The following is a 72,089-nucleotide window of genomic DNA, read 5'->3' as shown; positions in this document are numbered from 1 at the left end:
TCAATCAGTTGTTTTGTTCTATAAACGTATAAAGCAAACATAAAAAAGAAGATATGGTATGATTGCCAATGAGTCATCTCTTCACAAGAGACCAAAATGAAGCAGACATTTACATTTATAGGTCACCGTATTGCCTTTGTAAGTTCGAACATTTCAACCTTCGCCTCAGCATACCCATTTTCAAGAATGTACACATGTAAAACTGTCGTGATTTGTTATGGAAACTATTTAGCGATTTATGGAATATACCTTATTGAAATTTTATTCAACGCATGTTTTCTGGACTTAACTAAAAACATGCACTCAATTGATAAAAATTAAGAGTTTGGTAAAAAAAATAGTGCTTGAATTATTGTTTCTTGTGTACATCATAACTGTATCAAATACGTAGAATTTACCCAGTTTATTTAATTACATACAACAGACAGTCATATTGCTAATTAAGCAATGATCAATGAATGTAGATTTTTTTTTTATAATTGATCATTATTTGAGCAGAGAACAACATAAACACTCAGTTGTTAAAAATCTGATCCTCTTATATGGGACGCTATTTTGCACACAGCGCGCATATTTGTTTTATCATCGATCAGTCACAGTGAATATATCTCATCAATTACAACATTTTAAATATTATACTGCAATCAGCTTTTTCACTATACAGATAAAGCTATACGTATAAACGTAAGCTTTATACGTCAATGACCCAAACTAACCTATAAGCCATTCCTCCTTATTGTATTTCATCAACAACGTCACGTGACGACCATGACAACGTAAAGAAACAATGGTCAAACTTTTATGAATTTAAACTTTTATGTCTTCAAATTGGTTATTTATATACCATGATTATCAAATGTTATTAATTAAGTTAATTTTCCCTTTCTAATTCCTTTTATACTGCAATCAGCTATTTTACTATACAGATAAAGCTATACGTATAAACGTTAGCTTTATACGCCAATGACCCCAACTAACCTATAAGCCCCCCCCTCCTTATTGTATTTCATCAACAACGTCACGTCACGACCATGACAACGTAAAGAAACAATTGTCATACTTTTATGAATTTTAACTTTTATGTCTTCAAATTGGTTATTTATATACCATGATTATCAAATGTTATTAATTAAGTTAATTTTCCCTTTCTAATTCCTTTTATACTGCAATCAGCTATTTTACTTTACAGATAAAGCTATACGTATAAACGTTAGCTTTATACGCCAATGACCCCAACTAACCTATAAGCCCCCCCTCCTTATTGTATTTCATCAACAACGTCACGTCACGACCATGACAACGTAAAGAAACAATGGTCATACTTTTATGAATTTTTACTTTTATGTCTTCAAATTGGTTATTTATATACCATGATTATCAAATGTTATTTTAAAATTAAGTTAATTTTTCCTTTCTAATTCCTTTTATATGTCAACGTCGAAAACCCTTCTAAAATTTGTCTTAAAATCGCCAAATCTCTAATTCTACTCCATAGATTTTTATTAAAAAACTATATGTTGTTGATACATAAATTTCCGTTATAATGATGCAAAATAAATATAGGGTCACCGACTTCGTTTTTACGGTATACATCATTCAAAGTTGCGTTCTTTGTGAAAAAATCAAACAAAACGTCGAAATAACCGTGACGTTATCGCGTTGCAGGCCGTAAAACGTAGATTTTTGACGTTTTTCACTACCAACAGGTTACAAATTGATGATTAGACAAAACACGAAGTCGGTGACCCTATGACTATTTTATATCATTTTAACAGAAATTTATGTGTCAACAATATAGCTTTTTAAGAAAATTCTATGGAGTAGAATTAGAGATTTGGCGAATTTAAGACACATTTTAGAAGGTTTTTCGACGATTTTATGCGCTATACAAATATTCACCCATATTAAAAGAAATCAATCTGCAATTTTTCAGATGATAAAAGAGATAAAAGTAATATTTTTTTCGATTTTCAGTTGTAGTTCAACGAGTCAAGGTTGTATGCAAATTTTTATCAAAATCTGCGACAAAGCCCATTTACTGTTCCTTGACAAAAGGGGAGATAACTCTTTTAGTACAAAATTTATACTGGACTAATAGGGATTTTTTTATAAATTTTTACTTGTGGCAAGAAAACAAGTTCGGTGAAAATATGTTTTCTTTTTATTTTCTTAAAAAAATATTATGGAACCTATCTTTCTTTAATTTATTTCAAAATTCTATCTCATAGAATTTTTTTGTATGCACTCTTTTGTGTTTTTTCATGAACAAACTAACCAAATTTAGGCAATTTTCAACGACTCATAGCTTAAAAATAGCACGGTGACCCATACTTTTTATTATATTCTTGAAAAGAAGCATAGTAAAATCTTCATTTTGGCAGTTTATAAGAAAATTCTGTCTCAAAAAACGTTTACTTATGATCTACCTTAAGTATGGCTAGAATATACAACTTAATACAATAGCCTATTAGGGTCACAAAAAAACAACAATATTTATCACGTAATTACGAGAAAACTATCGTGTAATTAAGAGATAGAATTTCATTATCTCGTAATTACAAGAGAAGAATTTTGTTATCTCGTAATTATGAGATAAAATGATTATCGCACAATTACGCGATATATATCTCGTAGTTACAAAATAAAAAAAAATACTTATCTAGTATCTACCCGATATTTTTTCTCGTAATTACGCGATATTTTTCTCGTAATTACGCGATGATTATCCCGTATTTACGAGATACAAATCGTATCTCGTAAATACGTGATAGTTGTTTCGTTATTACGCAATACTTATCTTGTAATTACGGAATAAAACAATGATTATCTCGTTAATACGAGATACATATTACGAGATCTATACATGAATTAGTACGTCTGAGTCAGTGACAATTTGTAGGATCTTTTACTATAGATAATTGAGCTGATAATAATAAAGATAAAAAAAAAAGCGGGACGGCTACAGTGCAGGCGATTTGGTGTCACGATATCTCAGAAGTATGGGTTTTGGATCCCGGCGAGGGAAGAACAAAAAAATTGCAAAAGCATATTTACAAATGTAACATTGTTGGGTTGGTGTTTAGACGAATTGTATATATCTATATTTGTGAACTTAAAAGGCTTTTGTAACTAAATTCGTGCATTCAATGTATGTATTGTCACGGATTTGACAAAGATTTATGTTTTTTTTAATTTGATCGTTCCTACGTAGATATAGAAAGATATGGTATGAGTGCCAATGACACAACTCTCTATTCAAATAACAATTTATTAAAGTAAACCAGTATACCTGTAGGTCAAGGTTCTGCCTTCAACGCTTAGCCTTGGCTCACACCGAACAACAAGCTATTTAGGGCCCTAGATTACAAGTTTAAAACCGTTCAAACGGGAAAACCAACGGTCCAATCCATGTACACAAACGAGAAACACGTATAAATTACATTAACGAAAAAGTCTTATTATACAGCAACAGACGAAGACTTACAGAGACCTTTTTATACATAGAATGCATGACTATTTTTTCGTTTCTTTCAATGATATAAATGTCAGTGGTTTTTACTAGTGAAACATTAATAACAATGTGTGTATTGTATTTTAAAAAAAGATGGAAACAATACGGCTTTACAAATTTAGTAATAATAAATTCTACTCACAAGACACAAGAAATACAAAATAGTTCATGTAAAATCGATTCTCATTCATCGATTAATTTGTCTTTTTGACAACGATCTATGATTTCCATGAATGCTAGATTATAATGGGTAAAAACAAAAACACATCCAATTTTCACCTTACTCAAATTTATCATACGGAGGATGACAAATGAACCATGTAAGATAAAAAAATTTGCACACAGCATTTACGCTGTCCCTATTTTTTTGACCAAGATAACTTTCACTAATTTATAAATTTCCCCACAAAGGCGATTGATCAACGTGGAAAAAAACATCATTTTGTGTCGATTTTGTTGTATAGAAATATTATTTATAGACAATTTTTCAAAATAGTAGACAACAACTTGAGATTGATTTAAAAACATAAGATGCCTATGCGCAAAGGCAGAATAGATAACCTAGACATCTCTTGTTGAGTAAAAAATAGAAACCTAACTCCTAGAATTGCATTGTTTGTCCTTCTCCCCCTTCTTCTTTTTTTTTAATTCTAAATCTGCAGTAGGAATGAGACAAATATCCAAGTATTTACTGAAAATGGAATTTAAAAATGAATTACTGCATTTAATTGTTTTTGATAATATCTTTTAATTTGTACTTTCATTATGTTTAATTCAGAGATCCGGTTAGGTAGACACATGTAAAAATGAGCATTGTAACATAATTGAGTGTGAACTTTTGTTACTGGTTAAATCACTTGGGTATATTAGTAGATAGAAAGGGTGACAAGAATCAATTATTCGTTTATATCAATTCCAAAATGGACAAAAGTTGAAATTGAATAACTTTAATTTATTCATATAACTTCAATCATCAAAACTAAGTATCACTTTGTACAAGTACATCAGTATATATATATATATTCTTTATTGCCTCCAGGAGGAGAGTGAAAATAATAAACATGATAAACACAAAAAAATAAACAATTGAACAACGTAGGCAAATTAAATCAGAAAAATGTCATGATCAGTTGAAGTGAGTGTCAGTAACGGATATTACAGTTATATTAATCTTGTAGTAAAGTTCCATATTTATGGATATATCGAACACATATAGCTTGAAATGTCTCTAGTTGGTCGGTTTGTAGTGGAAAATTGTTCGAATCGCAAGAAAGTAAGTAATAAAATAGTTCTTCATCAGACATGTTTGCAAGGAAGATACTAAACGTAATTGGATCGATGTTTATAATTTCACACCAAAAGTTATCACGTGTTTCGTCAAGATAGTCACACGAAGAAATGACGTGAACTATTGGATCTAAAAACATTTTAACGCATCTGTCACATAGAATGTATTGCCTATTGTCATTGTCTTTTATTAAACAGCAAACAGAAATTGAATAATGTGCTTGTTTTCTAAGGTTTGGACGCTTCAATGCTATAGTCCATGCAGGGTGAGATGCATATTCTTTTATGATCATTTTAAAAGCCACAAAATCATAATCCATGTTAATACGTCTTGTCCCATTAACAATTTCGAAAGCGGCCACTGCTGTTTTCACAATACGCTTCCATATTAGAGATGTTGGAAAAAGTCCGGTTTCACAGAAATCGTTAAAATATGTTGATAACTCATACTCCCTCAAAATGTTTATAATGTCAACAGTGAATCCCAAATTTGAATGATATCCGTCGTTGTATTTAAAGTCGTTAACTCTACGAATTAATATACGGAAAGATATACTTTCGCACGGAAGATTACATATCCGTCCTAGGAAAAGAAGTTTCTTTTCGTCCACATAACTTTCAATGCTAAACCAACTGATCATCGGAAGGCACATATCACTTCGTGTGCGCCGTGGTAAACCTTGAATATTTTTGCAAATGTAGTGCTGAGTTCTTTCCAACATTAACCATTCAGTTGAAGTAAGTTTGCCCCATAGTTCACATCCGTACAACGCCTTCGGATAACACACTTGTTTTACGAATTTTGAACAAACAATAGGATTTGAAATAGCTGGATGAACACCTAGACGGATTAAAGATATAACGGTTGTACGCAGTGTTCTGCAAACGTCTATTTTACGATCCATCGACTTAAGGCTCGTATAAAGATTAATTCCACAATGTTTTGCCATCTTAACTGTCGATATTGGTTCATTATATAGAAGCACATCGGTTCCAGTTGTAGATTACCAAAATGTAAGAGCTGACTTTTCCCTGCTGAGAACGCAAAGCTCCAACGGATGATATACTCTTCGCAAATTTTGACCATAACTTGTGAAGATTGGCGATCAGTTGCGATTATTGAAATATCGTCAGCTTGAACAGGCGTGCTGGCGTTGAGGTCATGTATAAAAGAACCTTGTTGGCTGGATTCTAATTTGTCAATAAGGTCGTTGGTAAAAATTAAGTACAGTTTTGCTGAAAGTACACTTCCTTGGCTTACACCACGATGCAACTTGAACCAATTTGACAACTTTCCACCAGAGAATACCGCACTCGTGAGATCAGAATATATATTATCAAGAAGACACCATAATTTTGCGGGAATGCCATATTCATATAATTTGATGTGGGACAATGTCAAACGCCTTAGTACTGTCTAATAGAACGGATTTTGACGGGTCCACCTTTTTCAATGTGATGAAATTTAACTTCTTGTAAATTGTATGATGCATTCATGCTACTTAATAGTTTTTCGTAAGCAACTTGCTGGTGATTCGGAAAATCTGGTCTCAGTTTTGTAAGTTCGTTCTCAAGCATTTTTTCAAATATTTTAGCGATACTTGGCACTAGAGATATCCCACGATATGAGTTAGTATCAGTGCGAGGTTTTTTTCCACCTTTAAAAGGAGGAAAATAATGCTTTTTCGCCACTCACCAGGTATATATCCGCACTGTATTATCATGTTGAACAAGTGATGTAGATGTTTCAAGAGTAGTTTTCCTCGATATTTAATGTGCTTATATGCGATACGATCATGGCCACACGCCTTGTTGTTTTTCAAATGCGAACAATTGTTAATGACATCAGAGTAACTAAATTGTAAATCATCCTTCTCGTTGAGAGTTCTATTTATTTCACGAATGGTTGATACGCGGTCTGATGTGTAGGTTTCAGGGTCTGGTTCACTGTACTCAGATTGCGAAAAAAAGTTTGAAAATGGTCATACCATATACTCATTAGATCGTTACTATCAGTAAATAAAGTGCCATCTTTCTTAAGAGCTGTACAGGTGTGTGGCTTCTGTTTCCGCTTATTAAGAATGACCCATACTGACTTTTGGTCAACGTCAATGTCATTTTCAATTTTTTGCGCAATAACACTTTCATATTCGTCAATTGCGGATCTTTGAGCATCACGAAAAGTCCTTTTTGCCTGCTTGTAATGATTGAACGAATCGCATTTTAATTTATGGCAGTTGCAGTTGTTTAACCATTCGATTCTGTTCAAACGCATCATGTCGCGTAAATGAGTGAGACTTTTATTCCAATATGGCTTTTGATAAGGTTTGAATATAGAGTACGGTAATGTCTCTTGTTCGGCTTGCTTAATTGCAGACACTATCTTGTTGTAGTAATCCTCAATAATCCGTTCATTAATTTCGTGTCTTGGAAATTCGGCCGTCCACAAGTGTTGTGATAATGCGAACGAACAGTCCTTTATGTAACCGTACTTGCGTGCACGATCCCAAGAAACGGAACGAGTTGATTGTTCACCTTCAGTATGCGTGAAAACTGAGTTTTCTAATGTTATTGAACATAATATTGGTCGATGGTCAGATACTGAAAAAGGTTGACTGTCTATAACTTTTGCATTTGACACCTTTTCCATTTCTGATAGTGGCATAAGAATATGATCGATACCAGTAGACGGACCATTATCGTATGATTGAAACGTTGTTGCTGGTCCATGGTAAAACATCTGCGTATTTACGGAAAACAATTCGTACTCTTGTATCAAGGAATACATAAGCCTACTTCTTTCATCGGGATTGAATTTATAACGCGGGCATGGAATCTTTGTACTAAAGTCGCCCATTAGTATGACAGATCCCATATCTTTATATACAGAACAAATTTCAAGCAAAAGTTCGACATTATACTTGTACAATTGATGAGGTTGAGTTGTAGCTGGTGAATAAATTGATAGAATAATAAAAGTTTGAACGTTAGGTAAGTTAACTTGGATGCCTATGATTCTGTCACTATCAATGTCTATTTCAATAAGAAATGAAACAATGTCTGTTGACACTAAGAAGGCTACCCCACACCGACTGTTGCATGACATTGATTCAGGATTATGTATGTCCACACCTTTTGCTATGGAGACAAAGTTTTTATCTATAGTGTTAAGTACATGAAGCTGGTATGTACGTAACCAATGCTCGGAAATAGCACAAATGTTAACTTTGTATTCGGCTAATAAATCGGAGAGACATGATATACTAGAAAAAAAGTCCCCTACAGTTCCAGCACATCAAACTTAGATTGTTATATACCATTGCGTCTGTAAGATGTTATAGAATGCTCACTCACAAATTGTTCCCAGGATAGCCATGGTTTTGTAAAAATTCCACTTGGTCAGAAAAATGGATCACAAATATACGGTTCGTCATCTGATATGACGTTTAGCTGTGCGGAGGCTGTCCTTTTATTAGGTCTGTCAAAATAGCGAATGAAAGTCACTTTTACATTTCGATCTTCTAAATACTCCCGCATAAGTTTCTCAGATCTGTTACGTTTATCGATACCACCGACATAAAACCGACTGACTTTCTTCTTATGGACAACTCCTTTGAATGTTGAGCATACTGAACTCGGAAAATGAACCGGAATTTTGTGTTGACCATTATTTGCAAGCGGTTGATCCTTATTGAGTACATTTTCAACAGAGTTTAGTGTAATGTTTGAAGACGAAAATTATGACAGATGCAAAAGACTTTCTTTGTAAGACGCCTTTTCAACGTTTTTCTTAGTGTGATTGACCTGAACAGGTTCAACAATTGAATTTTTCAAAAGTGAAGAATCAGTTTCATTGTTTTCATTTGACATAGCAACATGAATCTCTGTATTTGTCGTCAAATCAGTAATTTCAGGCTTTGAAGTAGCAAGTGCATAAGACATTTGGTTGGAACATGTTAGTTGCTTGACGTTTTTCTCCAACGCGTTCATTCGTTTTTCGGAGTTCTGTTACAGATTGGTTGTTGGACAACGTATTGTTATTAAAACTAAGAACAGAAGTATTTATCTCTTTAAGTTCATTTTTGTTTGTTTGTAGCAAATCTCAAAATAAGAACCCACATCTAACATGTCTATATTGTGCACACACAAAAATGAAAATAAGAATAAACTTATGAAATACAGTTTTATTTTGTCACATAATAATGTAAATAAACTCATCGTAAATACAAGGATAACAATTTTATACTAACACCAGACGACCGTTTTGTCTACATAAAACTCATCAGTGAAGCTCAAATATGTATTTTTTAAAGTCCAAATAAAGAAAAAAGTTAAAGAGCATTGAGGACAAAAATTCCTGAAAGTTTTTCCAACTACAGCTATGTTAATCCCACACCCAACAAATTTGAAATTGAAATTACGAAACAAATAGCGAAATTTAATGTCAGTAATGGCTTGTTTTTTTCAAAGAAGTGTCACAAATGTTTTTAAAAATTACAATTGGTGTGACTTTCACTATACTTTTGAAGTTTTAGGATTTGTTTTTTTTGTATTTTTTAAGTTGTCAGTTTTGTGCTGACTTTGGGTAAATATGTAATTCTTTTGACCACTGCTATGATTACTACATTTTATGACATACAAAGCATTCCGGTCATGATTCAGTATGCATATGTCAAAATCAAAGGTAATTTATTCAAATGAATTGCACCACGTGACTTTGTCCCATTTGATCAAATTACTCCCCTTAGCTTCAAATTAAGTAAAATGCGGATATTCCAATCCTTTTCCGTCATGTATCTAAAACTAATGTATATTTTAAAACGTCCTGTGGCGGATATTTACAAAAATCGTTGTGTTATTCTAAGGGAAAATGCTTAAAATTGGACTTTTTACGAAATGGGAAGGGTTGAAATCATAATGTTTTTTTGTTTTTTAAATTTGACCGAAAACTTAAAGAAACAGGTATGTGAAAAGTTATTTAACTTTAAAATTCAAACTGTAACAAACTGTAAGGTGTTTCTCGTTATGCGAACAAACCATGAACAATATCTTCTTGCATATAGATATTTCTATTTTGAATCTTGCTGTTTTAAGATTATCCGTCATTTTATACGATCTTGTATTGCAATTATACTATGGTTACGCTTCCGATTTTTAAACTAAAAAGGCCGAAAGATTTTAGATTAGACAATGTCCATGTGTACAACCACATAAGCCTACACACGTGTACAATTCACCTATATTCGAACAAATTGTTCATTCGACATAGGTATTTGGCATTTTGGAATTTTAATTTAAGGGGCTTATATAATCCTATTGTAATGGCTGTCGTCATGGTAAGGCAAACAGGCCGCTATACAAATTTACAACAAAGCCCAAGTTTTGCCATATGGTCAGAGACATATTATGTATAAATATAACGACATTGATTTTCTCGTTCGAGCCTGATGGGTGGGAGCAGGCTCATATGCCACTTAAGTTCTGCAACTGTACGTGTTGTATTGTTTTGAGGGCGAATGTTAAAATTCTTGTACATTGAAAAAGTAAACAAAATACATAATCTTAAATAACAAAAAAAAGAAAAAAAAAGAAGTCACACAACATAGAAATTAAAGACAAATCTTAAAGTGCGGTAATCGAAGGCAGATTTTTGGAAATTTAATCTCCCCACCGAACACACACCTATATAATATATCATTGGAAAGAGGAAACCTTGTGCTATAACATTATGCCTGTCTTCAGTACTTGATATGGTCACAATTCTTTGTAGATTGGGGTCAAAGGTCATATGTTAAAATCTGTGAAAATTTGGGAGGATTTCAATTTTGACAATTTTTCTATTTCTAAACTCTACCTTAATACAAATGATACTGTTAAGGCTTTAGAAATGTTTGTTATTATACATAAACCTTAATCAATGAGATTTGTTTTTATCAAAACAAATCCTAAAACGACGTTTTATAAACAAAACTTCAAAAATCAAGTTTTCAACCTATACAATGTTTAGAGCACCTTAACCTTGTAAAACATTTCAATTTTAGGTAAAAATCAAGTGTCATGCAGGACAATAGTTTAAAATTGTTTTTTAAACTATGATATTTGGTTAGGTATCAAACCAAAGCAATAAAACACTACAGTCAAATATGACCTCAAATTGAATTTGCGCATATTTCAGTTTTTTTTATAAACCACTCGTTGCTTTTGTTTTTTTTTTTCTCTCACAATTATTACTGCTTCCATAGTTGTGTATATTACTCTGGTTAACACCTATTACATTATACATGTAGGTTTTGAAAATTTATTCTCCCTTTTCCCCCTTGCAAAAAACTTCAAAAGTATTCCATATAAAAAAGAAGATGTAATATGATTGCTAATGATACAACTCTCCATATGAGATCAAATGAGACATTAATTAACAATTATAGGTCCCGTACGGGCTTCCACAATGAATAAAATTCATATACTGCATAGTCTTCAATTCCCGAATGAATAATGTAAAACAAACGAAAAAATCTAACGGCCTGATTAATGTACAAAACAAATAAGAAACAAACAAATATAGTATATAGAAACAAAGGACAAACACTGCATTACCGTCTCGTGACTTGAAACAGTCACATACATAATATGTGTGGGGGTAACTTTTTTTAGGGCGCGCCAACACTCCCGTAACTTGAGGGCTGGGACCGTGTGAACCAGTGCAACAACCTTTATACCAATTCAACCATTATCTCTATTATCTTCATTTGTATCAACCGTCACAAGACATGTTTAAATATTTCTACACATTCCACTCATGGCCACATCTCTGCACATGAAAGGTTCTGCTCAAAGCCAACACGTTATTTTGAGTTTTTCCTTACAACTACAGACAAGGTATTGAAGGAAGTACGAAGACATTTGTTCCTAAGAAAAATACCAGTTTAAAACCATCCCTATCAATTAATCCAAGATTTAACAGAGATCTAAAAGGGGGTATAGGAAGGTGTGCTGACATCCATATGCTTTTCTGCAAAGATGCTGGGGAAACATTATACGAGATATACACTATCTTGAATTCGCTCAATTTCATGGTTGGCAACACCAAAGAAAGCGTCGCAGTTTACTTTAAGAAGCATAAAATTCATTGGCATTCAATGTCTCAGCAAGGTGTTTTGAATCAAACTTATGATACATTTGTCAAGCCAATCCTAAATGAAAAGGAGTAAAAAAAAAATGGCCATATACACTGTTGACTCAAGAATTGCTTAGCATTTTCGCAATTTCTCTGGTGCCATTTCCTGAGAATAGTCTTGGTTGTATGCAGTTTCATCGATTAATCCTAAAATGAATTGCAATAAATACGAAGGCATTGCATTGACTGAACTTGGGTATTCTTCTTTAGAGTTTCGATGTCTTTTCTAAGTATACTGCAGCGGAATGAAATATCTTTCCGTTATTTGTGTCTATTGAGATTAAGAAGTAAGTTTTTAATTGACTAGTAGCTGATAGGGAATAACTTTATTTCGCGTTTTACTCTTTCTTGACCACTTCGCGGTTATTTAATTGCGCGATTATCTGATTAACTTGATGAAGTCTATTAAGGAAAGATCAAAGATTGACATATTCGTGTCGATTTAAATTCGCGTTATTTTTCTACTCGCGAAAGTCGCGAAAATAAATCGCTCGCCAAAATAAGTTGGTTTACAGTAGTTATTTTGCTACTGATTATTATGTTAAATTTGCCTTGAACTAGTTGAACTTAATTGACAACTGAACTTCTAAAGAAATCAACTGCATGTTACAATTAGAATATTTTAAATTAGTATCAGCTTGAAGAAAAGATCTATATTTCTCAAGTTACGGTGTCATGAGGAATGACCATTACATCGTTGTCAATTTTCTATAAAAATCTTGATTTATTTGCCACAAAGTCCTCTTTTTCTATTAAATGCAATGGAACAGTTTCCCCTTGGAATATGTACAAAATGGCCTATCTTTATTATTCATTATATCTGTAGTTTTGATACAATTGAAGTTTGAAAAGTGCATACAAAAATGGCTACAGAAAGGCACATAAACCTTAAGGTTTCTTTCATATTTTGGTTCCGAAATGTTTATCACTTATTAGTTTTATGAAATACTATATGCTGAAAATATTATGAGATAATTTGTATTACTGATATGAAGATGAAACTAAAGTTTGTGTCTGAATTTGCAATTGAAATTACCTCAATTTCGAACAGTCCGAACTTCGCAAAGTTTATAGATTAGAAGAAAATAAAATTCTGAATAGAATATTTTGACATAAAAATAGCTTCAGGAAAAACTATTTCAATTAAATGTAAGTAAACATACACAAATTTTCATTTTAAAAAAGGGGGGTTGAAAATCTCTTATATCTTCTTTCAAAGACCAGTCTGTACCAAATATTTCTTATACCTATACCAAACCTATTGCAACTAAAATTTTCAATTACAAACGCGTTTTGCAGGATGTCGATATTGACGACTTCAAGTCTAAACCTCCTGATTGCACTTGTGCTAGTTCCCAATTCACATATAATCCTGCTGGCCACGTTATTACTGGAGACCTTAGCATTGTTAATCATGTTAATAACACTTCTCTACGGAACGTGTTATCGAAAGGTCCGAAATATCGTGAGCCTAAATTCATCAATTGGAAATACAATTTCAAAATTCTGATGGATTCAGTCGAGGATTATTCCAGGCAATGGGTTAAGCGCGAGAAGGAAGACGTAGACACTCTATCCGAATGGATTAAGGCAGTGAGGTCGTAAATACAAATCAGAATTAAGAAACTGAATGGGTCCAACAATGCCCATGCTACGTCAATCTTCAAAGATCCAAATGTTGCTAAACACCTATCTGACCTCCATGATAAATATGTTGTTGTCCCCGCAGACAAAGCCCCAAATAACATCGTTTTTGTCTGTAAAAGTCATTACAATAATTGCTTGATAAACGAATTAGGTATAGACAATTCACTTGGAAACCAAATATATACCCGCACGACACTAACCAAAGAGGAAATCCAGGATAATCATAGGTCTGTTCTTTGTTCCTTTGGTATTTCAACCAAAGATAAAGAACCGGATCTTTCATCACTGTATTGGATACCTACACTACATAAGTGTCCTTACAAACAACGGTATATTGCTGGGTCTTCCAAGTGCTCCAGGAAATCCCTTTATAAATTATTAACATCCATTTTATCAGCAATAAAAGACGGGCTTCAAAGTTATTGTGAAACTGCCTATTCCAGAGGTGGCGTCAATCAGATGTGGATACTTAAAAATTCCAAAGATCTCTTAGAGTACATACAATCTAACTCTCTTTCATCTTGGAACAGTATTAAAACATTTGACGTTTCTACTCTTTACAAAAGTATTCCACATTCCAAACTAAAAGACAAATTAAAAGAGTTGGTATTACTTTGCATCATAAAAAGAATTGGCAACGTAGATACAAGTATCTTGTCTTAGGGAGGGATAAATCCTACTTTGTAAAGAATCACTCTGTTTCAAACAAAAAATTCTCTGAAACCGATATTATCAAGATGCTTGATTTCTTGATTGACAACATATTTGTTACGTTCGGAGGACGTGTTTTTCAACAGACTGTCGGCATCCCAGTGGGAACAAACTGTGCCCTCTACTTGCTGACTTGTTTCTTCATTATTATGAGGCTGACTTCATGCAGGAACTTCTAAGGAAGAAATATAAGAAGTTAGCAATATCCTTTAACTCTACTTTCCGCTATATAGATGACGTTCTTTCACTAAACAATTCAAAATTTGGTGACTATCGCATCTATCCCATCGAATTGGAGATAAAGGATACTACAGATACAGTTAAGTAGGCTTCATATCTTGGCTTACATCTAGAAAATGAGGGTCGGTTGAAGACAAAACTTTACGACAAAAGAGATGATTTCAACTTTCCAAATGTGAACTTTCCATTTCTAAGTAGCAACATTCCAGCAGCACCTGCATACGGGGTATACATGTATATCTCCCTATTGATACGATATTCCCGTGCTTGCGTTTCCTATCATTATTTTTCTTGATAGAGGGTTACTGCTCACAAGGAAGCTATTAAACCAAGAGTTCCAAATGTTGAATTTGAAATCATTCCTTCGTAAATTTTACGGACGCCATCACGAGTTGGTTGACCGTTATGGAATAACCCTTTCACAAATGATATCGGATATGTTCCTTACTACAATCCCTTTCCCTTTCATGAATTTGACCTTCCGAATTAGACTATTTACCGGATTTGTAATCACATAAGCAACAAGACGGGTGCCGCATGTGGAGCAGGATCTGTTTACCCTTCCGGAGTACCTGAGATCACTTCTAGTTTTTGGTGGGGTTCGTGTTGTTTATTCTTTAGTTTACTATGTTGTGTCATGTGTACTATTGTTTTTCTGTTTGTCTTTTTTATTTTTAGCCATGGCGTTGTCAGTTTGTTTTGGATTTACGAGTTTGACTGTCCCTTTGGTGTCTTTCGTCCCTCTTTTATATACTACTACATGTAGTCATTAAAATGACTTTTTAGAAAAATCTGACCGTACGAAATTCTGACGACAGGGCAAAAACTATCTTTAAGTCAAGGCCATTTTTAGCCGTGGGTTATTTGGGGAGATTAAACACTTGAAAAGTGTCTCGACAGATGTGGTTTTGAAAATAGGAAGTATATTTGATTTTTATAGTCTCCCAAAACTAAACTGAAATTAACAAACTTAAATTAAAATAAAACTTGATCGAATCTTTGATATTTTTATTTATTGCCCGACATAAAAAAGAACAATGGTTGATGTTTTTAACTGTAATGTCTGTTTGGTTTGCTTACACATAGTTGTAAATATAATGGAGTTTTATGCAACTGTTATACAATGGAGAAGTTCACATGTAGCTAGATATACAACCAGTTTTAACCCTCCGTGTTTTACATAAGGGATTATGACAGTTGTTTTCCAATCGTTTGAAGTTGTTGAGATTTTGATTTTGATTTTGCCATTTGTTGATTAATTTTCCGTTTTGATTTTTCCATCGAGTTCGGTAAAAAAGAAATTAACTCTTTTATAGAATATCAGTAAAAAAGAGATAAACATGATACTGTAAATGCAGTTAACAAAATGTAGCGTCTGTTTGACTTTGTCAGTCTAGATGTCACATAATTTACACTGTTTAAAATAAGATCATTTGTAATGGAACTCATTATTATTAGTTGTTAATGTCTGTGTCATTTTGGTCTTTGGTGGACAGTTGTTGCATTGACAATCATACCACATCTGTCTTTTTCGACTCATAAGAGAAAATAGAATTTAAAGAATTAAAATTAAAAAAAAGTTATCAAATCTTTTGAAATTGGAACGGAATGCAAAATAATAATAATATTATAACGAATGTTTTGAAATGAGGCCTAAAATGCAATAAAAAAGATTAGGCGTCTGTCTTTTTCGTGTGAGTTTCATTCTGTTTTCACTGGTAAATGTGATAATATACAATATGACTCATTAGTATGCTTTGCATATGAGTTGACTGACAATGATACTATTCGTATAGAAAAGGGCATATGACATTGTTCATATATCTATATAAATATATATGTTATAGGTATACATGTTTAAATGAATGAAATACAATTGAATCAAAGCTGTTCGAAATAAGTCAATCGAAATGAAACGACACGAAACGAAACAAAAGCTGATGAGGGATCAGCCTTTACAGTGTGCATTTGAAAAACTTGAATTAGAAATTAGTGTTTATTTTATGTTTGAATTTTTTCTAGTTTTAAACATCGATAAACTACTGGAGCTGATATCAAATTGAAGGTGCAAATGACCAAGTTGGTATAACTCAATTGTTTCCACCGTTGCTATGGCCTTTAAAAGTTAAATGTAGTTGCATAATTTAGGAATTATTTTGTATAAGGTATGCGTGTTTAAACTCAAAGTATAGTATACAACTTTTAAATATCTATTAACCTTTTTATTAACGACACACTTTCACAAAACAGTCAATTGAGGTAGGTGAAAATATATGGATGTTTAATATGATACATATTTTGCCATATATTATTCTCTTTATCAGCTCGACAGTCTTGTAACTTTTAGTATTACAATGTGACTGTCTCGAGTGGAAAAGTTATTTTTCAGGATTTATCTTTATCCTATCGGATTTTTTTTTATTCCACACGATTACTTTATTAGACAAAAATCCTATAGGATAAAATACATCCTATAGGAAATGCAATTATTTTTCCTTCGGGATTCTTGGGTCCAATCGGAGGGAAAATATAAATCCTGTAGGATTAATATTTAAAATAATTAATGGAATTATGACTTTATCCTATAGAATTTCTTAATATCCGGTAGATTTTTAAAAATCCTATGGAAGAAAAAAAAAACACTAGATTTTATCACTGTTTTCATTACAGTTGCCGAACCATGCAAGACACAGATTTGTTTATTTGTGTATTGTTTTACCCAATCCAAAAGATACATTATTGAAAGTGTTTGATGATTCTACCGTTAAACACAGTATTGTTCCAATTTGCACTCATGAGAAGTGTATTTCAATCAAAAAACATGTTAATAAATAAACATATGTTTAAAGATATTTTCCATCACTCTGGACATATTGATTTTCATTCCAAATCACAATTAACTATCATTTATTTTTAAGCGTACACGGTGATAAGGATACCATAGTATTTGTATGTATTGCAGCACTTCGAAAAATCTCACAAATGCTTTAAACAATAGACAAGGACACCAACAGATATGCTACTTAACAGAATAAAAGAAACTTTACGAAATTTCGCAGGAAATACGACTTTACATGGAATAGACAGGATTTCTTCAAGGACGCACTTCATAGGAAAACTTCTCTGGGCTTGTATCGTATTGACGTGCGTGTCTGCATGTTTCATACAAATATATAAACTTGGTGTCCAGTATGCAAGGTAAGAATTATGTGTCTTAAACTGCAGCAAATTCTATGAAAAATATATTTTCACCGAAACGAGAAAAGGAACTGACTGTCAATGTTTTCTTTGCATTAATCATATGTGAATTTTAAAGAACTCGAAAAAAATTGGGAAATTAAAAATACAGTCATTTTCTAAAATGAGGAACTGAAAACCCGTCTTGAAGAAATAATTCACAATGCTTTTCTCCATAACAATGTCACCTCACGTTACAAATTCATTGCATGTTTGTGGAATATAATTCTACATGTTTTGTTAAAAAATAACAGTCCAAATGATGCTCAACCGATAAACAAGTGATCAGTATAATGGAGTTTATAATTGACAACATGTTTGTTAAACTTAGAGGTGGAAATGTGTCTCCTTAACAGCTAATATAAGAAAAGGTTTCGAGTTACAGATTCTACGTTGTAGGTGCTGAAGTTGTGTTTCTTATATTTTTCTTTAGTTGTCTCCTTATTTGTCTGCGTGCTATTATGTTTCTTTCGGTCGTATGACTCGGTATTTATTTTATGTTTGTGACTATATGTCTTGAAATAAGCAAGATTGCTCACAACCGTCATACCTTCATACCTATTTTACTGTTTAAAAAATGATTTTGCAAATGTCATTTACGTTTACGAAACAACTTTCAATGCTACTGTTATTTGCTTAAAGTTCGACAGCAAAGATTACACGCATAATTAGAACATATCAAATACTTAAAGTTTGACATTATTGAATTAATTTTACAGTAAACAAGTCAGCACGAAAGTCTTTATCAAAAACCAGAAACTTTACTTTCCTGCTGTTTCGTTTTGCAATTTGAATCCGCTCAGCTTTCTAAAGATGCAAGAGGATTATATTTTTTTCGACGACTACAAAATCATAATTGAAAAAATCAAAAAAACATTTGAAGACTCAGCTGCACGAAAAGAGGTATTTTTTATATTGTTTTTTGGTGCCATAAATTTTTGCATGATCGATGTAATACACGTTTAATTAAGTTGATGTAACAAACGATCAGGATATGATTAATAATATGTAATGTATAAAGATACAAGGGCATACGAAAGTGAAGTCCTGGTACATTATCCATACCTGAAAATAACCTTTTTCATGAACACCTGGTACATTATCCATACCTGAAAATAACCTTTACCATGAACACCTGGTACATTATCCATACCTGAAAATAACCTTTTCCATGAACACCTGGTACATTATCCATACCTAAAATAAACCTTTTTCATGAACACCTGGTTCATTATCCATACCTGAAAATAACCATTTCATGAACACCTGGTACATTATCCATACCTGAAAATAACCTTTTCATGAACACCTGGTACATTATCCATACATGAAAATAACCTTTTCATGAACACCTGGTTCATTATCCATACCTGAAAATACCCTTTTCCATGAACACCTGGTTCATTATCCATACCTGAAAATAACCTTTTCATGAACACCTGGTACATTATCCATGCCTGAAAATAACCTTTTTCATGAACACCTGGTACATTATCCATACCTGAAAATAACCTTTTCATGAACACCTGGTTCATTATCCATACCTGAAAATAACCTTTTCATGAACACCTGGTACATTATCCATGCCTGAAAATAACCTTTTTCATGAACACCTGGTACATTATCCATACCTTAATACAACCTTTTTAATGAATACATAAAGTATATGTCTGTATATCCCTAAGAACGTCTTTCGGTGAGATTTTTTTAAAAGAGTACTGTCATCGCTAGTAAAGCTCCATACAGAAGTAAATGATTTTATATCTTATAATCAATTAATAACCATTGACAACTCTTTGGTGTTCAAAGTATTTTAAAATCTACAACTGATTATCTTGCTTAATAATGATTAATTCAATTTAACAGTCGGATTTTCAATATATAAAAATATTATGTGGATTTACAAAAGTAAAACTCTGAGAATGTGTGTCGTGAAGGTCCAAGAAACCGTAAGTATGTAGTCTAAAACTATTATATTACATCCAAGAGAAACAATAACTTTATCCAATTTTTGTTTCAAGTGTGTGTATCAGTGTATCAACACATGCATTTAATAAATCAGTTCTATTTATACACAATGTTTACAGTTTTACGGTTAAAAAGGTTAGATCGATTGCGTTTTAAATTGTACATGTTGTAGTGTGAACGCAGTTGTTCAGATTAGACCGATAGAGATCGTTATGATAAAATGTAATATGAACGCTAACTGGTTTTATTAAGATCAATTCAAATAAGATCGATAAAAAAATGCTAGTGTGAACGAGGTCTTATTGGCTACTAAAAAGGAATTATTGTTTCACTATTTGTATTTCATTACTGATTTAGTCAAAAAATGGTTTTTCATATATTTCGTAGCTAGTGCGTCTTTACAGAAGTCAGCATCAATATGTTAAAGTTTTATTAACTTTTTGTTTTCAGAGGGATGTCCAAAGAAAATCTGAAGACAGCCAGGGTAAATTTAAATAAAACAAAAAAATATGATGTTTGAATAAGTGTTATTTAGGAGTGAACAAACGATTTAAAGTCTGGACTTTCTGTCATGTTTATTTTACAATAATGTAAAAATATCTTTAAAAATCAAATTAATGTTTGTTAGGGTTTGAATTCCATTTTTTTAGTTTGAGAACGATCTTTTACACTTTGTGTATATATTCCCAAGCATGTTGAAAATAAACATATTGTTTTGATATATAGTAAAACCTTTTAGCAACCTCCTTATACCATTGGCTAAATGAAGTACAATTGTCAATAAGGTAAATATCCACCAGTGAACAAACTCATAAGTAGGAAATAAAAGAGGGACGAAAGACACCAAAGGGACAGGCAAACTCGTAAACTGACTGCTTTCACCTGGTGGAAAATCAGTTTTTCAATGAACTGCATTTGTTTTCCCTCAAATTGACCATATATCTAAACAATTACACGCCATTATTCCGTCAGTCCATTAGTTCGACAGCCCGTTGATCCGACAACCCATTAGTCCGACAACCCAATAGTCCGACAATCCATTGCTCCGACAACCCAATACTCCGACAACCCATAAGTCCGACACTTATCAAGTCAAGTATCAGGGTATCAGCATAAAATAAAATGTGTCTGTCTGTATTATGACGTTTAATTATGTAATAACATATTTTAAGAAATAACACCGTACATAAGACTAAGGTAGTTCGAATACTTTTTATATACTCAATTCGAAATCTGTATATAGAATATAACAACAAAGAATATTTCATTTTCAAAATTAAAGAATCTTTAAAGAGCATATAAATCAAGAAAAAACATTGATGGTACTTGATGATAATATAACGCCCAAACACTTCGGTAGACAGGAAGTTTTTGGGTTCTGAATCTGAAAAAGCATCGCACAGTATAACTGACTTATACAAACTTTGAAACCAAATATAGGAAATCATTGTATTGTAGTTCCTGAGAAAAACGTGACGAAATGTTTTTAACATGGATGTCATGTTATGAGTGATGAATTTGAAAACTCATCGCGCCGACTTTTCAATAAACCTTCCAAAAATCCTTGTAATTTAGTCCATGAAAATGATGCTATGAAAATATTTTGATATGGGACGGACGGACGAAGTTACGGATGGACGTATGGACATACAGAGGTAAAACAGTATACCCCCACTTTTTCGAAGCGGCGGTCTAATGATTGGGTCAACATTAAGACATTGCAATACTAATATGATATAATTATCTCTATTGCACTATAAGCCTCCGTCACAATCGGAGCCAAGACAAACTAGAAAGAAACAACTAACAAATTGATTTGAAATAACAGTCAGTATCAAGACATGTACTACATAATTCAAAAGAACTAACAAATGAATGTAAATATTTTTCATTACTCCCCCCCCCCCTTTAATAGTAAAGTTTTCTTGTGTTAACATGGAAAACTTTATCACAATGTATCTAACTTTTTAAAGTTTTTGCATGTGCTAGAAATATGGTGAAAGAGTTTCTCCCTCAAATTATTATGAAGTGAGCATTCGATTGAAAACTTATGCTCATCCTCATGTTTATCAGCTGTACAATACGATTTTTTTAATATCTAGCATTTTCAGTTCTTAGTGTAATGGAAGAGCACTGATTCTGAATAAACATACGAACTACCTTTCTTAAAATCATTGATATTTAAATATGTTTTTTTTTGCTTGAAAACAAACTTTAAATGAAAAATAAGTGCAAAGTTTCCAACAAAACACATAATGTACTAAGTTTTTAAAATTAGACAATAATGCCACACATTTTCTTATTAAATTTTGTACTAGTTTGGTTCTGTTATTGGATTCTATACTGCACTCGTTCTATTTGAGCAGTAAACATGCGTTGAATGTATATTTCTATGACATATACGGTCCCTGATCCGATATCACTTTCCTTATGATAGAAGTTACCGAAATATTAATGTCCGTCATATTTATTTTTGCGTAATAACTTTTGTTGTAAAACATCATTCCTGCATCTCCACCAACCATACAAAAACATACATTTTTTTCTATATTTTAAAATAAGCCCAGGATATAAAATCGGTATCCCTACAAACATATTAAGTGTCATCTCTCAGACTATGCCTAATCGATGGCTATTGGAAGTGCTGTGTACTGTCTCAGGCGCGGATCCAGAGGAGGTTCCGGGGGTTGGAACCTCCCCCTTTTTGGACGATCAATGCATTTGAATGGGGACATGTAATTGGAACCCCCTCTCCCCCTTTGTCCTGGGTTAGGAACCCCACATTTTAAAATGGCTGGATCCGCCCCTGTTTCTCCGTATTTCGTGGATTCACATTCCCGAACATGATACCGTGTTCATAATTGGATTTACTCATCTTTTCTGAGCACATATTTTGTCATATTTGAATATTTGATTTCTTATTTTTGAGGATCTGGGTAAGTATTTCATTTTGTCTCTTTGTTTTCCCATTTTGACTGATGCTACATTAGCCCATTATTTATGCGACAACATTTAAATAAAACTCAGATGAGTGATCAAGACACACATGCAAAAAATAGCGAACTAGAACAGCACAGACTGATAGTGGACACACAAACAACGAAATATAGAGATACATAAAGTACCTAGACACATAACACGAGAGTGGGACGAGGGTAAGGACTTAGCAGTTGCTATAAGCATGTGTAACAACTACAACATACCGAGAGAAATATCCCACATGGAAAGAATAATTTTAATCAAAACGGACAACCACAAATATCATAGAGAAATATCCCACATGGAAAGAATAATTGTAATCAAAACGGACAACCACAAATATCATAGAGTACGGAGTTGGTCTTTTTAGAGAAATTTTACCCATACACATAAGAAAAACGCATTGTCGGAATAATGGGCTGTCGGAGTAATGGGTTGTCGGAATAAAGGGCTGTCGGAGTAATATAAATAATATAAAGTAAATAAACCTTTATTATTTATTTGGTCCAGATTAATATGGTTGGCATATCGTGGCATATAGTTAATGTACGTTACAGATTAAAACAGCTGGGTTTCACTTGTCATTGCCACACTATCGAACATCTGTCTCACAGATGACCACGGGATAAGCGTAATTTCGATCTCTTTTATATGACGATGACACCTCAGAATACGAACTCTGAACAATATCTGCTTGACAAAATTGAAACAGGAACTGCTGAACCTTCTCGAGCACTTGGGGTGAATATAGGTCTTAATTGTCTTGTTTAAAATGGGTGATCCTTTTTACATACTTCAATGGTTATTGACGTTTACATAGACATTAGACATCTTATGGTGGTATGGGAGTCTAAAATAAAAATGATAGAATTTGTTCATACTTTGTCAAAATGTAGTATCTATTGATACATGATCAAAAATATTATAAAAATGATAGGTAACCGTGCATTTTCTCAAGCTACAGGTTGTGACAAAATGACAAAATTTGTATGGATTATACAGGAAAAAACACCATTTTGTAAATAAAAACTCAACAAAATAATAGAATTGTAAAATAAATTAGGAAAAGATTGCTTTTAGACAATGCTTTGAGAATATCAAAAGAAAAGATAGGGTCACCGTACATTTTTTCCATCTAAAAGAAATTAGGAAAATTTCATGTAGAGTCCTTCAGAAAATGCACTGTTATAGAGTTATCTCCCCTTAAAATGCCAATTTGAAAAATATTCAAAAACAACCAAAATTAATCTACACTTGTAAAAATATTAAAATTTCTAAGTTATATTTCTATAAAGTGGTTCTTTTAGATATAAATTCACATTAAATTCTGCATTCCTGCATCAAATTTTGCTAACTTGATAGAAAATATTGACCTTAGATTCTCTGTTTTTTACAATCCAAGATGGTGAAAGACACCCATACCACCTTAAATTGTTTTATAACCTGATAAGACTCATAAACAATATTTTGTAGGAAAAAATGATAGGTGTCACTTGTGGAGCACAAACTGCTGTCAATTCCAAAGCACCCGAGTTTATCCTCCCACCCTAATCGAGTTTTCATGAGTTTCTTTTTGTTCAATATTTTGTGTTGGTGTGTGTGTGTGTGTGTGTAGCGTTTAGTGATCTGTCTGTTTGTGCAAAAACTCTAATAATGTTGAAAGCCAGACTCTTGTTTCATCGACAGCTTATGTCATCTATTCCTGGAGTAGAAAATCCAAAGTATTTATATGCGTTCCAAGTTTGTAAATAGTTTAAATCATAAATATCACACAATATACGTCAACACGGAGGTACTGACTATTTGGCAAGGTATACCATCGGAGGGATAACCTTTAACAGCAGTGGCATCGACCCAATAGTAAAAATCTACCAAACCTGGCTTATAATTGTTAACACGAGAGGCGCGTTTTGTCTACAAATTACCCATCAGTGTAACCGAAAAAAAGTTAAAAGGTTAAATATAGTACGAATTTTAAGTTCACAATTAGGACCCACAATGTTTTCCAAATAATAATAATTTTACAAACGTTTTTTCGCAAATTCCTAGGCGAGTAAATCGTATTATCCTTAGAATAAGGCTTCTTTATAGAAATTTCGGTTACATACTTATTATAGATACTTTATTTATGCTCTTTCATAAGGTTGTTGTCTCTTTGACACACTCCCCGTTCCCATTATAAATTATATAAGAAATAAGTTCGAATATGCATTTTTTTATAGATACAGATCATATTGAAAATTCTAATAATGAAAGGACAGGTGTGTTGTGTTATATTTGTAGTTTTTTTAGTAATTAGTTGTAACCTTAGATTTATGAATGCATCGTTGAACATAATAACATGGGTTATTTAAACTCACTTACACACGGTGGGTATGGTTGTCCTGCGAGAAAACGTTCTGTGCTGATGAGTTGGTCCTGTCAGGTGGTGGTTGGTCCTGATTCTGTGCTGATGAGTTGGTCCTGTCAGGTGCTGGTGGGTCCTGATTCTGTGCTGGTTGGTTTGTTTACACTATATCAGAACGGCAATAAAATGACAATGCCTTCTTATTGGAAAACGGCTTCAATTCTGAAAAATTAAAGACATTAACACAATAGTTTATGTTTTAGATGCAATACATAAGCCTTGATATACTTTTAAACCAGATCAATGATTTAATGTCGGACGGGAACAGTCGCACTTACTGTAGGACATTCCATTATTCCTCATCTGTCAACAATCACACTTATAACTTATTTGTAATTGCGAGTGATAGTGAATGGTACTCTAATCCACCAATTGCCATTACAACGACAGCCATTGTGAACATTCCAAAGTCAAATGTCACTTTTAGATATGCCAGTAAGGCAGCAACCATTTGATAAACTTGCCGGGGGAGGGGGTGGCTATAGACTTTGTTTTTGGAAAATGTGAGAAAAAATAATTTGTCTCTTCACTGAAGATAGATATAGGAGGATGTGATGTGAGTGTCAATGAGACAACTCTCCATCCAAATAACAATTTCAAAAAAGTAAAGGTTATAGAGTTTGTTTTAAAAAAATGAAAGAAAAAAAATTGTTGCCTAATTTTATTTGGCAATAAACCAGTGACACTAGTTAGGGTATGTAAGGACATACACCAATCAGGATCTTTTTCAAAGTAACAATCCCTAATTGAGTAATACTTTACTAGTGGTAAACATCTCCTTTTACTTGAAAATGAACAATAGTTTATAGAAGAAAAAAAAATGTTTTTGTAAGTCATATTCATTTCCAGATACAAAAATGAAACCTCAGAATGCAGGAAGTAACGTCTTATTTTCAAAGTTTTCTTCAAATGGTGGTACTCCCCGAACACTCCTAACAAGTTTGTATGATCATTTCGCGATCCTCACAGGTGACACATAATTTTGAAGGTCTAGTTAACACCAATTCGGCATAGTATTTTGTTTTATTCAATTATAGCCCTTTGGGAAAGTGCTTCAAAGATTATGGACAAAAACTGGGTGTACAAAATATACATGTACATGGCAAACTATCAATCAAATATTTATTTTTGATAACAAAAGATATTTGATTGACTTGATGGCTTACACAACTCAATGTAAACCTTCGAAAACAAACAAAATAAACCTGCAACAAAAACATATTCAAAGCTAGCTAGTTCATAGTTTCTTTCACAGTCTGCCGGGCATTGGAGCAGAATTGAAAAACACAGCGGATCGTATACTTGTGATGTTTTTTAACATTTCTGAATAAAGTAGGCTGCTTTGCATTTGTATCAGGTGAATATCACAAGACAAGGAATGGACTTTAAAAACAGCAGAAATCTATCCTTCCCCAAACCCACAGCAAGAGTCATGCTGTCTATGTGACAGATACTATGCAAAAGTGAGCTGACAAAAAAATTGTTTTCAATAGATGCTGAAAAAAAAAATTGTTTTTTATTATCCACAGAAAAAATTACAGGCTAATTTCGCTCAATGTAAAAACAGTTTGTCATACGACCGGAAAAAGACTTTTAAAAACAGCAGAAACCAATGCTGTTTTTCTCAGAAAAAAACCCATTCCCCTTTACCCACCCATCCCAAAACAAATCTAATTGTTGCTGCCTTCACATTTATAGGCCACAGATCACAGTTAATTCCTCTATCAGTTCTTTATAACGTTTTGTACCATCAAAACAGTTCCACCATGTACTTTTGTCAATTTTTTTGTGTGTGTAATGTAAAGTCCTAGTAAGTCCAAATATATATCCAAAATTCAGAACGATTGTACCAGTCACTTTTACAAATTTAGCCAATACACATCATTGCCCCTATTGACAAGTTAAGAGATATTCAGAAAACTGTAAATATCACCTTTTTGCACTTGGTCTAAGCACTCATTCCATATCAAAATCAGTTTAAATACAACATACAAAAAATCATTTCACCTTGTTTCTCTTATTCCCACCCAAACAAAAATATAAGAAATGAGTGAGAAAGGGAAAGAAAAAAATAAGGAAAAATACACTCTAATTAGAAGGAACTATATAACTGAGCGGGGTCATTTATTGTGGTTTTGGGCCTATACTTAAGGTGGTATCTTACACTACAGGGAGATAACTCTGTAAAATCAGCTAAACGTTTTAATTACGTTGTGTTGTTTAGGGCATATTAAGCTTCTCGATGATCAAAATAAGTGATTGTCAATCTGCTAAATAACCAGTATAATTTTTCTGATAAAACGGTTGGTTCAAATTTTTGGATTTTTTGATATTTTTTGTCAAAGTAAATACTTAGTCAAAACTTTATGATAATTAAAAGAGTCAAATTGATTTTAGTTGAGGTGTTGGGTACCTGCTAAATATAATTCTGTTTGTACTACATCGATTTGTTTTCCATTTGTTTATGATTCATGATAACGGCTGTCGTTTTGAAATGGTCTGAGCTGGTTACCTACGGCTGTTGTCTGCTCTATGGCCGGGTTGTTGTCTTTTTGACTCATTCGCCATTTTCATTATCAATGTTATTTTATGTAATAAACCCATTTCTGTGACGTCTTGTTATTGTTCTTCTGTAGATAATTCATTAAATATCCACTGATCACTATGCTAACTTAAGGCAACTTATATATTAAATTTAAACTTTTAGCGAAACATCCTTCTCCTCTAAAAACGATTTGCATATGAAGGGTTCAAACTAGAGCGCATTTTCACTGTAAATCAGTAAAGTGTTCAGTCTATGCATGATACAGTAGAGTCTTCAGTCTATGTATGATACAGTATAGTCATCAGTTGATGCATGATACAGTAGAGTCTTCAGTCTATGCATGATACAGTAGATATTTCAGTCTATGCATGATACAGTAGAGTCCTCAGTCTATGCATGATACAGTATAGTCTTCAGGTGATGCATGATACAGTAGAGTCTTCAGTCTATGCATGATACAGTAGATATTTCAGTATATGCATGATACAGTAGAGTCTTCAGTCTTTGCATGATATAGTAGAGTCTTCGGTCTATGCATGATACAGTATAGTCTTCAGTCTATGCATGATACAGTAGTTATTTCAGTCTTTGCATAATACAGTAGAGTCTTCAGTATATGCATGATACAGTAGAGACTTCAATCTATGCATGATACAGGAGAGTCTTCAGTATATAAAATTGAGAAAGGAATGGTGAATATGTCAAAGCGACAACCACCAATTATACAGTGGAGTCTTCAGTCTATGCATGATACAGAAGGGTCTTCAATCTTTGCATGATACAGTATAGTCTTCAGTCTATGCATGATACAGTAGATATTTCAGTTTATGCATGAAACAGTAGAGTTTTCAGTCTATGCATGATACAGTAGAGTATTCAGTCTAATCAGGATACAGTAGAGTCTTCAGTCCATGCATGCATGATACAGTAGAGTCTTTAGTCTATGCGTGAAACAGTAGATATTTTAGTCTATGCGTAAAACAGTTGAGTCTCCATTCTATGCATGATACCACTATACCACGAGTGCTGAAATGATTATTTAAATTATACTCTTAAATCGCTTAATTGTCAATACATGTCAATACACTGGATTGCTGTCAATTGATTATTCGGTTTTATAATCTATGACATATATATATTATGTCTTATAAAACAAATACTAAACGAGACCTGACGATCTTTAATAAGAAGCTTTACGATAAAGAAATATAGTCTTTTGTGAACATCACGACTATAATGTAATATTAACAGACGTTCAGATCGAACAGATAATGTTTGCAGTAAAAGAAATACCCTGAAAACTGTTAAGCCAGTTACGTGTGACCTTGAATCATCCCTCAACTAACGATAAGGTAGTTTCGCGCTGTAAATACATAGCAAACCATTATTTACACAAAAAATTTGAAAAGGTCTTAACGTGAATTCACTTTTATATATATATATACTTTCTACTGTTATAATGCATTTATGTTTATCAGCAGATGATTTAGATATCTTAAGCATGTTGAAAAGTAGAGAGACATTCACGATGAGGATATTTGATTACCATAGAAGAATTTTTCATGATGACACAGAGTTATTTACATGGTTTATTAAAGTCATGTCTGCAGATTTTTCTGAATTTGTAATCCACTGCAAGTTTGAGGGACGTCAGTGTAATGAAAGGTTTTTATTTTTCTATCCTATGTTCAGCTAATGTTTAGTCTATATACTTTACAAATTTGTAATCCTAATGATTGAACGACATTCGGATTAGTTTTTAAATATGTGCCAGACCATATGAGTATTTGGACCATACGCGTATGGTCATGACCATATTGGTAGATATTCATATGGTCCGACCTTACGCGTATGGTCAGGGTAATTAACCGGTTTACTTTAATACATAACTCTTCATATAACCCTTCTAGTTAACACTACATATAAAAAAGAAAATGGTATGATTGCCAATAAGACAACTGTCCACAAGAGACCAAAATGACACAGACATTTACATCTGTAGGTCATCGTACGTCCTTCAACAATGAGCAAAGCCCATACCGCTTAGTCAGCTGTAATATGCCTCGATATGACAATGTAACACAATTCAAACTAACTAATGTCATTTATAAAAATAAGCACTGCCAAAAGTAGTTTTATTATAGTTCTATCAAATAAAAAATAACAAGATTAACTTATTAAAATAAGCAGTTTCGACTCACACGGTAAATTTAATTTCTACTCAAAACGATAAGAAACACGTTTTATACCTACATTTGTATGATAATGTTATTACGAGTAAATGGCAAAAATGATAACTTCCAAAAATATCTATTATAAAAGAAGTGAACTGTTTTACTATAAACTGACGTAAAACTCAACATGCAGGATATCTTGATAATTTGCTTACTTTTGAAACTTTATATAATTAGCAATAGCAGTTCAGAATTTTGTTACTAATTCGTGTTTTCGTTTTAAAAAAATTGAAAGATATCACCGGCAAGGACCTTAGTTTATATCTGTTATCTGATAATATGATTTACTTCAGTCATGTTACGATATTGGATATCTAGAGCTTTGAAAAAAAAGGAAACACATCGGAACGACTCCTTACCGTAACCTTAATTCTCTTCACGCCAGACGTCGCATAAGGCCTAATCGGAACGACCCATGACCCCAGAAAAGCTATGGTACAATGTACTGTCTGGAAGTAAATGTTATCTGTTTTGATCTGAGCGTCACTGATGAGTCTTCTGTAGACGAAACGCGCGTCTGGCGTATAAAATTATAATCCTGGTACTTTTGATAACTATTTACACCACTGGGTCGATGCCACTGCTAGTGGACGTTTCGTCCCCGAGGGTATCACCAGCCCAGTAGTCAGCACTTCGGTGTTGACATGAATATCAATTATATGGTCATTTTTATAAATTTTCTGTTTACAAAACTTTGAATTTTTCGAAAACTAAGGATTTTCTTACCCCAGGAGTAGATAACCTTAGCCGTATTTGGCACAACTTTTTGGAATTTTGAATCCTCAATGCTCTTCAACTTTGTATTTATTTGGCTTTTTAACTATTTTGATCTGAGCGTCACTGATGAGTCTTCTGTAGACGAAACGCGCGTCTGGCGTATAAAATTATAATCCTGGTACTTTTGATAACTAATTATACACATCATGCATATGTCAACCTGAACATGCATGGCACATTTGCCATGGATATTATGCAAACATGAAACAAATATCTAAGTTGAATTTCAACTTACTTTGAATAAAACTTGTGTCCCAAATTCAGATTTTTCAATGTATTTTTTCTTTCTGATCCAAAACGTAACACTTCTAATAAGGTTACATCTTTCAAATTTAATAATCATCGATAACTGGCTTAAGAGATAAGAACAAATCACCATTTTACATCAATTATTTGATTCATTTAAGAATACATTGAAAAAGTTAATCAATTGTCTTATTCAAAATCACTTTGAATGCCTTTTAGTGACTTATATCTTTTATTTTGCTGTGCCATGTTTCTGATTAATTAATCTCGCATTTATATATACACGTCTTGCACATTCTTTAAGGGATATAAGCCGATAACAGTCCATTCTGTAAATTTTTGCCGCAGGCTGTTAGAGGATTATATCTTACTTAAAACATTGTTTAACACATCGAAAAAGGTAAAACAGAAGAAAAAGTTAGCAAAGATTTATTTTCATCATGTATAAAAATTGTTTTATGATTAAACTTTTTTTACATTAAAATATATCCTACATGTTGGCCCCTTTAAACAGTTAGTTTAAACATATTGTATTGTCCAAAAACATTGACAATAGGATTAGACACAAGTTTTTCAACTTAGAACGTCTTCTCTATTACATACAAATAATAAATAACCGAACAAAAATAAGATACACAATAATAACATCATAAACAATATTAATATGAAGACATGAAATTAACAAGAATTTAAACGACATGGTTCATCGATTCCTAAAAGTCGAGTTGACCGTAAATGTTTTATGATAGACCTACCTAATAGGTTTTTAAACTTGGAATAAATATTCACTCAAAAGGTAAGATATTATTTTTTTTTGTCAACTGATAGGATTTTGTAATAAAATCAAATTGATGATCCATGTCTTTGGAAAAAATGAACAATTTCATTCGAAGTCAACAAAAAGTATTTACAGTATAATATTACTGATATATATTTTACCATAATGTCTATAAACTATGAAAAGCAATTGGTTTCGTTAATATTATTCTGAACTTTTGTAAAAATTAGCGTGTTTATGTGCATATTAAACATGGCATTGCCGTACATTAAATTGGGTAGGTATATTTTCTTTTGTTCTATGTTATTCTATGTGCGATTGCGTCACTACCCATTGTCAATCAAAGAGTTGAAAGCTCTGAGGAAAAATGACGCCAATGTCTCTAATATTGAGATATTTTTTATGAAAGCCTTGATTTTCACATACCATAATTAGTTTAACAATGCAACATGTCTCGTAAGCATTTAATTGATATTCGTATATGTGTGTGTGTGAAGTAAAGACAACTGGCTATTTTTTAAAGACAAATGAATAGGTCAAGACCACATTTGAAGATATTTCTTGCTATTGCGCAATATTGTGCAATTGAAAATAGTTGTTATTGCACATTACTGTGCAATTTGTGTTCAATACTGTGCAATTTCTTGCTATTGCACAATACGTAATATAATAATTTCATCCAAAAACAACAAGCTAATTCACAAAATGTTGTTTGTGGTGTGTTGATTAAAGGTTGAATGCAATTTTATTTCTATATCCGCAAAATGTTGAATAAAATATCAGTACGACTTTTAAATAATGTGTTCTATGTCAAAATAATTTATATTTAGCTGATAACCCATATCGGGAGAATCTCGTGCACAAAACCCATAACAGTTCCTCTCGTGCAAGTTACTTCCAGTATTTCCGGTATCGGTTGTTTACTTTTCCCTTGTGACGTCAGATATTTTTTATGACGACGTCAAAATTGTCCGATATTTTTTTATGACGACGGGATTTGTTGTGGGAATAGTTAAGTACTTGCTAACAAATCCCATAAACAATTACAAACCAAATGTTCAGAGAACAATTGAAGGTATTTCCACCAAAAACAATTTATCTAAATACGAGAGTTGTTAAATTAAGTTTAAAATGTCATTTCAATATTTTTCAAATTAGGGAGATAATTTGTTACCTCCGATTTGAAAAATATTACTTCCGATAATATTTAAATAAATAATTGACACGATTCCAAACATATCTGGTTCTTTATACTTTTAAATTAACAAAGTACAAAAACAGCTACTTCTGGTTTACAAAAGATCACTTCCGGTGGTTTTTGTCTAGGTTAAATGGTTTGATACCTTTTGCCAAACGTCTCATGGCTTTATCATTTATACATATGAGGTAAATGCAAAGGTCAAAATCTAGAACGTCAAATTAAGCTATGACCTTGAAATCAATTTCAAGGTCATAAACCAAGGACCTCAAATCAAAAGACCATAGGTCTTTATTCTATTTGGTTAATGAGTTATTTCACCATACCCGTATTTTTAAATACTAGAGAGGAGAAAAACCTTTTTACGTTCAACGTACCCATGAAATTAAAAATGTACGTTTTACGACATGATGCAACTAAAAATTTAGTAAAAAAGAATGTGTTGATATATTATATATTTTGATTGGGAATAAGTGAAAACAAGCCATATTCAAAAATAAGAATTTGACCTTGACCTTTGACCTTGAGCGAACTTTCATTTTTTTTACCAATGACCTCAAATCAAAAGATCATAGGTCTCTCTCACTTATGATTTACAAGATAAAAATGCATATCACTTATATCAAATGCATAAGGGGAAATAACTCTCATATGGAGCGGTCATATTGCATCGGTCAAAATAGGACAAACCATGCGCAGGATATAACAAGCAATTTTATAAAATAAATTTGTCGTAATCTTTTTCGGTTGCGAAGTAGATAACTCCTACAAAGAAAAGTATTCGGTTACGCAGGGTAAATTTTAAAAGCGCATTAATTGTTCGATATCATATTCCAATATCTAAGAGACATATTGCAAAACAAATATTTATCGCAAGAACAAAATTAGGTGAAGAAAAAAAAATAATCAGAAGAAAACTAAAACGTCTTTCCACAATAACTTTGATGCATTACGTTGCATTACATGGCATTACCTTTTTAACATACTATATATTCTGTTTACAGATTGTTAAATATGCTAAAGCAGAATTTAAGATTTCTAGATTAATTAAGAACATACTCATTTTGATATTTATATCTTGCATTTCAAACGACATTACTGTAAAGGAGTTTTATTGTTGTCAAAACTTCAATGAATACATTGATTACATTGAAATTGATCATTGCTAATTACTTTGTTTTACAATCAATCTTTCCATCATTTTGACATTTGGTCATAAATTAAGCTCTTTGTTTATCATTTAATTAGGAAAATTTCAGTAAATATTTTTGATTGGAATTAATAGAACAAATGTATATTTATAAAAATGAAGTTAACATTAGATAAAATGAATATTTAGACTTCATCTCTGTAAGGGAACATATATTTATTCTTTCGAGCTTCCCCCAGGCATGCTTGGGGGATGCTTGGAGCCTTTTAGAAAAGCTTATTTCATTAAAACACCATTAAAACCCCATAAATGTCAATCAGATTGAGAATCCACGCTGAGTTCAATCAGTAAAAAGCTCATATGAGCCTGTAAAAGATGCTTGTTTATATTAAAATGTGATGTTTAAAAATATATTGGCAATACGTCTTTATTCTGTGTAGTTATTAATATTTTGCAGACATTTCAATGTCTTGGTAAAATGCCTTTTTCAACTTTCTGGATTAATTTACACTGCAAGCTATCAAACTGTGCAATACATTTGGGGGGGGGGGATATAAAAGAAAACTTTCGATATGTATATGAAATTAAGAAAATTAAATCTATATATTAACTTTATTTAAACCGAATAACAGTTAACATAATTATTCTGTTTTCAATTCTACAACATTTAATGTCCCATGGAATGATGTGCATTTATATTGAGCTTTAATATATATAGGGCAAATAAACTGGTCTTATGAGCTTTTTAGAGAGCATTTGTAAATCTTTATTAGAATATATCGCCATGCATGTTCTATGATATAGCATTTAGCACTTTTTCTTGAATGTATTAAAGTGTACTATGAGTGAACTCTTACCACCGGAATTGTGGTTAATTGTATTTCGGTATTTGGAAGTAGAAGATTTAGTGCGACTTCGTCAAGTTTGTATTTTTTTTAAAAGTGTAACATTAAATCAACATACACTGGGATCTTTTCATTTGAGTAACATTCACATTACGGACATTGATTTGATTAATATTACAGAATCTGTTTACAGATTTTTGGACTTTGATATATTTCATTGTACATCTATAAATGGATCCTTTGCTAATGAAACAGGATTTTGTGAAAAATTCAAGAAACTAGTAAGTCTTAATATAGGCCATACTTCATTTACTGACACTATTCTAATAAAACTTCTGGATTCTGCAATAAATTTACAATCATTGTACATAAATGATTGCTTGAATATCACTAATAGGTCTTGTTTACAAATATCATCCTTGAAATATTTGCGCAAACTGGTTATTGGATCCATAAACAACTTGATAACAAATGTAGGAATTTTGCAAATAGCAAATGGGTGTAGATTTTTAAGTATGTTAGACATATCAAATGGAATTATTATTTCTGGTGAGGACTTCATAGCAATTCTTTCATACCTGTTGAATCTTGAATACTTTGATGCATCATACTCTGTTATTTCTGATGATGTCCTTATTAATTCTTACAAGACACTGGCAAAATTGACAAACATTAGAATTATTATTTTGTGTTACACACTTGTTACTTCCAATGGAAAAAACTATATAGAAAATAAAATACAGAATGTCAAAGTTCTTATAGATCCGAATACACTTGGGTAAATAATGGATAGTGTATCAAGTGACGATGAAATTGACTGGATGTTCGATAAATCTAACCAAACGCCAGTCAAGCAGTTGGGGGAAGCTACTTCTACAGAAAAATCAACCCCATCTGCTTGGATTTTATCTAGGTCTGGTAATACACCAGACACACCATATAATCTTAAATCAAACACTGTATCATCGCTCAAAGATCAGCGAACTGAACCTGGAAAACGTGGGAGAAAATCGCTAACTTCAATGTTTCCAAATATCGTACCAACTGCAAAAGATTTCATTGAAGAACATGGTTACCAGGCAGATTCGCGTAGACGTTGTGATACAGCCCGATCTTCCGGTGTTACATTAGATCAGATAAAAAATAAACTTGTGGATAAGATTCCAGGTTTAAAGGAAAGAGGAATCCACAAAACCACAGTTCATCATATGTTAGCTCCCCCAGATAAAAGATTAAAATCATCATCGACAGTTTATAAACAAGAGATAGATGCTAAGCTGTGTAGTAAACAAAACAATATTAGAAAGGAAGATGCGAATTCTCACTTTTATTCAACCCGTGTGAAATGCTCGATGGAATTTGCTTCAAAGTACTCAAATGACTGTGTTTTATTATCTTGTGACAATAAAAATAAAATTCATATAGGAACACTTGCAGTAAGTAGATATCATCAGCTACGTCGGTTTTATCCTTCTGGTGACAGGCCAGATTTTCCTGACCATGATTTTCCTTTTCCAGGATATTTAATAACACCATGTGGATATATGTTATTATGTTCAAAATCTTCTGAACAAAACATACAAAATAAATGCCAAGATGAACTGAACAGGGAGCACTATCCCATTTACCGCACCGGACCCGCTTCATTCTAAAAATGTACTTCGATCAAGGCTTTTACACCCCTATAAAATTACTAAAAGAAGCATTCAATTCTTATAATTACATTTTTTGCTAGAATCATGAGAAAAAACGATTTTATTTAATATTTCTAATATTTGCCTGTGCACTTTTTTGTGTACGCACGTGCTATCATGAATGTTACATCATTGTGCTATGAAGAATGACGCTAGATTGCTGTTAGCCAATCAAATTAGCGGATTATATTGAAATATACATGTAATGTAATTATTCAATAATATATGTTATAAACTAAATATGTTCATTTTTATGAAATGCATTTTTAAATAGGAAAGTGAAATTGTCATTTTTTTTTGAATTCACAAAAGAGTAGTTTTTGATGTTTGAATGTGAAAATCTCTGCTATATGTCTGCATTATTATGCCATTATACATTGTATTTGATGGAACTGCTCTTGAAATGATTCAGGGGTATAAATATCAAATAAATACTAACATAAATTTATAAAATTTTGTGAAAATTTCTTACTGACAACAAACATTGAAGCAAATAGTGATTTCAGAAAATGTTAATTTTCAATAATGCTGCTATTTTTTTGTGATGTTGCAATCTTCACAATAAAAACATTGCATTAATTTCTGATTTTGCAGTATTGTTTTTTATAAATTGTCAAATGTTTATAATGTAAAACTTTTCAATGTCCCTAATTAAAAACCATTTCTTATCACTAATATCATTAACATCAGTGGAGGTCAGTTGAGGTCAGTAGTCATAAAACTGGCAAATTATCCCATTAATAAAATGTAAAGCACTGTCCACATGTTTTTATCTTTAACACCAAGAAGCCATTAAATGTAATCAGATATCCTTCATTTATCATGCTTCACCATATGATAAGGTCAGATTCCTGAAAGACCCCCTTAATTATTAGAAATATATAACTTTGCATCAACCATAATATCTTGGTGTTACTAATTATAATCAGTATGTATTAAAATGACAACTGGTTAGATTGTATCTTCTCTATAGAGTACAGAATATTAAAAAGTAATTTTGATGGTGAAATGTTGTAAAAATGGTTTTTGCAACCTGCTACCCAAATACAAATTTACAAGAAATATATTGATTAATCTAATGGTTTGTACATGGAGTTTAAAAGTTAATTGTGAAGAATATAGGTAAGCTGTACAACATGTATTATTATAGAACTGCATGTGATATGAAAAAGCTGAAGTTAAAAAATGAACATGTATATGCTAACAGTGTAGGACAGTCGGGCCAGCCGAAGGCTGGCCCGAAATTTTTTTTTTGGGCCAGTAAAAAAATTACTTCACAGGCCCAAAATGTAAATTGGTAGCCCAATTATTTTACTCAATTATTTTTCCGTGTTGAGCCATAAAAAATGAAAAAAAAACAAATATAAATTGATGTTCTTAATTCTTCAATCAAACCTTGCCGACACATATTAACCCTGAAAAACACATTCCCAGTCTGATCCAGTCTATATTGTCACTGAATTAATGAAATCTCACTGTACAGTCCAGTGCCTTATATCGATCAATATAGGGTTTTGAAGAGGAAAAAGTGACCTCTCATTCCATAAGAATAGCGAGAAGTGAAGTTCCATTACTGTGTCGGTTGCATAGTGATTTCGTGCCCATCACTGAAGATTTTGTTGTTGCGTTTAAAATTAAACAGTTTTCTGTGAGTTGATCTATAAGAAATAGGACTGGGAATTTCCGCGATATTCTATCCGGTCAGTCATTTCCAAAATTTGTATTTCAGTCCAAAATGTCAGTGCAAAACAAAATCAAAGACATTTTATAGTGGGTCTCATTGGGGTCTAAGCTTGACGCAGGATTGCCGATTTTTTGTAAGCGTGAAACGTGAAAGTCGTGAAAACGGGAAATGAGGTCTTGCGGGACCCGGGAAATGACAAAAACGTGAGAATTGCTTACGTATATAGTGTAAGCGGGATACGGGAATCTGACAAAACAGTAAAGGGATCCGGGATCGGAACCCGCAATGAGACCACCTTTATAAACGTAATATTTTCTTATCACTTGTTTCTGTCCTTGGGGGTTTACTATCCACAATCGTATGAAAAATAGTTTGACAGCTTATCAGTTTTATCTGCGTTTGTAGTCCGAGATTACTCTGACGTCCGACAGAGTAATCTCGGACTACTGCGTTTTGAGTTCTTTTCAGAATTCCCTTGTCCTTGTTTGGTTTAGCGGGTCAGACGAAATTTTACTGTCAATGACTGTCGTTATCTTTTATAAAACACAATTTGTTTAGCGACCACCATTGCCAGTAAAGCCTAAGCTTATTTGACCCACTAAACAAGCAATATCACGCACGATGTGTTTGTCATTCGCCATGTTAATATTCTATTGCACTTATTCTTCTTCTGTATATTCTTCTAATTATGGAACACCTCTTCAACTTGTACGTTTTTAAGTAACGATGTGACCAGAGGATTCCCGAAAATGATTGTTCCGAAGTTGGGGTGTGTTATTTATAGGAGTAATTACGATTTTGAGAAAAATAATGCACTCGCCCAATGATTTATTTTTGGGTCAGTAACTATCTATCTTTTTACAGTTTCTAATCGCCCAATCAAGGTTTTGGTCGCATTTGGCGACCAGGCGACCGGCTGTGTCCTACACTGTCAGCTGCAGCTATGATTGTATCTTGGAAATAAACAATGAATATGAACATGAATATCAGTTTTTTATTAACCATTGAAAAAAATAAAAAATAAAAAGCAGTTTGTATAAAAAAGAAGATTTGGTGTAATTGCCAATGAGACAACTCTTCACTAGAGACCAAATGACACAGAAATTAACAACTATAGGTCACCGAACGGCCTTCAACAATGAGCCAAGCCCATACCGCATATATAGTCAGCTATAAAAGGCCTGAAATGACAAATGTAAAACAATTCAAATGAGAAAACTAACGGCTTAATTAATGTACAAAAATATGAACGAAAAACAAATAATATGTAACACAGCATCAAAAGACAACCACTGAATTACAGGCTCCTGACTTGGGACAGGCACATGTATCACTAGCGGATTTAGGGGGGGGGTTCGGGAAACCCCCCCCCCCCCCCCCGCTTGGAAATCGTAAAAATGTTTTGACCAAAAAATTGTGAACTTACTGTACAATCTTTGTTCAATATCGATTTCCTTCAAACTTTGTATAAATTAAGCTAATTAACAAAGTGGCATGTTATCATAAGACTCTTGTTATATACACAATATCATAATCACATTGACCCCGGGGTATACCTGTTTAATGAGTCCTGGCTACAAATTTAAAGGATTAATGTATGTCATAATTTTTTTTGGTAAAAAAGGGGGTGTTTTTTTTTTCAAATTTCGTGCCGTATCTCTATTGCTTAAAACTTAACACGTTTATGTTGCGACTGGTTTCCATATACATCTTATATTTTAAAACTTCCTATTGAGCTGGAATAAGGAATGAGTCTGGATATATTAAGCATGACATCTTGTACAACCCCGTGTTATGCCAAAAACATTTATTACGGTTTTTCACAAGACTACGGGCGTATCATGCGCTCTTGGCGCAGCTGTTTATTTTGTTTTTTATGGGTGACGTCTACTCTCTATCAAATTCACATACTGCAGTTCACATTTGTATTTGCTTCTTCTTCATTATCTACTTATAAGAAATGTTTAAAATATTTCGTTATCAAACAATTTTTTTTCTAGCATTTTCCCTAATTTAATTCCATTCTAATATGATTATTTATTTATATGTATGATTGTCGAGAAGGCCATATGTTAAGTTAAATTGTTAGAACTATAACAATCTTTTAATTAGTATTAAATAGAGTAGAGATCGTTTGCACACTATTTTTAATTGCAAGTAACTTTTACAAATTTATCCTGTTGTGATCTTTGATCAAATCATCGTCTGCTAATTTTTGACATGAATTAATACATGTCTAGGTAAACAGTTTACTTAAATTGTATCTCTATCATTTACTGCGGTCAAGCAAAGTTCAATCCTGTATGCATCGCAGCTAGTTGATGAATTACTTTTATTGCTTATGTGGTTTAGATGTGTTAAATGTAAAATCAGCTGCTACTTCATAACTAATCAAAACATTATTAAATGGTATATATATACATGAAATGATTAAAGAATATAAAAACTATTATAAAAAAATTCTACTTGCATGTAACAATAAAAGCGCATTTTAAACTTATTGAATTAGTTATCAAATCTTTGTTTTTGTAATAAATATAACTTGATTGTGCACTAGCATTACATTTTGGAGTGTACGAATCATAAAATATTCTTTGTTAAAATGAACATTTGCAATTTCAAAACAATTCATATGCAGCTTATGTTTACTTAATACTATAAATAACAAGCTTTTTTATGAGCTTATAAAAGCTCTTATAAAAGCTCTTAATAGTAAACTCACAGTTGATTTGCTTTTTGATTGACATTTATTGGATTTTGATTGCTTCTTAATGGAAGAAGCTTCTCTAAAAGGCTCCAGGCATCCCCCGAGCATGCTTGGGGGAAGCTCACTAGAATAAATATATGTTCCCTAACTTCTTGTAAGAGAATGTATACTTTGAATCCCTTATGATGTTGAAATGTAAAAGCTGTATTGAACAGATTTTTCATTAGATACTAACATTTTATATGTATACGAAACAGTTCTTTTGAGGATCATTGTCTTTGAAAAATAATAGTATTGCTTAATTGTTTGTTTTATTTACATGTTAACATTATCATCAGTCTGAACTTGAACTAAACTAGTATGTAATTAATTCAGGTATGTATACATTGTGAGTCTGCTTCCTTTATTTTAATTCCTAGTGCAAAAAAGTTATAAAATTCAATTTATTGATACTTCTTTATACCACAGTATGTTGTTTGTCTTTTGTCTATTTTAGTGTCATTTCGTCTTGCAATTGATTAAAACTAAATTCATCAGGATAATCTACTGTTAAATGTTATCTTTTAAAACTTCGCTACTTCAAATATCAAGTTTCCAGTACTACAACCCAATGATGTTCATTTTTTTCGAATGCTTTGAAATATTAGCTAATATGTGTATGCTCATAAAAGAGGTAAAAGATATACCAGTCAAACTCAAATCGCAAATAAACTAACAACGCCATGGCTAAAAAGGAAAGATACAAACATACAAATAATAGTACACATGACACAACGTAGAAAACTAAAGTATAAGCAACACGAACCAAAATCTAGGAGGGATCTCAGGTGCTCCGGAAGCAGGTCCTGCTCCACATGTGGCACTCGTCATGTTGCTTACGTGATAAACAAAACGGGCAATAATCTTATTTGGTAGGTCAAATTTAAGAAAGGGAAGGATATTGTAGTTACGACGTAAGGTTACTTTAAGTCACCTTAAGTTTCATTTTATTGAAATATTATTATTTTACTTCAGTATGTTTGTTCCATTTTTTGACAAGTTCTATGGTCAGTGCTACAGATTCTCATCAAATTCAATCATCACAACACGTGCAGGACCACTCTTTGGTAAATAACAATTCTATTATATTTTGTATCCAAGGCAAATAAATTTGTATTACATTTTCTAATCATGACTTACTATCGCTTTTTTTAACAAACTTATGATAACTTGAATCCGAGAGCTTACAAGTATATCGACAGGCACTATTAAGACGATATTAACAATTGCGTTCATCTTCAATTTATTAATTTTTTACAATTGACTAAATTATTGTTATATCAATAATTGCATTCAAATTTCAATACATATTAGGTACAGTTATTATCAAGAGCCTCTGATATATTTTCTTTATATGTGTACAGCATTACAGTTGCTAATCAACGTTAATCAGAGTGATTATGTCCCATACATAGCTTCAGAAGCTGGTATAAGGTTGTCCATTCACGAACATGATTCGCAACCTTTTTTGGAAAATAATGGATTTTCTGTGGCTACTGGATTTAGAACAGATGTTTCATTATCTCAGGTACGTTTATTTTTTAATTACAGGAAGCAAAAATAAACGAATTTTTTTTTTGCAGTAAATACCACCTACCTCCATTTAGTCTACGAAAGAATTTTGCAAGAAATATTAGGCAAAAGTTGCAGTTTCCAATTTTGTTAACCCGAATAAAGGAAAACTGAGAGAATTACATGAGAAGCTATTAGTGCACAGACAGGGTAAACATTTCCAGCATAGAATGAAAACTCGCCATTCACTAAAATCGTAAAAACAGGGCTAATGACACACTCGGTTAATTTAAAAATCAGAAGAACTTACTTTTAGACCGCGAAAAAACTCTCTCATGGGTGCACAATTGTTATATCGGATACAACATTCTTTATGGTGATATGATAATTGTTCAGCATTTTTTTTTCGATATTTGTCGTCCTTCCTCATAACCCTACTGCAAATATTTTCACTTTGATTGTTTGCACATTAACGTTATTTAGGAAAGGAAACGTCTGTGATGATGTCATTTTTTTACCAATGATAGTAAATTTATGATGATGTTTGCCCAACGTAAACAAAATTATGATAAACTATATATCAACAATTGAATTTTAGTGACGACGATGCCGAGGCTTCTTTTTATTTTTATTCATATTGTTTTGCTATCATTTGCGGCGTCTTACAACTATTTCATTTAATAGTTGTATAATTATTGATCTGTGCGAAATAAACTGGTCATTAAAAATATTATGATATGATAAGTAAAATAAACTTGATAAAATAATACCAAAATCTAATGAAAAATGGAAACGGAGATTCCCTGATCAAATGGCAAAATCAAAAATTCAAACACCTCAAACGTATCGAAACAACAGTCATATTCCTGACTTGGTAAAATCATTTCCTTATCCAGAAATTGATGGATTAAACCTGGTTTTGGTGCAAGCTAAACTTGCGCTGACAACAATATAATCACTATAAAAACAAAAAAGTTCGACAATAAAGACAACAAAGGCATATGGAGAAAGAACTTACAGTAACCCGAAATACAAATACAGGAATACAACAAAATGATAGTAACACAATAACACAAGAACGGAAAGTATAATTACCGAGCCATACCAAAGGATATTTCCAAAAATGTTCTTAACAGTTAAGGTTTATAATATACAAAGAAAAAGAAAAGAATACTATCACACATACATGTTATTAAGATGATAAACAACGTCAAGCTCTTGAATAACGAATGAACGTTTATCCTATATGCAAGTGAAAATGGTGTATTGCTATCTGGTTCTATCGTTATTGTAATGATATTTGGGTTTGGGCTTCACTTTTGTACTCTTTGTAGATATTACTGCAAGTTATACTTGCCTGATTCCAACTTTAGTTTTGTTGAGGAGGTGTTATATTTAACTTGCCGAAATCTAAGACAAAACAAGCTTTAACAATATTGCTATGATACAATCATGACCTAAATATCAAAGAATGGCAGACAATCTAGTACAAAGGATAAGAATGCAAACATTCAATATCAAATGATTGTCATTGCAGAATCGTCATGTTATAATTTAAACTTCTAATTTTTTTCACAGAAGAGAATAGAAAGAATGCCTGGTACAACACTGTGCGACACAAGTAACAACTTCAGTAGCATTAATGTAGGTTATTTATGTAATATTATTTTGTTTAAACATATACACTTTCACTTTCCTGAAGTAAATATGAATTCTATGCCCCCAAAAAGCAAAAGAGCGTAACATTTTTATTACCTAGAATATATCTATTTTAAACGGACATGTTAAGCTACAATTACTTTTAGAAAGGCGTACCTGTGTCCTAAAAAAAAACCATGTCATACATTATTTAAAACCGATATTCTCAATTAAAAAGTAAGAAAATGTGAAAACACAAAAAAACTGATTTTGTCAGCGAGTTTAGATGTTTACATGTTCTCTTCAAGTTTATTTTTTTTCGCTTTGGATATTCATTTGTGTACATGCCTCGACCAAATGACTTTGTAATAGAAAAAGTAAAAACACAAAAATACTAAACTCCGAGGAAAATTCAAAAAGGAAAATCAAAAATCAAAAGGCAAAATCAAAAGTCCAAACACATCAAACGAATGGATAACAACTGTCATATTCCTGACTTGGTACAGGCATTTTCTAATGTAGAAAATGGAGAACCTCTCACTTTTATGACAGTCGCATCAAATTCCATTACATTGTCAACGATGAATGAACAAAACAAACATACTCCTAGAGTAAAAATGTCAAAAATAAGGGTACAACAGTCAATAATGTGTTATCATCTTAATATCACTGTAAAAACAACAAATGTAACGAAGAAGCACAACAAGGCATACATCAAATTTAACATACTAATTTTGTTTTTCTTATACGACTTAATTTATGTATGTAAATAGACTGCTTCATTTTAGATAAGATACATGACCTTACATCAACGTATGCTGATCAATGTGTTTTGCAGCAAAATCTCAAAATATACACAAACATTATTCCAAACAATAAATAGAACCGAAAAAGGGCTTATTGGTCACGCGGCAATGCCGTCATTTATAGAGAAATCTCGAGCACCTTTTTTGATTTTGTAATTGCCTATTTCAATGTTTTTGATAACAGTTCGAATAGAAAATCATTACAAACTACTTGTTAATACAAATATCACTTTATAAAATACGTGCATCCGAAGCTCGTGTTTACATTTACTTTGATAATCAGGTACGCACACACCCTTATATGTAATATTGCTAGTAAGAAATTATAAATTTTATATGACAAAATGCATACCATGTTAAAAACATCAATTAGCCAGTATCTCAAAAGAACAGCAGATGAAATTCATTTCAATAAAACGTGTAGTTCTATCTACGTTGTTTCATTAAAACTATTTAATAAAACAGGGACGAACGATACCAGAAGAACAGTAAAACTCATAAATCTAAAAGTAACTGACAACGCCATGGTTAAAAATGAAGGAAAGGACAAACATACAAACAATAGTACACATGACACAACATAAAGGGTGTATGGTATGAAACTTAATTATGTTAAATAAAGTTTAACATATGAATAAGGAAGTTTCTTTTATAACACATATCTATGTTGCCATTCTAACATAAAATATATAATTAAAGGGAAATCACACTATTGTTAATACGCATCGCTCTCGGCGCCGCTATAGTGTTGTAACTGTATTATGACGTCGCCGTTTTCGTGTCCGTCGTAAAGGTTGCTAATTTGAAAAATAGCGAGCCGCTCGAAGGGACATTCCACTAAAGCAGGAGAAATTATAATGAACATATCAATTTTTTTACAACTGTTATAATTACATTAAAAATACGTGTCCACAACAAAGGGTCTGATTGTATATGGGTAAATTTACGGAATACAGAATAATGGGCAAATACTGCAGAATAAAAGGCAAAAAAACAACAATAGATGAATAGAGAATGAAGCTTAAATATAAAAAATAAAAATATTGGTTACACAAAATAAATATTAATAAATGAATGACCCTCTATCCAGACCGATATGATAAAAAGAACATATCAGTACAAAACACCTAATCGTCATGAATAATCAACACTAAGAACGATGGAAATTCATAGCATATTCAATATAATTAAGTACCCTCTCGGACCATTTTCTCGAAAACCAAGTTGGTGACAAATACTTTTCTTTGGCAGCGTATCTTCGCGATGCGATATGTAGAGTTCATGGTATATTTTCGGGGGGAGGGGGAGGGGGATAAATAGACCAAGAGTTGCAGCATGTAAGCGTACACCTTCCGGAATCTGTAGTTTTCAGTGCAACAGAGGGTTGTAAATAGGAACAATGAGTTTCTACTGTTTTCTTATATCACATGCATGAAACGTCATAACTATAGTTTTTTATACTACATGTATAAATAATTCTTCAAAAATCTCATTTCATATTTATAGTTATCCGCGCAGCCTGTCGGATCAATACAAAGCAGGGTCAAAATTAATATGTTCTAGTTTTGAATACTTGTATGCATTAAACTTGCCACTGGACGTAAATAATGTGTGAAGTGCTATTTGATCTCGTTTTTATTTCACATGTAAATGACAGAAATTATTCAAGTGTCGTCAATCTTTCCCCAATGTTCCTTTGACATGTAACGCTGTAACGCCTCTCACTTTTATGTGTGTGTGGGGGGGGGGGGGGGGCGGGGGGCATGAAAACGAGTGATTTGTAGAGAAATCATATTTAAAGAAATATTCAATTAAAATCGTTATTAAAAAATAACGAAAATCATCCAACATTTTACATTGGTGACTGGCTGTCGAAATCAAAGAAAATTTAGCACCGTATTGTATTGTACATGATACTCAATGTCTCTTTAATGCTTTAATTTGGGCACAAAAAAAATCATATTTTGTATTATTTCTTCAAACTGTAGGACCAGCAAGTTAGAAATAAGGCCGCTAGACGTCAAATAATCTGGGAATATCAAACACTATGCATATATATACTGAATTTGGACTGTGATCAAATTTTTGACATAATATGAGTTTCTGGCACAAAAGAATTACAAAAACTATTGTGCAATTAGAAATTTCTTCTTGATATATTTCAAAAATTTGCAGAAAAAAATTGTGACCCCACCCCCCTTCCTTTTGTAGTAATTACCCCAAACTCAATCCCAGCCTTCTCTTTATGATGTGGAAACTTGTAGTACAATTTTAGATAGATCCAAACACTCAAACACAAGTTATATAAAATAGTAAAACTAGTAAAATGCTTTTTTTTTAACCATAATTCCTGAACGTTTCGAGCAATTACATGTACCACCAACCTCCTCAATTTGTGATATGAAACCTTGTTGTACAATTTCAGAGAGATTCCTTACTTCTCAATGTTATATAAGAAATTAATGAAAATCAAAACGGAATGTACATCAACAGATTTAAACAATTCTTTAAAAGTTGTATGAAAATTGTTGAAAGCATCTTAGAGTTAGCGTACGAAAACTGGAAAAGCCCCCCTTTCTAATGAATATTTCAAAATCGTAAAATCGAAAAAGTTGAAGCGTCCGACATGTTGATGACGAACGGACGGACGGACGAACGGACGGACGGACAACGGTATACCATAATACATGTATGTCCCGTAAACGGACGTGTAAAAATTTCTTAACACGTACTATACATTTGGCTCTAAAAGTCTCTACAAGAGAAATATTCAACACACACAAACACACAAACACACACACACACACATGTTTTTATGTAGAGTTAAATATCTCAAAGAGTACTGCGCGCTTAACTGTAACCAACACATTAATGGTCGATCTGGTGAAGGTATATTCCACTCATATAGACAAAAGTTTTGCGCTGATGATCATGAAATATTCGCCACTGAAAAGTTTGCTAAATTCATAAAAACAATGAAAAAAACCCTAGTAATACTACTTCAGATCACTTGCCTTTCGACAGTGGTACAGTCAGATTGTCGGATTCCGACCATATGACTGAAAAGGATAACTATTATTTTAATACAAAGGTAGCTGATTAACCTCTTATTCTTTTTTTTTCCTTTTTTTTCAAAGGCCAATATGATATAGCAAAGAGTGCTTAAATTGACACACCGATCCAATCAGTTATTTTCAAATTAACTATCATTGATCAGTATTGGCCAAAAAAAAGTACATATGCCATCATGAAAGAAAAATGTGATAAAAGAATATACATTCAAAGAAAGAGAGTTGCACCAACAGAAAATAGAAACTGATATATTTCTTACTCTTAATTTCATCGGATCTCAAAATGTGTAAGTCCTTTTTCCAGAATTTTTACTCTATCTAACAGTATAACTCGAAAGTTTCTAAGTGTAACTCTAGCTTTGACTAGAAATATTACTCGAATAAATGTTCGAAAATCAAAATAAAACTCGAACTCAAAAACCTGGAAGCCGAACTTATTTTGGTTCGATTATATAATTATATATATGGAGCGTTGTGAAATTACGGAAATGGTGTCATTAAGGGCTTTTTATTTTACAGTGCCGAGTTTGTGGATTTTTAAACACGGCATATCAGGTTTTATCTTCCAGATGCGAATATACAAGTTAGAAAATTTATTCTGTTTGTAGTCTACTGGAACGTGTTACTTTTCGGTACGGACACCATCAGTCTTCCGAAGTAGGAGATTCTTTATCTGCAAGCTGTAAATGATTTCTTTTTAAAATACGGCATGATGCAGACAATCGTTTACCCTATACGATGAATGCAATTGTAGATTATTTCAACTTTGACAATTACTTTATAATAAACTGATACTGTATTTAATATTTAACGTTTCGATAGATTGATGAAAATATCAATGAATAATCGAAATGCACTGAAAAAAATGTTATTTTTTTGTATTGACAATGTTTAGTTCAACCCGATAGTTCCAAGCATTGCAAGAAATGCTCCTATATGCTAGCAAAGTTGTTCTATAACGTTAGTTATAGTTCCCGCCAAAACTCGATAATAAGATTGTTTCTGTTTTAGCGGATTTAAAACATCGGTGACCCCCCATTTTTATTTATGGTTTTAAAATCTTTCCGGAAGCTGCAACTTATGCAGAAGTTTGAAGGAAAAAACATTAGTAGATTTTTTTTATTTTAAGAAAAATCTATAATAAATCGAAATTAAAAACGGCGGGAAATGTTAAAGGCCTTAAAAAATAAAGAAGCTGAGAAAAATAAATGTGTATAAGGTATAAGTTACAATTGACTGTTTTAGTTTTACCAGTAAAACATTGTTTTTCAATAATTTTGCCTTCAATAAGCAATTTAGAGCGCTATTTCTATATTTCGGTATAACGCGATTCTTTACTTTTTGAGGACGTCATATATCTCGAAAATAACATCGGTGACCCCAATTTTGTTTTCGCCTTAAATATTGTTAAAAATATGATCTGTCTACATGCAAATTTCAAGGAATTATTATTAGTAGTATAAATAGTGTGATTTCCCTTTAAGTTAATCGATATAACTGTTGCGTTAGTATATGACATTGTAGTATGTGCTTATATCCAACATGGCGTTAGCATTGCGGGTAAGGTATAAGAAGATGCTGCTCAAAAAGATTTCATTTTGTGTTATAAATGTTGCATACTTTCATAACTATTTATCTATCCTAGTATGTCCAATTGTGCGTCTTTTAGATTAAACAATTTATTTTTTCTCCTCAATACAAAAGTGTTTTACGTCAACTGTGTATGCGTATCCGTTATAAAAGATGAATATACAATAAAACAAATAATTTCTAAATATTTAAATAGTTGAAATAAAATCGATATGAATAATACTTTTCTTTAGTTTTCTAGATTTAAATGCCAGATACCATGGGGACGAAGTCCCTAATAACAGAAGAAAAATCAATAAAAAAATGTTCAAACTTTTTTTTTTCGCGTTTTTTAATTTCCGGATCTTCGCAGAACGTAGAAATCTACATCCTTTTTCCGGTGTTGTTGTCGTGAGACTTTGATAAGTCAAGTAAAATATAGGAACTCAAGTAACATAATACCAATATTTCATTTCTAATCATTATTTGTCTTTGATATGAATAAACGTTACCTGTTGCATTGCGTTTCTTTGTTTATATTGAACATGACGTCATAACTTAAATAACGTCACAAGTAAAATCCCTAACAACAGAACCAAAATCGGAAACGTTACATTATTTTTTTATCTTTTTTTTAAATATTAAAGTTACAAATAAAATTAAATTAAAAAAAAGTTGTCCCAAATACGGCTTAGGTAATATAATGATATATGCCTGGGATTAGAAAATCCTTAATTATTCGTAAAATTCAATGTTTTGTAAACAGGAAATTTATAAAACTGACCGCATTATTGATATTCATGTCAACACTGAAATGCTGACTCCTGGGCTGGTGATACCCTCGGGGACGAAACGTCCACCAGCAGTGGCATCGACCTAGTGGTGTAAATAGTTATCAAAGGTACCAGGATTATAATTAAGTACGCTAGACGCGCGTTTCGTCTACATAAGACTCATCAGTGACGCTCATATCAAAATATTTATAAAGCCAAACAAGTACAAAGTTGAAGAGCATTGAGGATCCAAAATTCCCTAAAAGTTGTGCTAAATACGGCTCAGGTAATCTATCCCTGGGATAAGAAAATCCTTTGTTTTTCGTAAAATTTAATGTTTTGTAAACCGGAAATTTATAAAATGACCACATTATTGATATTCATGTCAACACCGAAATGTTGATTAATGGGCTGCTGATACCTTCGGGTACGAAACTTCCACCAGCAATGGCATCGACCCAGTGGTGTAAATAGTTATCAAAGGTACCAGGATTATAATTTAGTACGCCAGACGCGCGTTTCGTCTACATAAGACTCATCAGTGACGCTCATTTCAAAATATTAATAAAGCCAAACAAGTACAAAGTTGAAAAGCATTGAGGATCCAAAATTCAAAAAAAGTTGTGCCTGCTCTCAACTCCCTACATGTAATTTCTGTTGTGTATGTATTCATATATATCATCTAATTGTAGCAAGAGTCAGACATGATGTATCATATTATAAACAAATATTTACTCACCATATCTTTGAAATTAATCCTTATTGGGAATCAAAATCATTAATCCATTTTATTTATGAATGTACTACACATCCCTTTAACAAATCGCACGTGGTAAATGATCACTCGACCAGAAATTTAATGTAATTGAAATTAACATAACAAAAGACGTGATGTACGATAAAATTGAAACTGCTTAATAAATACAGGTAGCCTTTGTGAGAAATAAATAATGATAAAAACACATACTTTATTCAAATAATTATATGTGGTGAGAGGTATAAATATATAGATCGATAAGGATTACAAGTACAGGTACATTTGTACAAGGATAGATAATATTTATAAAGGTGGATGTTAATAATTTATAGTGGGAGTTTTTTTTTCTTATTTGCTTTTTCCCCGACAAATGAGTCTGTAAAAATGGGACCACTTAGTTGTTTCCTGGGCAACTGAGGGTTGATGTAACAGGTGATTATTAATAAAATATGTTAAATATTAAAAAAAAAAAAAAAAAAAAGTTGTGCCAAATATGGCTAAGGCTATGCCTGGGATAAGAAAATCCTTAGTTTTTCGTAAAATTCAATGTTTTGTAAACAGGAAATTTATAAAAATGAGCAAATTGATATTCATGTCAACACCGAAATGTTGACTACTGGGCTGGTGATACCCTCGGGGACGAAACGTCCACCAGCAGTGGCAAACATACCATAAAGATGAAATACGATTGTCAAATTGTCGTGGTCTTAAAAATGAACTGAAAATTAAAACTGAACATAAAGTAAGCTACAATCAATTAATTGAGCAAATACACGAGTTTAATAAATCAATCAATAATTGTAATTTTTTTCTTTGATTTGTGCCACTAAATATGAAGTTGGCATTTGTTGTTCGTTATAATAAACTACTGTAAACACTTGTCCTTTTGTACGACTTTTTGTATACTATTCGAATAAATTGAACTGAATTTTACGTGATGGTGACGCCAAATAATAGAAAAAAAAATATACCAAAAAATTCAATTCAAAGTGTACAGACAAGAATGGTTTAATCTTTATTTAGGTACAAATCTTTTATGTAGGCTTGTTTCGAGAAGTGTGTCGAAAGAAATGAAGAAATAAAATGCCGTTGTTGGGACGACATTGATGGTTTCGATACTATTAGACATAAGTACTACTGTTTTTCTGATGGTAAGATAAAAAAAAATGTTTTTAATTATCATTAGTTAAAAAATGTACTCCAAGTAGTATATATGTCGTGCTTCCACAAGGGGCTGTTGTCAAGGAAAGATGTTCAGTATCCCATTCCGTCCTTTGATAAGTCAGTGTCACGTTTCGTCAAAGGTTCCGTTCTATTTAGACTCTATCAATTTAGTAACCCAGTCAACTTAATGATATTATGATTCCTAAAAAAAGAATCGCATACTGGTACTTTGTCATGTCCTGTTTACAATCCACCTAATTATAACTTAAAATAAACAATGTGATTTGTTCATTTAATTTTTAACTTTACATCATCTGGTTCACGAACTCAGAGCTTTTTCAAACTTGGTGTTAATAAATTGATTGGATAGAATCGAGTAATAGAGTGACTTTGAACAGGCAGGATTCGTATGACTGATTTGGTCTGGAAATTTCCAATAAAATTACTTCTTTCTTTAAACAAAACAAAGGTTGCAACTACTTTAGGTAAAGTTGATCTTTGGTAGTTTAGAGTTTGATGTTCAGCCTTTATCGTTATCTTTATGTCATGTTTTTATATTGTTTTTTTATTCAAGTGAGAATGGGTTGTGCTCTGAAACATTTTGATGGTTTCTTCTTAAGTATACTTAATAAATGAAACAAACAAACTTGCTGTTCGCATGTTTATTGCGAAAATCCCTTAAATAGTTTGAAAATGACTGTGGTGGTTGCGCTATACAATGTCAGAAATATTTTTTCGTTGATAATTAGGATATTAAAGACATTCCTTAATATCTTATGTTCAATGAAGCTGTTAAACGAATCGAAAAGACTAACTTGTACAGAACCATTTTATTTGAATTTACAGAACACGTAATATAATTTCCATTGCATTGTGACAAATACTTCTATAAAAAGACGAAAATGCGGTATGAGTGCCAAAGAGAAAGTTAATCACCAAATCAAATGAATAAGGTCTAAATGATTTCTTTTCGAAGTTGACAAAATTATTGCTGACTTTCTGATCGGTAAGGTTTCTGTGATTCACTGTATTTTTCTTCGTTTTCTTCATTTTCTGTCGTGTCGTGTTAGATTTCCCTATGCACATCTGTACTTGATATTTTATTTATATGAGATTTAAAAAAAAAATTAGCTGAGCTTGAAATTGAAAAATCAGAGTAGCTAAAAGAATAATTTCGTATTTATAAGCTTCTCTTAAATAAAAAAAGGACATATCTTTTTTGTAGACCACATTGAATGCGTAATGAATGCTCGTGGAAACGTGACAGGATGTAAATGCAACAGTCCTTGCAGGTAAATAAGATATATTCCACCAAATGTTAACACCAATGTAAATCAATCAAAGGATAATACTATTTAACATTTAAATATGCATGTTTAATCAGAAGCTATTATTCTAATCATCCTTGTTTAGTCTGTTTTTTATCAGCATCTTGTTGGATTTCATATTTTTATAATATGTATTTACTTTCCTTTTATTCTAAGCAGATTTATATTTTGTTTTTAATCAACGTGTTTTTTTTTGTCTAATTAGATCATTGGTGAGTATTGTTTATTCAAAAGTTCTTGTTTTCTTCTGGGGAAAGGGCGATCATACTTGAACGGTCAGATAGATGAAGTCAACTTCATACAATGTTTTAGTAGATTATTGACCAAACGATTCAGTTTGCCTACTTATCGTCAAGAAATAATTAGTGAAACAAATTATACCATCGAATTTTGTGTTAATCGATATTCTTCCACTCTCGACTATGTAAATTTGAAGATTGTACTGTTTAAAGTAGAGAGTAAATTATTCGATGATTTGGAAGAATCTACTTTGATGTGCAGGCCAATAGGCTGATAAACACATGTCGTTCTTACCAAATGATTAACGTGTTGCCAATATTCCTACTTATCTTTTGTTGTTTTAATTTCATCCTATTTTATATTGTAGTGAAAAACAGTACATGAAGACAATTCATACTAGTAGGTGGCCAGCTAAAAGCTATGAAGGTTTACTTGACAAAATATTAAAAATGAAAGGGCTCTCACTCTCAAATACAAGGTAACCTATCTTTCTTTATATCACCACACACGTTCTTTTGATTTTTTTAATGAAAAGAAACTGGTTATCATAAAGAAATTAGCAATGCAATACTATTAAGACACGCAAGATCTTGAATATCGTATCAAATAGAACAATCACTTCCTCTGAACAAAGGGATGAACATAACATAACATTATTTTGCCATATGTGGTGTTGGGTTTTGCTTACCCTTCTTGAGTATCTGAAACCAACAATGTTTGTTTTTTTGACGGGGTTCGTATTGGTCAGTCTTTAGTTTTTATGTGGCGTAGTGTAGATTTATATATTTTTCTTCTTTGTCATGACATTTTTCTTTACCTCTCGTTCATAGTTGTGTTTGTTTTGATACGGTTTTACGTTTTTTACTATTGTGACCTGCATCTGGAACGAGCATATGAACTGCAGGCACCCTGTTGTAATGCTTTAAAAGGAACACTAATCTTGATTAAATGTTTGAAGTTTTAATGCATTTTAATTAAAAGCTCACTATTAATTAAGTACATATGTAAGAAAATTTTGTAATATTTTCATTATACAAAGAAGAATAAAACTAAGTAAGAAATATGTCTAAACTTTTGTATCACAATATTTTTTATATTGATAATTCTGTTAGGTCCCTTTTGGTGGTAAAAACTCCTCACGTGGCTATTTTTTTTACATTTAACATCTTTTTAATGAAACTGTGCACTTTGCTCATTATATACCTTAATTGGAGATCGAACACTTTATTTAATGCAGTTAGTGAAAAATAGTCTGATAAAAAAAGGAAAAAATGCATAGAATCATGACTGTTTATTAAGCGTTTACTTTTTAATGTTGTTATGCAAAAGTTGTATGCATATACGATGGTATCATTGTCCACATGTTTTATTCGATATTATATGCAAAATTTCATTTGTAAGTTAAAGCTTTTTTTGTAGTGATAGTTTGTTGCAAGTCAACATATACTTTTCGTCGTTATATGAGGAAGTTACAGAAGAAATACTATCTTTCACGGTATGATATTTTTTGTCAAATGTTTTCAACAGTTATCTATTATTGTGTCATTTTTGAAAGGCTTGTACGTGTGTCTGTTTGTTTGTAGGTTAATAACCATTAGTTCATAGATTTTTGGTTAAAACAGTTACTTGAACAAAACAATCCAACTCTATGCGATCCTTGTTAAGTTATAAGATTGGCCTCGGTTTCGAACTTTCATTCTCAGAGTTGACAGGCTAGTGATTACTGTCGATGGTTATATTGTTTATACATTATACTTCGTAGAATTGACAATGTTTTCTCATGGTTACAATCTGCTCTATCATCATCTCAGCTTTGTGTTATTTATATAATGTTTTGACAAATTGGTGCATGTGTACTTTCCATTCCATGATATGATTTGTAACGGCACTTCATAGAATAGGTTGTACATTTTGAGGCGTAGAAGGAGTACCAATGATAAACTACATTGGTAATAATTACGGAAGTACAACCTATAAGTGTTTTAAAAAATGTAGATATTAAGTGTTTAAAATCAACATTTCTTAATTCAAACTAAGGTTCAAACACCCTTTAGAAAAGTTGACCTAAGACAGATTTGGCAATCACGTTGGTTAATTTTGATCACATAGCTCTTCCCATGTTTGAGTAGTTATATGACAATAAGTTGATATCGCATCATTGTCAATAAGACAACTGTCTACCAAGTTTCAAATGGATTGGATGTAGGCAATAATAGGCAACTGATCGGCCTTGAACAATAAGAAAAACCAATACCGTAGTGGCGGCTATAAAAGGCCGTGACATAAAAAAAATATGAAGCAATACAATTGAGGAAAATGACAGCCCAATTATAACAAATCAATTTGCTTCGATAAACTTCATCTTTCAAACATACTTAGCATTAAAAAAAACTTGATTATTTTAAGCGTCCATGGTTAAGGTAAACTCAGTAAAAGGCGTTAGACACATACAATTTTCAAGGTGTCATTTTCGTTTCGTAAGGCAGGACTGAGGCGACATACATTTTGAGTTGAGTGTTGTTTCGTTTGTCGTTAGTTTTAAGTGTTTAAACTGATGATTTATGACCAAATGCCATAATTTCTACCCAATATATTATGTTTACTACAGTTATTATGACTTTGTTATATGTATCTTGTACACAATGGAGAAAAATGAATGGATGCTTGTATACATTTAATAACTGTATTTAAGTGAAATAATAAAAAAGTTTAAATAGCCATGCTAATTTTTTTTCACGCTTTTAAAAATGTAGCTTGAATACACATTAAATGATTATTAACGTATTCGAACAACATTTATCACGTGATTATTTGTATTCACAATTGGATATTCTATCCAAATATAACTTTTTAACCTTAGCAAAAAGTAAAATTAAAAAATACTGAACTCAGAGGAAAATCCAATCGGAAAGTTCATAACCAACATGGCAAAATCAAATGACAAAACGCAAAAAAAAAACGAATGGACAAGAACTGTCATATTGCTGACTTGGTACAGGCATTTACAAATGAAGAAAATGGTGGATTGAACCTGGTTTTATACTGCTAAACCTCTCACTTTGTTGACATTCCCATAAAATTCCGTTATATAAACAATGATGCGTGAACTAAACAGATGTAATAAATGATATAGTCAAACTATGGGAACATCAGTCATCGTAAGGAAATAAATATATATCAATAAAAACAATATATGTTATCGCTGTATTGGGAATACGTTCCAATACATATATAATTTCCTTTTTGAGTAATTTTTTTTCTTCAAATTTTTTATTGCAGATTTTTATATTTTACTTGCATTTGGATTATGATCCAAACATTTCCATGTTGTTATCTTTTTCAACTGTTTATTACTTTCAGTTTGAGAACTTTCTGTCGAATATCGGAGGAGCTCTTGGTCTATGGATAGGAATGTCCGCCATTAGCTTTGGTGAATTGCTAGAACTGTGTTTCTTTCTCATGAGAAATATGATGAGACGTAACAGAGCTAAAGAGAACTTAAATGATGTGAGCGTAAATGCAATTGGAGAAACCACTGACCAAAATATCACACAATCTGTTCATATTGATATGTCAATCATCCACGAAGTGGAGAGTCGTCTATAAAAACGATCAATTTGTCTATGTTAAAAGAAAGAACCAAGGACCTACCATTGACTGATATGATGCATATATTATTAATCTGTCTAAAAGTATTTGTATTATCGTTAGCCTTGAACATGCGTATTTACAGTGTATATAGTATTTTAGTTTTAATTGTCTTGACTATACATATGGGAGAAGATCGAAGCTTGAAATAAGTTCGACAAATTTGATTTTTTCGCATATTTAAATCTCGTTTAAATTGAATTGGTGTGCAGTATAAATATGTCGGTACAAGTATATCTTCTCTCATATAGACAGCTTACCTGACATTGTATGAATGAACTTTCCTGAAATGATGTTAGCAAACGTATTTTGACCGTTTTGTATGCCCTGTTGTTATCGCATTGCCATTCACACCATTTTAACAATTTACCACTTTGGACTGTTTCATAATAAAAAATCAGAAAAAAAACATTATAGTATCCTTGTGGACGCATCTTTGTTAAATACAATTACTCATTGTATTACAAAAGATTGAGAAGATTCAGGTTTTTATTTTCCTTTTTATTTCTGTGTTGTTATTTTATTGTTGTGCTCACCATTTCAATTGAACTGCTTTATATAGTAAAATAAGAAGAAGAAAAAACCGCTATGTTGTCATTGTTAACACACGTGAAATACATTTACTCTTTGCATTTTCGAAAAGCGTCATATCCAGAGTTGATGGTTATTAGCGATGCCTTCTGATCAAAAGTCGGATGATTTTTGCGCGGGGAAAACTGTGATGTATTGTACAGATGCTTATACATGTTATATGAATCATTTATTGAATATAATTGTTATGCATGTTTTGTTTAAGACTGAAACCTTTAAGGCTTAAATATTTATTTTATCATATTTATTGATGTAAATTTTCTGTTTAATAAACTGCACGCTTTAATCAAGTTTTAATTCGCATGGTTCATCAAATTGAGAATGGAAATGGGGAATGTGTCAAAGAGACAACAACCCGACCAAATAAAAAAACAACAGCAGAAGGTCACCAACAGGTCTTCAATGTAGCGAGAAATTCCCGCACCCGGAGGCGTCCTTCAGCTGGCCCCTAAACAAATATATACTAGTTCAGTGATAATGAACGCCATACTAATTTCCAAATTGTACACAAGAAACTAAAATTTAAATAATACAAGACTAACAAAGGCCAGAGGCTCCTGACTTGGGACAGGCGCAAAAATGCGGCGGGGTTAAACATGTTTGTGAGATCTCAACCCTCCCCCTATACCTCTTACCAATGTAGAAAAGTAAAAGCATAACTATACGCACATTAAAATTAAGTTCAAGAGAAGTCCGAGTCTGATGTCAGAAGATGTAACCAAAGAAAATAAACAAAATGACAATAATACATAAATAACAACAGACTACTAGCAGTTAACTGACATGCCAGCTCCAGACTTCAATTAAACTGACTGAAAGATTATGATTTCATCATATGAACATCAGGCACAATCCTTCCCGTTAGGGGTTTAGTATCATACCATCATTACATATATGAGAAGAACATAACCCGTGTAATGCCAACAACTGTTTTTAGAATAAATGTGTTTAGTTCCGACGCAAAGACCTTATCAGTGACTCAATATTAACGCCAAAATATGCATTCTTTAATGACTTGACAACAGTATCGTAATTATATCCCTTCTTAATAAGTCTATTCAAAGGTTTTGTAAGTTTATGAGGTTATAGTATCAAAACATGTCCAATTAACATAGTTTTTTTGTTTATTGCTACTAAAAAATGACCTAAAATAGTTTGAACATATATATTCACATTCTGATTTTTTGAATGCCCATTTAATTAGGTGTGTGAATTTTTTCTTAATGAGAATGTGAGGCAATGTGGTATACAGGGTAGAAAAATCAAAACTTTGAACAGATTCAAAATCACCAATATAAGCATGCAATTTATCAAGTTCTTCCAACGAGTTCTTGACGCTCCAAAAGTGATTTATTCCACTATTTTCGAAGGCCTTATTTGAACAATTTATTATAAGGTTTTTAATTGTACCAAGTGTGCTGGTAAGAATAATAGACAATTTAGTAGTTGAACAATGGCTTGAAGACGAAATAAATCTATATTTGTAAGGGGTTTTGTGTAGCTTCGGAAGCCAATACATAGTTGGGACTTTCATTGTATTTGGCTCTGCTTGTAAAGCGGTGGCTAAAAGTTTATGTTTGTTACAGATTTTGTTTTCTGAAAATGGAGTCAGTTGGAATGTTGGTGAATTGGTGATTTCCTTTTTCAGAACCTCAATGTAAATTTGCATATTTACAAAACTAGTGTAATGAAATAATCTTCCTATACACAAGTGTTCAATATCGAGGCTGTACCATACACTGTTAGCTGATTATTATTGTTTTGGTTTTTAGAACCACAACTAGTTGACGTTTCTTTTCTGTGCCACCAGCCTTGTAACCAGCACTTTTTTTGATAACATGTAATATCAGTGATACGTTCATTGTCTCTTAATATCATGTACTATATTATTGCTGATTTGAATTTACAATCATTTGATCGATGCAACTGTTATGTGACATGTCTCTAATGAGCCAACAGACTGTGCTCTGTTTATAATGACATGCAATATCATTGATAATTTGTGTATGTTCTACAAAATAGTGTTTATTAAATGCTTAATTATTCAAGAAATTTAGTCTTCACTACCAAAAGTCATAAAAAGATTCAGTCATTTGTCAAATAATTTTATAATTTATGTTTCATGTATCCCTTAAAAAAAGGTCTATATTTTACATTTTTAGTTTTTAATTATCAATTTCTGTTTCGAACAATCGAAACCGTCTTTGAAAAATAAATATAGTTGGTTTAGAAACGAGAAGACCATCACTTCGAATAGATTACAACTGTAAATTTTAAAAGTCCCTCTTCCGAAAGAAAAAAATATGATAAGACTCATCCGTGGTTATGATAAGTTGAGATATTTGTTAAACTTTACGGAATATCCTAAAAAAAATGTGAAATGTTTAAAACAACAATAAAGGAAATGACTGACAGTTTTATTTATAGTATATTCTCTACAACTACATAGGATGTTGTTTATTAACTAGATCAACAATGTGAATAAAAGTACACTTTTTCTTTCGATTCGTAAGATTAAACTGTGATTTTGAGAATTCAAATGCATCTGGCTAACAAACCATCATTGATACGGAAATGTCAGACGCAACAATTGATTTTTTTTCAGCTGTACTGCACCGGAAGCGATTAGAAATATTTACCTACCAACGACAAGTTATGAATATAATCTGGGACTTGAAGCAATGCCGTATTCATTTTCAGCCGTACAACTGTAGACTCCATGATCACTCTGTTCGGTATGGAAAATTGTCAGTGACGGATTGTCGGGTGTAGACCCATTGTACTTGTTTTCACTGTCACTAGTTAAATCCACGGTGGTACCGCCTACTTCCCTCTGCCAATTAGCAGAAAGAGCTGGAGGATTACCGGTCACATCACATTCTAGTGTTATCGTTCCCTTTGAGTGAATTTTGTAAAATGTTCTCTGAATTGCTACAAAAGAAACTGAAAGCATGAATAGTTATGCATAGATAAATATATTTTTTACAAATTCAATTATTTTGATTCAGTTTTATTAAGGTTATAAATATATAGAAAAGAATATAGATTTTCTCCAAATGCACAGTATAACATATAGATATATATTACAGTGTTGCACTTTTTAAATATTTTACCGAAAAAGGAGAGAATTAACTAGAATTAAGGAACTTGAAATATTTCAATTTTAAACAAAATTTAAAAAAAGAGATAATTCAAACTATCTAAATATTCCTGCTCTCATTATTGATAGCAATGGAGGATTTTTTTCCAGATACATTTTAGTAAAAATATATTTACCCTGATTGTTTTCAACTGCTTTACGAATGTCCCTCCAAAAGAAAAATTTATATGAAAGTAATTATTGAGATTGATTGTGGTAAAAGTTCATTAAATTTCAAAATAGAACGCGAAATATGCTCCAAAAAATAAAACAAGAAACCAAAAAAATAAAAACAACAGCTGAAATACACGTTATCTATTTCAAGCGTTCCAAGCGCTTTTTTTGTGACGTTTGCATTGTCTGACATCAAACACATAAAGCAATAAATGTGGTTTTTAAATTTGATAATATATTTTTATGCTATATATTTGTTTGGTTTGATATAGTGATGACTGCTGTAACCATAGTCTGATCGATTTTGCTACTATGTCTGTTTTGTTCATGCCTCGTTGAAAAATATAAAGTAATTGATGCGGCCGTCATTCCTACAAGTGAGAGGTTTCGCGTTTAAAAGCAGGTTCAATCTACCAATTTCTACATAAAAACCTCTGCCAAGTCAGGGATATGAGAGTTCTTGTTCATTTATTTGATGTGTTTTAGTATTTGATTTTTCCATTTGATTAGGAACTTTTCGTTTTGAATTTTTCTCGGCGGTAATTTTTTTTTGGTGATTTTTACTTTTTTCTGTACAATTGGATATTCAAAATTGAAATGAAATACATCTTGAATTTGACAAAATAGTATAACTAACGAACCTTTTATCATGTACTTAAGTAAAAGTATTACAATCTAGAATTAACATTCATTTTCAATTTGATACTTCAAGTTGGAAGAGCATTAGTTAAAGAAAAAATACGTTAACACTACTGATAGGTTATGGAGCTCCTTCTGGAGTTATTATATTTCTTCAATATGATAGTAAAAAAAACTTTATATTAAATTTGCATCGGTATAATTTGGGTGTCAAATCTTTTTTTTTTTATAATCTGCCTGAATTATGGCTTCAAGTTAGAGAAGTGGATATAGTTTGAAGAGTGCTGAAGATATTCCCATAAAAATGTTTTCTTTGAAAATAGTGCATGACTAGTCATCTAGTTGACGCAAACCTATATCACAATTAGTAAAGTGTGTAATTCTGAAAGGATAAATCAATATCATAATTCGATAGTCTTAGCTACATGATCATTTAGTTATAAACTGGTTTGATTTGCGAATAGTCAATCGTAGCAAATCTGGTATGTCATTTAAAAGTCCGTATACGTTTTCGGTAGATATATTAAGATGAGGAAAAAGTGCTATTGACATTTCGACATCTCTTCATCGAAGTCACAATTTGTAAAATATAAAATAGTTATTACCTTTTCACGTTTACCATGGCTGGCTGTTGAGTCATCAAAACGTTTTTTTTTTTATTTCTGTAATTATGAAAAAGCAAAATCACAAAAATACTGAACTCAGAGGAAAATCAAATAGGAAAGTCCATAATCACATGGCAAAATCAAATAACAAAACGCATCAAAAACGAATGGACAAGAACTGTCATATTCCTGACTTGGTAAAGGCATTTTCAAATGTAGAAAATGGTTAATTTAAACCTGGTTCTATAGCGCTAACCCTCTCACTTTAATAACAGTCTCATCAAATTCCATTATATTTACATGATGCGTTAAATAAACAGTCACAATTAATAAAATAGTCAAAATATGGGTACATCAGTCATCATCGCATAACAACTTTAAAAGGGGACAATTTAACCGAACACAAAATCATCTTCTATCTACGAACACATTAATTGATTTGAGTGTCTGACGTCAGAAAATTTTATACGTCACATACATTTGTCGTTCAATGTGCATACAAACAGATTTAAAATTTACATAGGCAATGAAAGCATACAGGGTTAAAAAACCAAAAGTATGTAAGAATAAATTACAGAAATAGACCGATATTAAAACTAGTCCAAAAGTTATAGGTAGAATTTATGAGAATTCAAAAATAGTTAATACCACTACGCGATTGAATGATTTTGACGTTTGAAAGTTTGTGGTTCAACGGATATAGTAATTCATAATATAAATATATCATAATAACATATAATAGACCAATATAATACTGACGGGATCTTTTAAATTACAGAGTCACGTAATAAGAAGAAAAGAAATGCAAAAAGTCGCATATACAAAACAAACCACAAAAAAATGAAAGCCAATTCAAACACATTGACTAGATGTATAAGTACCGAGCAACGTCAAACTGATATCACATAAAACCATTCAACAGTATAAGTAATATTAATACTAAAACAAAGACAAATGAAAGAACAATAAAACATGTTGTTAAGATGATAAACAACATCAGTACGCAGAATCTACACATCAAGACCCTCGTGAATTATTTGAGAAGTTGATACGGAATATTTATCAACAAGGTCTTGATACCTTCGGATGAACTTTTTTAGAAAAAGGACGAGACGTTATTTGACATATCACTGGTTCATCAACTTTCTACTCAGACACTGATGACGTTTTACAAAGTCTGAGTGGGAGCTGCAAGCTCTTGAATATCGAATAAGTTGGGAAATATATATCCCATATGCAGGTGAAGTTGGTATATTGCTACTAAGGTTGGGGAAATTTATAATTTCAAAATTAAAATCGTCTCGTTTGTCATAGATTTGGTGCTCTGAAAACAATTCATTACCCATATAGTTCTCTATTCCTTGTTCATCCCACTTTTAATATTGTCCTTTCATCTTAAAAAAGCGGACGGGATTAAAATTACAGAATGAAACAGCAGGAAAGTACACTTCCTTGTATCGGATGTAGATTTTAGTGTTGACTAGTTTACTGTGGAATGAAATATATAATCAAGGTAGTTAATGACGTGTTATGTGGTTTCTTGGGGTTATATCAGAGCCATTCAAATAAACAATGTCATGATGTTGAATTGTCTACGACGAGGGTACATTTAGCACAAGTGCTGATTTCCACTATAGAAAACCTGATTTAGTATTTGAGTTCGAAAATTTTTTTTGGTTAAAACGACTGTTTGGCTTTGCGTCATTGTATTTCATAAGTAAAGACGGCCGACATCGAAAATTGACTAATCGTAGGAGTAATTGACCATTACAGTCGCGTTTCGCTAATAATTTCGCGAAATTAACAGCAGATACATTGAATTTGTTTTAAAATAATACACTGATCATCAACATAACAATTAGAAATCATTCACTATGACGAAAACAGTCGAATGAATTCCTATGAAATTTATTGTCCCAGAAATCAGACAATTTCCAAACGAAAATGAAGACGTAAATACATATTCATGTACTTTCTCTGAATGGGTAAAGGATGAAAGGTCATTGGAAAAACTCTATGGGACTATGAATTTAAATGCTTCAATGACAAAAAAGTGCTAAGCATCTGGCATACTTCAATGAAAATACGCTATTTTCTCTGCAGATGAAAAAGGCTTTTTGGGAAGGGGAGATAAGTTCCATTACTTTAACTGCTTGAAAAACATTTTCGGTATTGAAGATGCACTTAGAAATTCTAGATTTAACCACACGACACTTGTGATGAAGATGTATTGAAAAAACATAGGTATGTTTTATGTCCCTTTTTGCATTTCAACTGCAGATACATAACTAGACCTTCCTTCATTGTATAAGATATTTACTTTTCATATGTATCCTCATATATTACAAACAACGTATATTTAGTGTTCGATCGTTGATGTGCTCAACAAAACCACTTTCCAATTTATCCGTTCTATCAGTAATGAAAGACGAACTTTAAAGTTAAATTGACTACCTTTCCTAGGTGCAGCGTGCATTAAATTTGGATACGGCCAAATCAAAAGATCTGTTAGAATGCATACTGTCTTAGTCTCTTTGTTGTTTATATGGTATTGAAACAATCGACTATTAATTCTATGTACAAGTATTTTACAATTCCAATTGAAATGCAAATTAATAGAATTGATCATGCTTTGTTTCACTCTATCAATATGTTTGATTTCTTAATAGACAATATATTTTCTACGTTTGAAGAATGTGTTCATAACTGGAACTGATTTTTTCCGTCATGTTTATGTTCTTGTTGACTTGTTTCTTTGTTCAAATTAGACTGACTTTAAACAGGTGCTAATACTGAAGAACGAAAATAAGCTAGCATTATGATCAAACTTTTACGTTGTCATGGAGCTTGATGAATATGTTTGTATAGGTATCAACTGTGCACATCCCCTTGTCAACCTTCTCATATTTTCATATATCAATCGGAGTGACTTCGGTAACTTTTTGAAAAATAAGGTAAAAAAAGCTGAATCAGTTAAATTTATTCAAGACTATATTGATGATATTTTTCATTAATTTTTCAAATTGCTCTGACTTGGTTTCATTCATATACCTTTCTTAACTAGAGATAAAAAAAAACAGTACCAGACTCTTTCAAACGAGACAATTTGAATTTAATTATTATAATTTGTTCTTCGCTTTACAGCAATTTATCGACTTCGCCCGCGGATGTAGTATACACTTCACAAAGCATACGACAGATTGCAGTTGCAATTGAGACTTTGTAAACATATTAAGCCAGTCAAATACTATCTCGTCCTTTATAACAAAACAAACTCATCGAGTTTAGGTAATGACGTTGTGTATCTTTCTATTAACTTTTGACTTTATTTGTCTTTGTGTACTAATATGTTTATTTTGGTCGTGTGACTTTTGGCTTTATACAATATTCATACATTTCATATTTTATTTTAATCTTATCTCACTATCGTTTTGTTGCTTTTAGCATTCTTTTGAAAAACATAAAGATGCTTCTCTACCCTTCATGATTGCAATATACTTTTGGACAGCAGAGAAAGGACAAATGGTTAATTCACTTCAGCTTAGAAATCTTAAAAAAAGGCTACTGTACAGGCCGTTTCTAACATACAATCATTAATAACAGCGACGGTACTAATTTTCTGGCACCAGATGCGCGTTTCGACAATACATGCATATGTCTCTTCAGTGATGCTCGGGGCCAAAATATTTGTTTATATAAAAGATGGAGAGCTTTAATCTAAAAGATCCAACAAGTATAGCCGATTCCGCGAAAAACGAATACCAAAAAAAAACGCAAATCGGTACGACATTCATCGGTCAAATATATTTTGTCTTTAAGATCCTTGACAGTTGTTGATAAAGATATTAAGTATGTGACAAAAGAACGATCCGGAATTATAACCTGCATAGCAAAATTCAAATGCCCTTACACTTGTAGAAGTAAACGTTTAGTACAAGATTGTCTGTTTAAAAACTTCTTGAGAAATTCACTGATGCGACTTGTTTTATCTAAAGTCAAGCGGGTCTTCATCTTTTCCATATCAAGTATTATACCCGAATATTCAATAATTGTACAAGGGCATACAACCTTGTATTTAGCCAGTGGAATGTTCAGTCTTTTAAAAAAGAGTAGTCATTAATGTCATAGTTCTCTCTGCGCAAGAATCAGGTTTATATTTAGTCAAGAAATAGTCTAAAAGATGAAATATATATTCAATTTAATTTGTAGATATTAGTAGCAATCCAACAAATCGCTTTGGATAAGTTATTGAAAATAATTGGCGAGCTTCTACAACAAAACGCTAGTCTGTTGATATTAAAGGCGGAAGGAAAAGCGAAAAAAGATCTGCAAATATGAGCCAAAGAACAACCCGGTCTGGCACACTCTCTTGTCGTGTTATAGTTATTGCATACCCCTTTCGTATCGTGCAAAATAAGTGTTCTGGCCCTCTTATCGACGCGATCGGAAGATAATCTGTTTGATAAGAACTACGTTCTACTGATTGAGAAGGAAGAAGGCGAACATTAGTTCCCTGATCAATAGTGTAACAAGGTCTACAAACATCTGGCCTTGCATGAGAAGCTAAAAGCACTACATGTAGAATGTAGGATTGTCTTTTAACCCCCAGTCAAATTTAACTTTGAAAATGCAGTTTCAGCTTTTGCTTATGATATTCGTAAAATTTTTCATCGTAGTTAGATTCAATCTGTAAAATGTTAGCTAAGTAACAATCTCATTCTTCGCTGTTTTGAGGAAAAGCCTACACATGACGCGCTTTTATTTGCCAAAAGAGCATACGATTATTTTAATAGTGAGTGTTCTATGAAGCCGGCTAACCTTTTTTCCCTCACAACAAGAACTATTTAAAAAAGTGAATAAATGACTCATAAGTGATAAAGAATCGCCTGTGTCTGTCTTAAGAGAGACAATGACAATGAAACTAAACCAACGACTAGTGGATTGTGCAACACTACTTTAGGATACACAACTGTTGGCAAAGCTGAGTAGGGGTGATGTTATAGCACAATAAATGAAGTAGCATCCGTCTTGTCTCGCAAAACCAATAAGAGACAGCTTATACATACATTATTTCAACATGGGTTATGTATCTCTTACGATTGGGTATTGGAAATATCAACTCAACTAGGCGAAGATGTTGTTGAACGTTATTTAAATTAAGGGTGGTACATGTATGCCAGTTTTTATTAAAGGGCACAGCGTTAACCACTGCTGCAATCGACAACATAGACGACAACCCAAGCTCAACAACATCAAATTTTTTTTATAAGGGACCGGAATATCCAGTTTTTAACACCCAATGATAGATAATAGTTGAGTTAGCAGGGATCAGTTATTTATCTACAAATAAGCTAAAATATAAAAAGGTACCTGAACTCCCATATGAACATGAAACCTGCATATCTCAAATCAAAATAAGAACCACTCATTCTGCATAACGATGTAACTAAAATACTAAACCACGACTTTCTATTCATGGGTTTGCAAATGAGTATGAGTGGTTAAATACGATGAGGTTAACGAGTTAAGATATTACGTCCGAAAATATTTCTTGGTCATCATTTCATTCTTCGAAGAGACATTGACCAACTGTTGAATTGACTCTTCCTAGATCCGATACTTGTTTTTGTACTAGATTATATCAACTACTAGTATGCTAGATGGCTTCCTTTTCATCTTCGCGATATGGCTTCATTGGAAACAGAAAACTCAGATATTTACAGAGAATTTATCAAAGGGCAAAACACTACAAGTAGAAAAACTTTGGATTGCCTTTGGAAGAGGAACAGACCTGCAAAGGTTTCCGTTTCACGAAAATAATCATGCCATTGGTCCTAAATCAGAAGCTTTGCATTTTGTTCATGCATCTCTGGATGTAGCACGGTCTCACAAAATCGGCATGGCAGACGTGGGAAATATTTAATGATGTAACCAAGGTGTTTCAGCGTTTAAGTAAAACACCTGTATTGGTCAGTGAAGCCGATATGGTTAGTGGTTATGTACGACAGAACTACAACAACATTTGACATCAACGAATCCAGACTGGAACTTTTGCACGCAAACAAAGACAGTATGAAACAATTATACCCACTAGTGCTACACTTCATGAGCATACCAAACGAGCCGCAAACTAAGGTTGCCAATTTGGGGACAGGCAGTCCCACATTGAACAACATCTAACAAGTCCTGGTGATTAGGTTGGCAGATCGAAGATGGTTTGTGGATTACCTCATTGGACACAGTTAGCAGCAAATGCTGCATCTTGCCAGGAGTTACACAAATGTAGCTGCAAGACAACTTGTTCTGTTAAGTAAGTGTTATTGTAACAAAGCTGGCTTGACCAAGACAATATTGTGTTCCTGTAGCTGTTAAAATTAAATATATCGAAACATATGGTAGATTTTTACATTGATCGATCCACCAGCATGTCTTACATTTTTACCGACATATCAAGCGGACATTTTTATCGCACATCCTTTCCACTAGTATATCACTCGAGTGTATGAACTTTTACGATCCTAACCGGAAGTGGTGATTTAATGTAAAATTGCTGTCTGTTTGACATATTTTTGAGTCATTTTATTGTATTTAAAATAGTAGTGATGGCCTATATAACGTTAAACACGGTGAGGATAGTTTTTTAATCTTCATTTTTAAGCAAAATAATGTCAATTTTTAATTCAAAATGACCGCCTTGACAAAATTAAAAACATGTTGGCTACCCCTCTAATATGATAAAGTACACCCTTAAGAACGTATGTGCCAAATCCTATGCTTGTATCACCATTTTCATGATTGTGTCAAATTTCGGTACTAAGCCGCCCACTATTTTTCAGGAAACAAACTAAGGCAATGTTCAACGACTTGAACCATCAAAAATAGCACAAGGACCCATATTTTATATTATGCTGTGGAAAAAGGCATAGTAAAATCTTCAATTTGGCAAAATAAAAGAAAATTCTATTTCATGATCAAGAAATATATACCTATGATCTACCATAATCCATTGCCTGACATAATCCAAGACTACATTCATAAGTATTTAGGATTTTTTGATTTTTATTGATGTTATTGGACTTAAAATATTTTGGGAGTTGTATCAGACATTTCGCAATAATCAGGTAAAGAAAACGTAGGCAGTGGGATTATATACACATGGAAAAAAATATTGCAACACCTTGATTTTTTAAAACTTGAAAAATCTGCCTCTTTTTTTGGTTGAAATATAATAAGTTATTTGTATAATATCATGGCAACATAGTTTATGATAACATTGGCATTTAAACGAACAAAAAATGTTTGAAAAAAATTATTTATATAACCACAATTTTAATAACAAAATGAAGTGTTTTTGTACACAAAAATGCATTTCACAACTTTTACTGTAGTCGAACTTTACAATGTCAGACATTTCAAAATTATTCTTCAGATGACTGTTTACATCATGGGTGATCGTTATACGCCAAAGAATAAGTACTTGGTGCACAGCATCCATTCAAACGGATAACCCCATCATAACGTCTACTGATTCCCGCCATAAATCAACTAATTTGTTGATAAGGTTGCAGCAACCATTCCTGATGAAGGGCATTGTTTATTTCATGATGTGTTTGAACTGGGTTGTCCTTTCGTGCACTTTCCGCCCAATAGTGTTCCCATATATGCTCGATATGGTTCAAATCCGGGCTACTATCGGGCCAAGGAAGATGAACCGAATTTTATTGGAACCATGGATCTTCCTGCACGATGCTAATTTTCAACTTTGGCGAGCTCTGCACTACATTGGATACAGAAAAATGTGTGTCTGTTCGTACGCAAAGGTCTCCGAAATGGTCTTATCGCACGATAACCAGTAGCGACGAGTCTATATGGACCAGTTCTTGTTAGAAGGCTTCTGTATGCCCACCACTCTCTTTTTGAGGATTGTGTTTTATGCAATGAGTTTCCTTCTGACCAACCTTCATTATGCTTGATTTTCCCTACCAAATGGTATAGGGGGTCTTCTTTATCTCGAAAGATCTTTAACATCGTTTATTGCCTGATTTTATTTTTTTTTATCTCAAGACGACTTACAGTGGAATGGTGATGACGTACAATACGTGCAATTGTTACAGCGACATCCCTGCTTCTCTCATGCTGATAATATGCCATCTTGCAGCAGTTAAGAGTTGTTGAGGACCCATTACAAGGTGTCAATCACATAACTTTAAAAACTTGGTTATTTAAAGTCTTGAAAACAATAAAGATTAAAACAACTGTTTGCTGTTTACGGGTACAGTAGCTGCATGTGCAGATAAGAACTTATCAAGTCGATATTTATTGATTAAACTCAGGTGATACTTGAATAATGTCTAACTTATGCTATTTTACCAAGTTTTATCACAAAAAAATAAAGAGTGTTTTTTTAATTTCAATTTCAATTTGGTGTTGCGATACTTTTTCCATGTGTATATATGAATGGAACACTAGCAGAACAATTGAAACTGGGAGTCGTCAATAGTGAGTTCTTTAAAATGTGTATGTAATTGAAAAGGTTAGATTACAATAATTTAGCATAGGGATAATAAATCCTAGGTACAGACTGATAATTATGATAGGGAGGTATTTTTTAGGTAATTGATAAATGAAGAAGAACATAGCATAAGGAGTTGATTTAATACCAGTGGGTTTCGCTGATGGTTGAAGTCCGTAGGCCAACGGATAGTTGCTAACTTCTCTGCCATTTTAACCCTGGTGGAGAGTTGTCTCATTTGCAAATATTCTATATATTATTATGTTTAATCTCGACTATTCGGGTCTATGTTTGTGTATACAAAGAATATTAAATAACACTTGTATTGTAAAGATACATGAAACATACGAATTAAAACTTGGTTAAAGCGTGCAGTTTATTAAACAGATAATTTGCGTCAATAATTTAAATCAATAGATATGATTACATACATATAGTCTTAAACAAAACATGCATTGTATAACAATTATATTAAAAAAATGATTCATATAAACATTTGTACAATACAAAACAGTTTTTCCCGAGCAAAGATCATCCGACTTTTTGATCAGAAGGCATCGCTAAAAACGATCACCCATGGATATAACGTTTTTCGTAAATGCAAAGATTTTAATGTATTTCACCATGTTCACATGTGTCAACAATGGCAAAATAAAGATTTTTTTTAAAATTTTTTATGGCAAGCAGTTCAATTGAAATGATGAGAACAACAATAAGATAACGACACAGAAATAAAAAAGGTAAAAAATAACCTGAATATTCTTAATCTTTTTTTTAAATAATAGTACATGTACCATGAGTAATTGTTATTAACATAGATGTGTCAACAATGATACCATGATGTTTGTTTTCTAATTTTCTTATA

General features: G+C 32.3%; 2 protein-coding genes across 2 annotated transcripts; both read left to right on the top strand.

The window, feature by feature from the left end:
• Positions 1-35,719: 35,719 nt before the first annotated feature.
• Positions 35,720-36,586, top strand: LOC134687803 (uncharacterized). Its single transcript, XM_063548258.1, has one exon. The coding sequence runs from the start codon at positions 35,720-35,722 to the stop codon at positions 36,584-36,586; it is 867 nt and encodes a 288-aa protein (XP_063404328.1).
• A 5,826-nt stretch (positions 36,587-42,412) lies between these two features.
• Positions 42,413-57,522, top strand: LOC134687802 (amiloride-sensitive sodium channel subunit beta-like). Its single transcript, XM_063548257.1, has 3 exons — positions 42,413-42,586; positions 44,149-44,214; positions 57,277-57,522. Exons 1-3 carry the CDS (start codon positions 42,413-42,415, stop codon positions 57,520-57,522), a joined length of 486 nt encoding a protein of 161 aa, XP_063404327.1.
• Positions 57,523-72,089: the final 14,567 nt, after the last annotated feature.

Source organism: Mytilus trossulus, chromosome 10, assembly GCF_036588685.1.
Source record: "Mytilus trossulus isolate FHL-02 chromosome 10, PNRI_Mtr1.1.1.hap1, whole genome shotgun sequence".
NCBI classification, from domain to species: domain Eukaryota; kingdom Metazoa; phylum Mollusca; class Bivalvia; order Mytilida; family Mytilidae; genus Mytilus; species Mytilus trossulus.
This window is presented reverse-complemented; position numbering and strand designations above follow the sequence as displayed.

Excerpts from the sequence above, each read along its gene's own strand:
- LOC134687802 (XM_063548257.1), top strand. The coding sequence starts at position 42,413 with ATGTGTACAGCATTACAGTTGCTAATCAACGTTAATCAGAGTGATTAT. Across the intron at positions 42,587-44,148 it reads CAGATGTTTCATTATCTCAG|AAGAGAATAGAAAGAATGCC; the intron begins GTACGTTTATTT and ends TTTTTTTCACAG. Across the intron at positions 44,215-57,276 it reads ACAACTTCAGTAGCATTAAT|TTTGAGAACTTTCTGTCGAA; the intron begins GTAGGTTATTTA and ends TATTACTTTCAG.
- LOC134687803 (XM_063548258.1), top strand. The coding sequence starts at position 35,720 with ATGGATAGTGTATCAAGTGACGATGAAATTGACTGGATGTTCGATAAA.